The 71,656-nt window shown below is 42.7% G+C and overlaps 2 protein-coding genes and 1 long non-coding RNA gene across 3 annotated transcripts in view; 2 read left to right on the forward strand and 1 right to left on the reverse strand.

Moving 5' to 3' along the window:
• The first annotated feature begins 29,409 nt into the window (after positions 1–29,409).
• Positions 29,410–53,818, forward strand: LOC131185031 (ectonucleotide pyrophosphatase/phosphodiesterase family member 7-like). Its single transcript, XM_058157089.1, has 4 exons — positions 29,410–30,166; positions 36,010–36,155; positions 46,396–47,022; positions 53,473–53,818. Exons 1-4 carry the CDS (start codon positions 29,911–29,913, stop codon positions 53,710–53,712), a joined length of 1,269 nt encoding a protein of 422 aa, XP_058013072.1. The 5' UTR covers positions 29,410–29,910; the 3' UTR covers positions 53,713–53,818.
• Positions 29,964–58,561, reverse strand: LOC131185033 (uncharacterized). The gene is made up of 3 exons (XR_009152080.1): positions 58,535–58,561; positions 31,176–31,363; positions 29,964–30,085 (listed from the first exon to the last, which is right to left on the reverse strand). It is a non-coding gene; the product is annotated as an uncharacterized LOC131185033 (long non-coding RNA).
• A 7,887-nt stretch (positions 58,562–66,448) lies between these two features.
• EEF2KMT (eukaryotic elongation factor 2 lysine methyltransferase) overlaps positions 66,449–71,656 on the forward strand; it is a 19,416-nt gene continuing 14,208 nt past the window's right edge. The window contains exons 1-3 of the mRNA XM_058157750.1: positions 66,449–66,457; positions 68,217–68,465; positions 70,107–70,169. Coding sequence (XP_058013733.1) covers positions 66,449–66,457; positions 68,217–68,465; positions 70,107–70,169 — 321 coding nt within the window. The remainder of the gene's footprint in view (positions 66,458–68,216; positions 68,466–70,106; positions 70,170–71,656) is intronic.

Here is a 71,656-nt window from a genome sequence, read left to right on the forward strand (position 1 = left end):
TGGATTCAGCAACCTGCGGCTCTGGAGCCGCATGTGGCTCTTTCATCCCTCGGCTGCCGCTCCCTGTTGTTGGTCAGCTCCACAATTGATAGGGCTTTTGGTTAGGACAGGTAGAGAAAAAAGTATGCCATGCTAGGAGGAAACTCTTTTTCTGTCCCCCCCACCTCAGTCCGGGAGACACGTGAACTGACTCAATTAGCCAGCAATTTAGTCCACGGCAGCTATCAGCTCTGGCAGCAGACCAGCGAACATCTGACAAGGTTTTCTTTATCTTCCCTAATGCCGGTGTCACAGAAGCTCATTACTGGAGCAACCAGTAAGTCAGAAACAAACAGCAATCCAGGCCAAATGCTCAGTCAAATAGTTCAGCTCAAGTTTTCTCCAGTCAGTTTGTTTTGTCCATCACAAAGTAGTAGAGCAGCCCCTCCTGCTTTTATACCCTGTGGGGTGTGGCTCCATAACTCAGCACTCTCTAGGCCTGCCCCATCCCTTCTTCTGTTGTTCTCACCTCTCTTGTCTACGAAACCTGGGATCTAACCAGGACTGATTGTCCACAGCTGGGTCTGGAAGCGTTGCCTGGGCGGGGGGAGATACAGGAGACAGAGGCCTCGTCACCTCCTCCATCTGGCCTGCCTCTGGCTCCTGGAGCTGAGCCAGAGAGGCCGGCCCTGCAGAGGGGAGCCCCGACGGCCCTTCCCCCTCACTCTCTGAGTCACTTTCTGGCAGGGGGCCAGGCCTGTGGTGGGGGGGACTGGGGTCACAACAACTCTATAGTGGGGGAACAGACTTCCAGTCAGCAGAGGAAAAAGAACAGTGCTAGGAAGAGATTATGATGGGGGAACCAGATTTCCGGTCGGCTCCAGAATTGAACAGGGGCTTCCAGTTAGGACTTTTGTGGCTCTTTGAGTGTTTAAGGTTGCCGACCCCTGGTCTATACAAAACAGGCCAAAATATTTATTTTTATAAAAGAAAAAGTCTAGCAAAATGAGATAACATTGGGACATAGCTCAAGCAGACACCCACCCTTCCCTAATTCACTGGAGTATAAGAAGTGGGGGAGGTACAGCACAATTAAATTTGCATCAGTGGTGGGTTTCAATTTTTTTTACTACCGGTTCTGTGGCCGTGGCTTGGTGGGTGTGGCTTGTTAGGCGTGGCAGGGGAAGGATACTGTAAAATCCCCATTTCCTCCCAATCAGCTGGAACTCGGGAGGCAGAGAATAGATGGGGGCGGGGCCAGTCAGAATCTTTACTACCGGTTCTCCGAACTACTCAAAATTTCCGCTACCAGTTCTCCAGAATTAGTCAGAACCTGCTGAAACCCACCTCCGATTTGCATGGTTCTGTTCTTATAAGCCAGTCTCAATAAAAGTAGTTTCAACCTTCCTGTGGAGTTGATTTCCTGGTCTACCTAGTGAGGGTGGCAGCTAGTTTGCATGTAACAAATGATCCCACTGATTTCTGTATTGCTTCTCATGGGTTATGGAAGTCTATCTACAATCTGATGAGAAAAAAAACACTATTATTAATATTAACTGGGCAGCAGTAACCTCAAAGAATGGAAAGTGATGGCACTTCAAAGTTGCTTTATTATTATTATTATTATTATTATTATTATTATTATTATTATTATTATTATTATTATTATTATTATTATTATTATTAGCATTTATATCCCACCCTTCTCCGAAGACTCAGGGTGGCTTACACTATGTCAAGCAATAGTCTTCATACATTTGTATATTATATACAAAGTCAACTTATTGCCCCCAACAATCTGGGTCCTCATTTTACCTACCTTATAAAGGATGGAAGGCTGAATCAACCTTGGGCCTGGTGGGACTTGAACCTGCAGTAATTGCAAGCAGCTGCTGTTAATAACAGACTGTCTTACCAGTCTGAGCCACCAGAGGCTCAGTTTCACGTTTATTGCATCTGAATCCAAAATAAAAGAATTGTTCCTCGATGCACCGAGAACTTTAACATCTCTTCTGAAGATTCTTCGGGAAGAATCAAATAGGTGTTTTCCAAAGGGCATAACAGAAACAATTCCTAGAACCGGAATGGTCTTATATTGCTATGGACAGTCACGAACATTTCAACCTACCTGCTTTTCTTAAACATTGAGTCCTTGGTGCTCTCGGAGCTTGGTTGGGTTTTGGGGTTGTTGTTTTTTGCAGACATTTCATTACCAAACTTGCTAACATCATCAGTGCTAGGAGTGGAGTTTGCTCTTTTTATATACAGTAGTGGCCAAAATTGTGGAAACCTTTTGGGAAAAGCATATTTTTGAGGTTTGATGACCCCACTTTTTTAGGGGAGAATTTCAAGATAATCATCTTGAATGGCCTGAGAATAGCCCAGACCTTAACCCAATTGAAAACCTATGGAGCCGACTAAAGAAACTTGTTAGTCAGAAGCGACCCAGCAATAAAACCCAGTTCATAGAAGCCATCCTTCAATCTTGGTTTCACGTGATAACAGCTGCAGAACTAAAAGACTTGGTTTACTCCATGCGAAGACGTTGTGAGGCCGTAATTCATTCTAAAGGTTACCCAACTAAGGATTAACTGACCTGGTGATAATTTTTGCATATCTCATTTTTTTCTATCATTTTTGTATATCTCGTTTTTTCTAGGAGTTTCATTTTTCTTCTTTCTACTGCAACTGCTATTCTAATAGCAAATCCTTCCTAAAAATTATTGCACTACATCCTTGATTAAATTATCTTTCTATTGATACATAATTTTATGGTACTACTCCCCTGAAAAAGTGGTGTTATTAGCATAGTTTTAGAAAATACACTTTTCCCAAAAGGTTTCCACAATTTTGGCCACTACTGTATATACTAGCGGTTTGTCCCATCAGTGCTGGTGAGTGTATTCTTAGTGGTTCCTTGATTAGACTGTTGTCTACTGTTTGATTATTTCCCTGAACTGGTAGTTCCTTGATTGGGACCTGAAAGCAATACGGTGACTCTGTAAACTGCTTAGAGACGGCTATAAACAGAGGCGGGTTTCAGCAGGTTCTGACCAGTTGTGGAGAACTGGTAGTGGAAATTTTGAGGAGTTTGAAGAACCGGTAGTAAAATTCTGACTGGCCCCGTCCCATCTATTTTCTGCCTCCTGACTCCCAGCTGATAGGGAGGAAATGGGAGATTTTAAAGTATCCTTCCCTTGCCACGCCCACCGTGCCACACCCACAGAACCGGTAGTAAAAATTTTTGAAACCCACCACTGGCTGTAAAGTACTATATCATTAAGATAACTATAAAGTTATAATTAAGTGTTGTAAGTGTTGTACCTTGACGAAGATATCTTTTCTTTTATGTACACTGAGAGCATATGCACCAAGACAAATTCCTTGTGTGTCCAATCACACTTGGCCAATAATAAATTCTATTTTATTCTATTCTATTCTATTCTGTTCTGTTCTGTTCTATTCTGTTCTATTCTATTCTATATAACTCTAACTGCTACTGCTACTGTTTACTTCTAGTCTAGTCTAGTGTTAATCGTGATGTTATCTCTGCTCATATGTGTATTGATTGCTAGCAAAGAGGTGTTTTGATTTTTTTGTTGTTGCCTTTTGGGCTTTTTGATTGTCTCTTTTGAGTGGTGTATATATGTTGTTCATCTCTATGTGCTTGTCGATGGCCAATTTGTTGGAGTGCCAGGCAGTTCTCTTCAAAAGCCCTGCCTAGTTGTCCAATTTGATCCTCATTGGCTGCCCCCGGGGCCCAAACCCAGGATATTTCCTCTTCTCAGCTCAGACTTGCAAAGAAATATAATCTGGGGAGATAAGTCTTCCAGATGTTTTCTGCCATTTGTTTTTATTTCCAACACACAGGGAGCCATTAAAGTGGCTATAAATAAAAGTTACCGGCCGATTGCGAAGGAAATGGAGAGAGGTTTATCAAATTCATTAGCGCCGTTAATGATTCCCCTCCAACGCTTACTTTCCAGAATTTTTAAAGTTTGGATGATCCAGTTTCTGTAATTTCTGATTATACATACACCATTTAACGGTAAATGGCCGTGGTTCATAAAAACCTGTTTCAGACCAGAAAGTCTGTGACTCATGACACAAAATCTTTTAGTTTGTTTCACTGTTATTTACAGTTAGATGTTGTATATAACCAACACATTCGGTCATAAACCATGTTTTATAAATAACAGTGATTAGTGACATGAATTCATAATCTGCTGACTCATGATTTACAGATGGCCTTACCCAGAGGTGAAATCTGCTTAGCTTCCTTACTGCTTCACTCATGCGCACGTGCATGTCACATGCGCGTGCTCACTTTGCTCATGTGTGCGTGCAACCATACTATTGTTGTCTGACAGGTATACTGCCTCTGATTATGGGGGTTCTATCAAGCAATCGTCGCAGCTCATGATTTTTGCTCTGCTCTCTGAGGTAGAGAGTGAAGACCAATGGTGGAATTCAATTTTTTTTACTACCAGTTCTGTGGGTGTGGCTTAGTGGGAATGGCAGGGGAAGGATACTGCAAAATCCCCATTCCCTCCCCACTCCAGGGGAAAGTTACTGCAAAATTCCCATTTCCTCCTGATCAACTGGGACTTGGGAGGCAGAAAATAAATGGGGGCGGGGCCAATCAGAGGTGGTATTTGCCGGTTCTCCAAACTACTCAAACTTTCCGCTACCAGTTCTCCAGAACCTGTCAGAACCTGCTGAATTTCACCCCTGGTGAAGACCAATATGGGGGAAAACATTTCTTTATAGAATGCGCAAGATATGGGACTTATTTTATCAATGGTTAGAAGGAAGGATATGTTAGAAAAGATCTGAGAAAGGCTATTACTAAGTGAAATATTAAATTGAATTGATTTAGAACGATGGAATGAATGATGTTATCAGATAAAATATTAATTTGTGGACATTTATATGAAATGAGAGGATGAAAGGTTATAGCCATTGGTTAACTAAAGGATGAGATATTAGATGGAGGTAATGTAATACTAGATGAATCAAGGATATTTTTATGTTGAAAGTGCACAAGAGATATGTAATCACCCCACCGACACACTGTAATTGGATTGAAGATACTTTTATGTTTGTTTGTTTTGTTTTAAAAAATAAAAAAAAACTTTTGCAAAAAAAAAGAATACACAAGCATTCGAGCTCAGATATTCAAACTCTGAAACAAAGCATTCTTTTTAAAGTGCGATAACATGAAAGCACAAGTACTTTTAGCTCAAAACGATGCCATTCCAAGCTCAAAACTCTTCTGGGAAGATTAGAATAACCTGTTCCGACCATCGCTTTAAACAATGCCTTTTGTCCTCAATATATTTAGAATTCAAAAGGGGTTTTTTTTAACACACCCCAATTTCTCCCTGTAAGAACCATGGCAATTTTGCTGTCAGCTGATACAATGCCAGCCTTCTGTTTAGCTGGCCTTAAAAGGAGACGGGGCAAATTCAGGGAGAATTAACCTATCGACAACAACATGCCCTACATTTTAGTAAAAGGAAGGAGGAACAATCGGGGAGGTTACAGAACACGGTGACCAAGGAAGAACATTTGCAATTGAATTGTATTTGAAAGACATAAGAGAAGAGGATGGGATGTTTTTTTCCCCCCTATTCAGGGGCTCAGCCAATCAAATCCAGTTGAAAAAAAAGAGGGGGGAATAGGACAATCCTTTCTGATAACTCAGCCTTTTTAATATCTAGAGAAGTCCAAAATCTAACTCCAGACCTTTAGGACCAGGGGTGGGATTCAACCGGTTTGGACTGGTTCGGGCGAACCGGATGCTAATTTCACATCAGGTTCACCGAACCTGTAGTTGCAAGACTGGCTGGCCCCGCCCACTCACCCCACCTCTCCCCTCCCAGGAGTTTCCACATGGCTCTTTTTGGATGGCAGGTAAATCCAGGGCCCATGCGGAGGCTCTGGGAAGGCCTCCCAGAAGTTCTGGAATTTCCCCCAAAATAAGACCTAACTGAAAAATAACCCCTAATGCATTTCTGGAGCAAAAATTAATATAAGACCCCGTCTTATTTTTGGGGAGACACGGTATATGGCAAGAGTAGAGAGCTAAAAAAACTCTCACATGCCCCAGTGTTGTTTTTCTTCCACAGAGACCAGTCAGATAGGCTAGTACAATTCTGGTCTTCAGCAGGCTGGGAGCGTTTCTCGGTGGCACAGCCTGTTCTCTTCTCCTCTGATTTATTATTACACCTGGGGGGCTACAGTTATATAATTCCAAATCATGCTGTTGGGAATTAGAGGGAATTATAAGTCCTCATAATCCCCATCAGCATCTCTGAAACATTGCTCCTTCACATTGATTTAGCTATAAATTTGAGGAGGATGGGGGGAGGGAAGGGGAGGAAGGAGGGCTCGATTCTTCCGCTCCACCTGCTCTCTTCTCGCCGTCCTGAGTTGACATCGTTTCAAAATGGGACAAGGTTAACTCCGGGGGCAAAGGATGATACAGCTGTTGGGCTAGCGGGATGGAGAGGTGTGTAAAACACCACCGTCGATCTCTCTGTAGCAAAAGGCATGAAAAGAGATGCTGGGCAGAAGAAAGGAAGGAGAGAAGGCCGTCTCCAGGGTGGTACAACTGAGATGATATAGAAGGGAGGGAGGGAGGGAGGAGGGAGGAAGGACGGAAAGAAGGAAGGAAGGAAGGAAGGAAACTGAGATGATGTAGAAGGGAGGGAGGGAAGAAGGAAGGAAGGAAGGAAAGATGATATAGGAGAGAGGAAAGAAATGGGAGGGATGAAAGGGAGGGAGAGAGGGAGGGACGGAAGGAAGGAAGGAAGGAAGGAAGGAAGGAAGGAAGGAAGGAAGGAAGGAAGGAAACTGAGATGATGTAGGAGGGAGGGAGAGAAGAAGGAAGGAAGGAAAGATGATATAGGAGGGAGGAAAGAAAGGGGAGGGATGAAAGGGAGGGAGGGAAGGAAGGAAAGAAGGAAGGAAATAGTTGATATAAGAGGGAGGGAGGAAAGAAGGGGAGGAGGAAGGAAGGAATAAAACTGAGATGATATAGAAGGGAGGGAGGAGGAACAGATGATATAGAAGGAAGAAACATGATATAGGAGGAGGGAGGAAAGAAGGGTGATGGATGGAAGAGAGGGAGGAGAGAAGAAGGAAGGAAGGAAAGATGATATAGGAGGAGGAAAGAAAGGGGAGGGATGAAAGGGAGGGAGGGAAGGAAGGAAAGAAGGAAGGAAATAGTTGATATAAGAGGGAGGGAGGAAAGAAGGGGGAGGGAGGGAAGGAAGGAATAAAACTGAGATGATATAGAAGGGTGGGAGGGAGGGAGGGAACAGATGATATAGAAGGGAAGAAACATGATATAGGAGGGAGGGAGGAAAGAAGGGTGATGGATGGAAGAGAGGGAGGGAGAGAGGGAGGGAGGGAGGGAGGGAGGAAGGGAGGGAGGAAGGAAGGAAGGAAGGAAGGAAGGAAAGAAGGAAAGAAGGAAAGGAGGAGGAGACCAACTGAGATGTTGTTTTGCTCAAAGGATCTCAGTACAAAACATGTGACGCTACAGAATTTAGAGAAAACCCACTGATTACTTTGTGTTGAAGTGGATGTCCTAAAGTCCTCTTTTCTTAGCAGAATGCTTTTACTGACGATGCAAAGAGATTAAATTATGCTGAAGGCTGCTTTGCTTCATTACGGTTTCACTCAGCTGGAAGTGGACGGTGTGTCCAATCAATGGTATATCATCGTGCCATTTCTAGCCATAATCTTGATGCAAAAAAGAAAAAAAAAAACAGACCGAGCAAACAATGAGGAGACAGGCAAAAAACATACGTTCGAAAACCATTTCTAGCAAATTCAATTTAAACAATATCATTAAAGTGAGAGCATTGAATAAAACATTGTGTTATAATGATATCCATGTATATCAATTCCATGGAGGAGATAGTAACCGCTGGGAGGGAAGAGAGATGTGGCATCTTCCTGCCAACAAATTTCCCTTTTCTAAGACTAATTAGGAATGATCTAGTAGTAGAACACTAGAACAGTAGTAGTAGTTCTAGCAGGCACTTTGATTTTTAGTTAAGGACCTTCCGTGTATAGGAAAGGTACAATCTAGTGGCTTTATTTCTTTGTCGGTAAATATAAATTCAACATAAAAAAACAGCTTGTCGCGAAAGCGACAACCTGCAAAGCAGGGGTGAAATCCAGCAGGTTCTGACAGGTTCTGGAGAACCGGTAGCGAAATTTTGAGTAGTTCGGAGAACCAGCAAATACCATCTCTGGCTGGTTCCAGAATGGGGTGGGAATGGGGATTTTGCAGTATCCTTCCCCTGGAGTGGGGAGGGAATGGGGATTTTGCAGTACCCTTTCCCTGGAGTGGGGTGGAAATGGGGGTTTTGCAGTATCCTTCCCCTGCCACACCCACCAAGCCACGCCTACCAAGCCACACCAAGCCCACCAAGTCATGCCCACAGAACCGGTAGTAAAAAAATTTGAATTTCACCACTGCTGCGAAGGCTCCTGAATTGGAGCCGAAAGGCAAAAATGGAACCAGTATGCGCCATCCAATATTTGGATAGACCAGGTTGCCCTGAGAAAAAACAATCTTTCCCCTGGTATAGCTGACAAAGTGAAGAGAGCCAGTGGCTTAGAGGTTAATACATCTACCTAATATGTAAGGGATGCGGTGACTCAGTGGCTAAGATGCTGAGCTTTTTTTTTTTATTTGCATTTATATCCCGTCCTTCTCCGAAGACTCAGGGCGGCTTACACTATGTCAAGCAATAGTCTTCATCCATTTATATATTATATACAAAGTCAACTTATTGCTCCCAACAATCTGGGTCCTCATTTTACCTACCTTATAAAGGATGGAAGGCTGAGTCAACCTTGGGCCTGGTGGGGCTTGAACCTGCAGTAATTGCAAGCAGCTGCTGTTAATAAGACTGTCTTAGCAGTCTGAGCCACTCAAGGAGCTTGTTGATCGAAAGGTCGGCAGTTCAGCGGTTCGAATGCCTAGTGCCACTGCTTCAGTGACTCCATCCAGCCACCTCGTACTCTGCCGTCCCCTTCTTCTTTTGCCCTCCATCGTTCCCAGCATTAGGCTCTTCTCCAGTGAGTCGGTCCTTCTCATTAGGTGGCCAAAATATTTCAGTTTCATCTTCAGGATCTGGCCTTCTAAAGAGCAGTCGGGGTTGATCTCCTCTAGGACTGACTGGTTGGATGGCCTTGCAGTCCAAGGGAGTCGCAGGAAGTCTTCTCCAGCACCAGAGTTCAAAGGCCTCAATTCTTTGGCACTCAGCCTTCCTTATGGTCCAACTTTCACAGCCATCCATTGCAACTGGGAAAACCATCACCTTGACTATACGCACTTTTGTTGGCAGGGTGATGCCTCTGCTTTTTAGTATGCTGGTTTAGTATGCCATGTTGTTATCGCATCCCAAATTCTTTTTATAATTTGCACTGCCTTCGGAAGTCTTATGGATCATTTCAGAGGATTTTCCACCTGTAACCTTGTAGACTGCGGGTCTCTTCCGAGGTGGCTAAAATGAAGACTGAGGTTGTTGGAGGAGTGGGGCAAGGTGCTGACTTTGTAAAACTACTTAAAGAGGGTTGTAAAGCACTATGAAGCGGTATATAAGTCTAAGTGCTATTGCTATCGGACCATTGTCCTGGGCCCCTAACCTTGGGGGGGAAAATGAAAAAGAACTCCCATTTCCCAGCCTCACATAAATGTTAATTTAAACCCAATATTTACTTCCAACTTCACCTAAAATCTCGAAAGCCATGATTTATTGAACATTAGTGCACAGTCGGATTCAATAAATTTTCACTTTTTACTTCATTAGCATTAAAGAAAAGAGACCCTTTGTTCTAACCAGCCAAAAATAATCTTCACCGGAGAGACAATTTAAGAGCCCAAAAACCACCGAAAGAGACCTCAGAATCACATGGCCCGCCTCTTAATTGTTCGACATTTCGTTCCAGCCATAAATGCGTTTTCAGGAACAAAGGGAAATAGACGTGTCCCAGGATGAAGTTGCAGGATCCAATCTGGGTTGGTCACCAGGACCAGGAGTTTTGTCTTCTGGCCTCGTGCTGGACCCCATCTTCAGGGAACGTCTCTCGAGCAGAGTGTGCGCTTGTTCTCTGTGTGGTGTCTACAGTGCCTGTTGGATGTGGCTTTTTTAGATGTTGATTGGGGTGCGTTGGTGGCTGGCTTTGAAGTCATTGTCCGTCATTTGCTTCTGCTGCGCAAGAGATTGGATAACCGTTTGTCTGAGATGGTATGGGGTTTCCTGTCTAAGCAGGGGGTTGGACTAGATGACCTCCAAGGTCCCTTCCAACTCTTCTATTCTATTCTATTCTATTCTATTCTATTCTATTCTTCTATTCTACTCTATTCTACTCTACTCTATTCTATTCTATTCTACTCTACTCTATTCTATTCTACTCTACTCTACTCTATTCTATTCTACTCTATTCTATTCTATTCTACTCTATTCTATTCTACTCTATTCTACTCTACTCTATTCTATTCTGTTCTGCTCTCTATTCTATTCTGTTCTGCTCTACTCTGTTCTGCTCTGCTCTACTCTATTCTATTCTATTCTACTCTATTCTCTTCTATTCTCTTCTATTCTACTCTATTCTACTCTATTCTATTCTACTCTACTCTACTCTATTCTATTCTACTCTACTCTACCTACTCTACTCTATTCCTTATTCTATTCTATTCTATTCTACTCTATTCTATTCTACTCTACTCTACCTACTCTACTCTATTCCTTATTCTATTCTTTTCTATCTCTGTTCTGTTCTGTTCTGCTCTGCTCTGTTCTGCTCTGCTCTGTTCTGTTCTGCTCTGCTCTGCTCTCTGTTCTGTTTTGCTCTGTTCTGTTCTGTTCTATTCTACTCTACTCTATTCTATTCTACTCTATTCTATTCTATTCTACTCTATTCTATTCTACTCTATTCTACTCTACTCTATTCTATTCTACTCTATTCTATTCTATTCTATTCTACTCTATTCTATTATACTCTACTCTACTCTATTCTACTCTACTCTACCTACTCTACTCTATTCCTTATTCTATTCTATTCTATTCTATTCTACTCTATTCTATTCTATTCTACTCTACTCTACCTACTCTACTCTATTCCTTATTCTATTCTATTCTATTCTATTCTACTCTATTCTATTCTACTCTACCTACTCTATCTATTCCTTATTCTATTCTATTCTATTCTATTCTACTCTACTCTACTCTACTCTATTCTATTCTACTCTACTCTGCTCTACTCTATTCTATTCTACTGTACTCTATTCTATTCTACTCTACTCTACTCTACTCTACTCTACTCTATTCTATTCTACTCTATTCTATTCTATTCTATTCTATTCTACTCTATTCTATTCTACTCTATTCTACTCTACTCTATTCTATTCTACTCTACTCTGCTCTACTCTATTCTATTTTACTCTATTCTATTCTATTCTACTCTATTCTATTCTACTCTACTCTACCTACTCTACTCTATTCCTTATTCTATTCTATTCTATTCTATTCTATTCTATTCTATTCTATTCTATTCTATTCTACTCTACTCTACTCTATTTTATTCCTTATTCTATTCTATTCTATTCTATTCTATTCTATTCTATTCTACTCTACTCTACTCTACTCTATTCATTCTACTCTACTCTACTCTACTCTACTCTATTCTTTATTCTATTATATTCTACTCTACTCTACTCTATTCTATGGGGAACTCCAGGAAACCTGGTTTTTACTTTTCATACAAACAACGAAACAAAAGCAATGATAGCATTTGATCAAGCAATGATCCATTGTGGATTAACTCTGGAAATGTATCCCGATCAACTAGCCTTCTCCAAGGCTGCTGATTGAACTCCTTGGAATTGTCCCTCCAAGGACAAATTCAATAAGAGTGGCAGGAACCTCATATAAAAACACAAGGAATGTTGTTACAGCTCTCTAGATGAACTCTGGAACTGAAATCTGACCGCTGCAATATAAATTATCTCATCTTATTCTACCACACTCAACAAATCAGTATCAGTTTCTTGCCCGGTCTTCTTTCTAAAACACCTTTCTTTCTCTCACTGGCGATAAATGCAATTTGAACGATACTTATTTTCTAACTGGATCTGAAACTTAAGCAGATATCTCTTATCTCGGCAATACTGAGAAGATCAAAGTCTGATTCTTTATCAAGCCAATGGTTAGCGATCAACTGCCTGATCTCAATTTGCCCCCATAATGCTGAGTCAGCCTCACATCTCCACACAAATCAGAAAGGAAGGGACTTGAAATGGTTCTCTTCACCAGAAAATGAAGGTAAAAATAACAGAGTTGGAAGGGATCTTGGAGGTCATCTAGTCCAACCCTCTGCTCTCGCAGGAGACCTAATGCTATTTTGGATAAATGACTGTCCAGTCTCTTCTTAAAAGCCTCCAGTAATGGGGCACCCACAACTTCCGAAGTCAATTTGTTCCACCAATTAATTGTTCTCACAGTTAAGAAGTTTTTCTTTAATTCCAGGTTGCTTCTCTCCTTGATTAGTTTCCATCCATTGTTTCTCATCTTGCCTTCTGGTGCTTTGGAGAATAGCTTGACTCCCTCTTCTCTGTGGCAGCCTCTCAAATACTGGAATACTGCTATCATGTTGCACCTAGTCCTTCTTTTCACTAGAGTAGACATACCCAGTTCCTGCAACCATTCTTCATCTTTTAGCCACCTTCCTTCCTTCTCTCTTTCCTTTCCTCTCTCTTCTTAGCTCACTCTCTCTCAATCAGAATAGAGCTGGAAGGGACCTTGGAGGTCTTCTAGTCTGACTCCCTGCTCAAGCAGGAGACCCTGTATCATTTCAGACACGTGGCTGTCCAGTCTCTTCTTAAAAACCTCCAGTGATGGAACACCTACAACTTCTGAAGGCCAGCCATTCTACTGGTTAGCTGTCCTCACTGTTAGGAAGTTTCTCCTTAATTCCAAATTGCTTCTCTCCTTGTTTAGTTTCCATCCATTGTTTCTTGTCCTGCCTACAGGTGCTTTGGCAGAGATTCAGGCAGACAGATAGACAGACAGACAGACACAGTGGTAGGATTCAGCCAGTTCGCAACACTTCGGGAAAACCGGTTGTTGTTAACTTTCTGAGCAGTTTGGCAAACTGGTTGTTGGAAGAAATCATTAGGGCAGAGAACCGGTTGTTAAATTACTTGAATCCCAACACTGGACAGACAGACAATAATCTGTGTAGGAATTTAGAGCTGATATTTGGACTGGGGGAGAAATAAGTGGGCCCTTAAGAGGAAAGTTGCAGTTTACACAGACAGTAATTGACCTATGACCATAATTGAGCCCCAAATATCTGTTGCTAAGCGAAACATTTGTTAAGCAAATTTTGCCCTGTTTCGTGAACTTTCTTGCCTCGGTTGTTAAGCGAATGACTGCAATTGTTAAGTTAGTGACACGGTTGTTTAGCGAATCTGGCTACCCCGTTGCCTTTGCCTGTCAGAAAGTCACAGAAGCTGGTTCAAAAGAACGCGGAAGCAGTAGAGACTGAAGAAATACTTAGATCAGACACGAACGAGATAAGAAGACACAAGATCCCATGGGAGGAGGATGGGAGATGGGCCAAGAAGTCAACAAGAGTTGACCTACTAAAACGGGCACAAGACGAGGGATAAATGCAGAATATTGTTTTAACATAGGAGCTATACCATTAAGAATTAGTATAAAGATAGAAATTAGAATTCGGGAAGATTACTTTTTCAACCTGGGAAGTATTCTATTAATGGGTAGGAAATAGTAGCAGAAGTTAGGAACTGGATAGGTAAACAAAGATGAAGTAAGGGCCTCTCTGGCTCAGACTGCTAATGCAGCCTGTTATTAACAGCAGCTGCCTGCAATTACTGCAGGTTCTATTCCCACCAGGCCCAAGGTTGACTCAGCCTTCCATCCTTTATAAGGTAGGTAAAATGAGGACCCAGATTGTTGGGGGCAATAAGTTGACTTTGTATATAAATATACAAATAGGATGAAGACTATTGCTAACATAGTGTAAGCCGCCCTGAGTCTTCAGAGAAGGGCGGGATATAAATGCAAATTTAAAAAAAAAGTAATTTGTGTAACTGAATAACTCCAGACTCCAAATTTTGGGCTTAGACAACTTAGAACTTTGCTGCCTTCGGTCCGACCTAAGAGTGGCACATAAAATCATCTGCTACAACCTGTCAATGACTACTTCAGCTTCAACCACAACAATACACGAGCAAATAATAGATACAAACTCAAGGTAAACCGCTCCAAACTAGATTGCCGAAAATATGACTTCAGTAACAGAGTGATCAATGCCTGGAATGCACTACCTGACTCTGTAGTTTCTTCCCCAAACCCCCAAAACTTTAACCTTAAACTGTCTACTGTTGACTAGAAAAATCCTACAGTGCCCAGAAATGCACAAGATGACACTGGAAATTAAGGAAAGGGAAGAGTCGGAATACTATAAAGTGTGGAACAAATTATATGATTGGTTAGAAAAAAGAAATCAAAATAATAAATCGGAATGTTAATCTAATTAACTTAAAACTAGGAAGTGTAAGTTACTGAATAGTGTTAACCGGATAATGACGGTTCGGTAAATAGATACCAATGTAAATATAAGCACATAGAGGAACGATTGAATAAGAACAGAGAATATCTATCTATGTCGATACAGCAAGCTGTAAAATAATATATGATGTAATGTTACGTCTGTTACGTGTTTTTAATGTGTTTTTGGTTTTTGGTTGTATTTTTCTTTATTTTGTTTTTAAAAGTTAAAAGTTTAATAAGTTGCAGAAGCTGATCCCAGGACCTCCCCACTCTACCAAGGCTGTTGTGTCTTGCCCGCTCTCACAGCAGCCGGGGCCTTCTTATCTGCTCCCGAACACGGAGGAATGTATGCCTCCCGGCCCCAGTCCTGGCTCCATGCCCAAGCAGGCTGCAGAGGAGGGAGCACCCCCCCGGCCCCAGTCCTGGCTCCATGCCCAGACAAACTGCAGAAGGAGCACCTCTCAGCCCCAGCCCTGGCTCCATGCCCAGGCAAACGGAGCAGCTAGACCCCTCCCCCTCCTCCACAGCATGTGAGCCTGAGGAAAGTTTATTTCCAACAGCTGCTGATTGGAGTGACCCTCACATCAGAAGACTGGATAGGCGGAGGCAACAGAAGGAAGGGAGGGGCAGGCCTTAATGAGTGCTGAGTCATGGAGCCACACCCCATGGCCTATATAAAGGATCTGCTTTCTGGCAGTCTCTGAGTCAGGCAAAGTCGAACTTATCTTGCTGAAGTCACTTTCTGGTCTCCTGCCTGCTCTGAGGACTTTGCTAGGACTTTGGGCAGAGCTGCAGAGGCAAGCCTGATTCGGATTTCCCTGACCCGGCCGTCAGCGGAGGAGTGGGACATGACAAAGGCACTGCAACCATCATAAATACAAACCAGATACAAGCCAGCATCTGAATTTTGATCACTTGACCATGGCCATGATCCAAGGGTCGTATGAAAAACGTCACCTTTTTTTCAGTGCCGTCGTAACTTTGAACGGTCACTAAATGAACAGGGGCTGCAGGTCAAGGACTACCTGTACTGACCTGAGTAAGAGTAAGACCCAAGAATGAAAGACGCTCAAAATAAATCCGTGTCGACGCAGAGAAACATCTGGATAGTTATTTGAGATGCTGTCCTGACTCCTCCCCCCCAAAAAAGCATGACTCACTTAACACCTGGAGTGATTCACTTAACAACCGTGTTACTCACTTAACATCTGGAGTGATTCACTTAACAACCGTGTTACTCACTTAACATCTGGAGTGATTCACTTAACAACCATGTTATTAACTTAACAACTGCAGTTATTCATTTAACAACTGTGTTACTCACTTAACACCTGGAGTGATTCACTTAAGAACCGTGTTACTCACGTAACATCTGGAGTGATTCACTTAACACCTGGAATGATTCACTTAACAACCATGTTATTAACTTAACAACTGCAGTTATTCATTTAACAACCGTGTTACTCTCTTAACATCTGGAGTGATTCACTTAACAACCGTGTTACTCACTTAACATCTGGAGTGATTCACTTAACTGTGTTACTCACTTAACAACTGAAATGATTCACTTAACAACCATGTTATTAACTTAACAACTGCAGTTACTCATTTAACAACTGTGTTACTCACTTAACTGCAGTTATTCACTTAACAACCGTGTTACTCACTTAACATCTGGAGTGATTCTCTTAACAACCGTGTTACTCACTTAACAACTGGAGTGATTCACTTAACAACCATGTTACTCACTTAACAACTGGAGTGATTCACTTAACAACTGTGTTATTCACATAACAACTGGAGTGATTCACTTAACAACCATGTTACTCACTTAACAACTGGAGTGATTCACTTAACAACTGTGTTATTCACATAACAACTGGAGTGATTCACTTAACAACCATGTTACTCACTTAACACCTGGAGTGATTCACTTGACAACTGTGGCATGAAAGGTCATAAAATGGAGCAAAACTCACTTAGCAGCTGTCTTGTTTAGCAACAGAAATTTTGGGCTCCCATTTTGGGCTCCTAGACCAAGAACTACCTGTCGCTATTCTTTAAGCTCAGCCAAGAACTCCTCTGTCAAGCTTGTCCTTTTTATTGTTTTATCCAGCTGTTGTTGTTTTTTTCAGCCTAAACGTTTCTAGTTTACTGTTTATCAGGATTGTTGGTTTATTGTCGATGCTTTCATTCAAACCAGCTTTTCTCCTCTTGTGGCAGGAAGCTTCCTTGGGGAGGAGCAACAATGGAGAAAGAAAATAACCAACCAAAAAAATCAACAACCCCATAAAGGAACCCATTATGTTTGCAAAATCTTAGAAGAAAATAAAAGAAAAGCTCTCCTAGGCTTTTTTATTTATTTATTTACTATTTTAAAAAAAGCAGAAGCAATCCCTTGTAGGTGCTCACCTAACGAAAAGTAGACGTAAGAAGCAAGTGAGACTGATTATACATTTCCTCTATTTTTATTTTTAAAAAAAGGTGGGGAGGGTGTTGTTGTATGTCTGCAAGAGTTGTTTGTTCCCAACTGGTGCTACAGGAAGCGATAGAAAAAGAGCGCATGAATAATGCATGGAAGGAACTCTAGAACCATCAAAGGACATCGCTTGGCACATATCGCACGGATGAAGTCCTTGGATAATGGATTAGCCTCAAAGACATTAAAGGGGGAAAGAGTTTTGAAGAAGCAGCAGAAGGAGAAGGAGCTTCAGAATAGGCGTGCACATATGTGTTTTAATAGATCTCTCTCTCTCTCTCTCTCTCTCTGCCCCCTCCGTTCCATCTCAGGGACTGAATGCATTCTGTCGTTCTCATTCTTCCTAAAAACGAACGGAAGCAGCAACTTTCCTTCTTCTTCCTCCTCTCCTCCTCCTCCTCCTCCTCCTCCTCCTCCTCCTCCTCCTCCTCCTCCTCCTCCTCTTCTTCTTCTTCTTCTTCTTCTTCTTCTTCTTCTTCTCCTCCTCCTCCTCCTCCTCCTTTTCTTCTTCTTCTTCTTCTGAAAATAAAATGAAAATATTTGCAGATCCCTCGCATCCTGGACATAAACTGTTTCAACTCCTACCCTCAAAACGACGTTATAGAGCACTGCACACCAGAACAACTAGACACAAGAACAGTTTTTTCCCGAAGGCCATCACTCTGCTAAACAAATAATTCCCTCAACACTGTCAGACTATTTACTGAATCTGCACTACTATTAATCGTTTCATAGTTCCCATCACCAATCTCTTTCCACTTATGACTGTATGACTATAACTTGTTGCTGGCAATCCTTATGATTCATATTGATATATTGATCATCAATTGTGTTGTAAATGTTGTACCTTGATGAACGTATCTTTTCTTTTATGTACACTGAGAGCATATGCACCAAGACAAATTCCTTGTGTGTCCAATCACACTTGGCCAATAAAATTCTATTCTATTCTATTCTATTCTATTCTATTCTTGTCTTCAAAAGCCACGATCCCTTCTTGAAAACAAAGCACAAGAGGGAGAAAACCAAGGATGGGGGTATTCCTTAAAACCCAGGTCCCCTTCCAGGAAGGTGCCGTAAAGGTAAAAGGTAAAGTTTCCCCTCATGCATATGGGCTAGTTGTTCCTGACTCTAGGGGGCAGTGTTCATCTCAGTTTCAAAGCCGAAGAGGCAGCGCTGTCCGAAGACGTCTCCGTGGTCATGTGGCCGGCATGACTCAACGCCAAAGGCGCACGGAACGCTGTTCCCTTCCCACCAAAGGCGGTCCCTATTTTTTCTACTTGCATTTTTTTACCTGCTTTCGAACTGCTAGGTTGGCAGAAGCTGGGACAAGTCACGGGAGCCTCACCCCGTGACACGGCGGCACTAGGGATTTGAACCGCCGAGCTGCCGACTTTTCGATCGACAAGCTCAGTATCTTAGCCACCGAGCCACCGTAACTGGTTGGAAAACATCTGACAAGCAGGAAAGTTGCAAGCCTTTCAATAGAAGTTACAGGGAGGGAGGGGAAGAGAAGGAGTTTATGGCAACCACAGCAAGAAACTTGGATCTGGTCAGGGTTCAGGCTCAGCAGAAATGTTATCTTGGCCCTTCTTCCATCAATCTTCTAGGAACAGTGATAACTATTTTTTGGACTTCAGACCAACCTGGATTTCCTTTGCTTATTTGCTTATTCTCCAAAGCACCTGAAGGCAGGACAAGAAGCAATGGGTGGAAACTAATCAAGGGGAGAAGCAACCTGGAACTAAGGAGAAACTGCCTAACAGTGAGGACAATTAACCAATGGAACACTTTTTTTAAAAAAAAATTTGAATTTATATCCCGCCCTTCTCCGAAGACTCAGGGCGGCTTACACTATGTCAAGCAATAGTCTTCATCCATTTGTATATTATATTCAAAGTCAACTTTTATTGCCCCCAACAACAATCTGGGTCCTCATTTTACCTACCTTATAAAGGATGGAAGGCTGAGTCAACCTTGGGCCTGGTGGGATTAGAACCTGCAGTAATTGCAGGCAGCTGCTGTTAATAACAGACTGCTTAGTCTGTTGAGCCACCAGAGGCCCACTTGCCTTCAGCGGTTGTGGGTGCTCCATCACTGGAGGCTTTCAAGAAGAGATTGGATCCGCCATTTGTCTGGAATGTTATAGACTCTCTTGCTTGAGCAGCAGGTTGGACTTGAAGAGGAATGGGACAACTCACCATAGCCAACTAACCATGGGACGACTCACTGCAGGACAATTTAACAATTCTATTTAATTATTTAAAATAAATAAAAAAATATTTTAATTTTTGCCATTCACATTTCGCTGTCCCTCCTTTTGCATCCTTTCTTAAATGATCCCATTCTACCATTTCTTTGATATTAGTGTAACTTCTGTCCCGCAATGCTTTTTTGTTGTTGTTTACATTTATATCCCGCCCTTCTCCGAAGACTCAGGGCGGCTTACAGTGCATTGTCCTCATTCTCTCTCTCATTGTCTCATTCTCTCTTTCTCTCTCTCTCTCTCCTCTCTCTCATTCTCTCTCCCCTCTCATTCTTTTTCTCTCTGTCTCTCTGTCTCTTCTCTCCTCTCATTCTCCCTTTCTCTCTCTCCTCCTCTCATTCTCTCTCTGTCTCTCTCTTCTCTCCTCTCATTCTCTCTCTCATTCTTCCTCTCTCCCTCCTCTCTCATTCTCTCTCTTGTCACTGATTCTCTCTCTCGTTCTCTCTCTCTCTCTCTTCTCCTCTTATTCTCTCATTCTCTCTCTCTCCTCCTCCTCCTCTCCTCTCATTCTCTCCTTCTCCCTTTCTCTCTCTCTCTCCTCTCTCATTCTCTCTCTCACCACTGATTCTCTCGTTCTCTCTCTCTCTCGTCTCATTCTCTCTTTCTCTCTCTCTCTCTCACAGATGAGGATAAGAGAGGGCAAAATGGAAAATGAGTAACAGGCCTGTGCAACATTTCAATTCCCGGACCCCATCTGAAAGCAATTCAATCCAATCTCGGAATCAAATCATTTTCTCTGTACTGAACCTACAATTTGGATCAAATTATTAAACCAAATTGACTGCCTTTAAAACCAGTTGCTGAATCAACGGAGGGAAAGCAGCTGAGTCAACTGGATCAAATCAAACGCTGCGATTTTTCCAACTTGGACTGATCGTTTGAAACTGGATGATTAAATGGAGCTATCAAGTCCCTCCTTCAAGATAAGATTGCAGCTGCTTCTCACATCCCTAAGAGACAAATCCTATATTTTGCAGCAATGAAGGAAATTTCCCATCAGTCACCGCATGATTTGATGTGAAAGGGACATGAAAACATGTTGTGATTTATATCATATTAAGCTAATTAAATAATTCCTCTTCGGCAATCAATTTCCTGTCCAACGTACCATGGGTGAAGTCTAGTTCACACCAATTGCCACTCTTAGCAATGGTACCCAGGGAAAGGGATGGGACTTAAAGGAAGACAAGACGGCAGTTGTGTACTCCAATGGCAGTTGTGTAGTCCAAGCTCCATCCCACTTATGCACAGTGCGATGCTGATGCACATACAAAAGGGGACAATACTTCACTTACATGGTCTTAACCAAGGATCCCCAACCAGAAGTGGTCTTCAGCAGCTTCTGACCAGTTCTGGAGAACCGGTAGCGGAAATTTTGAGTAGTTCGGAGAACCGGTAAATACCATCTCTGACGGGCCCCACCCCCATCTATTCTCTGCCTCCCAAGTCCCAAATGATCGAGAGGAAATGGGGATTTTGCAGTAACCTTCCCCTGGAGTGTGGAGGGAATGGATATTTTACAGTATCCTTCCCCAGGAGTGGGGTGGGGATGGAGATTTTACAGCATCCTTCCCCTGCCACGCCCACCAAGCCATATCACGCCCACCAAGCCACACCCACAGAACTGATTGTAAAAAAAATCTGAATCCCACCACTGTCCCCAATCCCCAGACCACAGCTGCATTTCCACAAATGGTGCACGTGCAAAACCATCCCCTCCATCCACCCCAACTGCCAGCGCTAGTCCACATAGCTGGAAAAGTTGGGGACCATGGTCTTAACTATCACGTTGCCTTTTTTGATCCAACCAAGCACCAATGAACGATTGTCAAGTCAAGGTATCCTCTGTGTCGTGAGTTTCCATGGTGATCTGTTCAACTTTGCTACCAGGGTTCAACTAGTGGATCTCAAGGTGACCTTTCTTGTTATATGTGTGTACATTTTAGAGCTTCTGCACTGAGACAAATTCCTTGTGTGCTCAATCATATGTGGCCAATAAAAAAATCTATTCTGTTCTGTTCTCTTCTCTTCTCTTCTACCCTACTTATTCTGTTCTTGTTCTGTTCTTGTTCTGCTCTCATTCTGTTCTTACTCTACTCTACTCTACTCTACTCTGCTCTACTCTACTCTCTATTCCTGGTCTAGTCTAGACTAACAGCTAAACAATTCTTACAGGCCTGATGTCTACCTTTGACTGAGGTAGTCTTGAAAGGACTTTAAAGAAAAGAATACGCAGAAGGAGTAGTATTTAATAGGAGTGGGAAGACATGAATCTAAGTCAGCAAATGAAAATCAGTGGGTAATCTTGGTCCAGTCATTCTTTCTCAGCCCAGCTTATCTCACAGGGTGCTTTTGAGGGAGCTTTTCACAAAAACATGAGGAGAATCTACCCTGTTTGCCATGTTGAGCTCTTGAATGAAAAGTAGAACATCAAGGATTTATTTTATTTTATTTTTAGTATGTAAGCTGCTGAGAATCCTTTCGATTGCAGCGACATACAGTGTGCATGTTTAATAAATAAATATGAAACTAAAAAATAACACCAGTGCTAAGGGAAGAATGCTGGGGACAGGAGAAGACCTTGGTCTCTTGGTCATGAGCATCCAAACCCATCTGGGTCTTGGACAGAAATGCTAGATTAAATTGGCTCTTGATGAGATTCACAAAGCTTATTTTCATATTTCTATGCTGGTCTACGACCATAATAAAGATTTAATTGATTCATGTTCTCTGTTAGCTTGATTCTGTAAGAAACAAGAACAAAAGGTTCTTTTGATTGCTACTTTGATGAGGGAAAACAGCTGCATCTGTTCTATCGCCAACATATTCCCTTTAGTTCCCAAACTGTGACTTTCTCATTTTTAATGAGTTGGAATGAATGTTTTACTCTCCTCTTTGCAGCACACTGAAAAGAAAAGGCAAGATCGCTGTCATTGAGGAAGGTTTTAGCCAATCACTTCATACTGCAGTCTTAACGCACTTTCCAAAACCTAAGGGGGGTGCCACAGAGGAAGGGGATCAACCAATTCTCTGAAACACCAGAAAGCAGGACAAGAAGCAACGGATGGAAACTAGTCAAGGAGAGAAGCAACCTAGAATTAAGGAGAAATTTCCTGACAGCGAGAACAATCAATCAGCGGAACAACTTGCCTCCAGAAGTAGTGGGTGCTCCATCACTGGAGGCTTTCAAGAAGAGATTGGAGAACCATTTGTCCTGAATGGTATAGGGCTGTGATGGTGAACCTATGGCACGGGTGCCACAATGGCATGCGTAGCCATATCAGTGGGCACACGAGCTCAGCTCTGGTGGGACTGGAAGTTGGCAAATGGGACATTCTCGGCCTCCAGAAGGTCTCCGAGGGGTGGGGAAGTCCGTTTTCACCCTCCCCAGACTCCAAGAAAGGCTCTGGAGGCTGTGAACAGCAAAAAATGGCCATTCTGGGCCCACCAGAAGTTGGGAAATGGGCCATTTCTGGCCGCCGGAGGGCCTCCAGGGGGTGTGGGAAAGGCTGTTTTCGCCCTCCCCAGACTCCTAGAAAGGACCTGGAGCCTGGTGAGAGAGAAAAACGGGCCTACCGGGCTATCGTATGCTAGGAGTGGGGGGAGTGGGGGGGGGTTGCGCATGCATGCACAGGGGCGGGGCACATAGAATTATGGGTGTAGGCATGCGTGCGCGCACAACTCCCCCCTCCTGGAACGCGATGGCAAAAAGGTTAGCCATCACTGGTATAGGGTCTCCTGCTTGAGCTGGGGGTTGGACTAGAAGATCTCCAAAGTCCCTTCCAACTCTGTTATTCTGTTTGGATACAATTTGTTTATAGGTTTCTCTCTCTTCTTTTTTTTTTTTTTCCCGAGATGCCTTCTTTGAGCCCCATGCTCCATCGGCTCCCATCTCAAACCTTCGCCCTTGGAAATAACTCTGTAAAATGAATCTGAAGTTTGGCCCTGATCCAATTGGAAAGTTCTCACACCGTCTACTTCAGGTCTGGGCTGCTGGAGGGTTCTCAGGGGTTCGGGAGAACCTTTAGTTAAGATTCTGTGCAGTTCGGAGAACCCCCAAATCCCACTCCTGGCTGGCCTAGCCCATCCCACCCCGCCCGTCCCAGGAGTCCCCATGCAGCCCAGTAAGTGCAGGGCATGTGCGGAGGCCCAGGGAGGGCAAAAAATGGGTCTACCAGAAGATCGGGAAGAGGGCCTCCAGAGCCTGGGGAGGCCATTTTTACCCTCCCAGAGGTTCAAGAAAAGCCTCTGGAGCCCGGGGAGGGAAAAACCCCCACCATGGTGCAGGAGGGCGACTAGGCCACGCCCACCATGGCCACGCCCACCCAACAACTGGGCAAAAAACCCCTTGCAAAAAAATGTAAAGCCCACCCCTGTCGAGATGCATTCTTTGAGCCCGATGCTCCATCAGCTCCCGTCTCACACCTTCATCCTTGGAAATAAATCTGTAAAATGAACCTGACGTTTGGCTCTGATCCAACTAGAAAGTTCTCCCATCACAAACACCGGGCTTAAGGCACAAACAATTCTCTTCCACCCAGGGACAGGGGAAGTGATATAAAAACAGAATGATCGACGCCGAAAAGAATCGGGATGACCAGCCGGCATCTCCCGTTATAGGAAACCACGGTGGTACAAGAGCTAACTCAGCCTACAACAGACGCCTGAAGGGACGTATGTGTGACCCCTCTGATCAATGATTAACCAGGGGAAAAGCTATTTTGAGAACGATCAATAATCCCTTGAAAAGTGATACTTCTTTTCTCTCCGGAAAACTTAAGCAAACATCCGACTTAAAATGAAGTTTGCATTCCCTCACCCACCCACCCGCCCACCTTCGCTAAGCAAATCGAGATAAACCCTGCGAGAGATAGGAAACAATTTTAATTTCAATTTAAGGTCAGCCCTGGCTGATATGATGTCAGATTACACCATGCGATTGTTGAAGGCAAGGAGCTGGTTTCATCTTTGCCTCTCTCTCTCTCTCTCTCTCTCTCTCTCTTTTAGAATCCGCTTTCTAAAAATATAAATATTCAATTCTTGAATACAGCTCGCCTGTCTGGAACCCATACCTCATTTCGGACATTAATACAATTGAGCGTGTCCAGAAATATTTTACAAGAAGAGTTCTCCACTCCTCTGATTACAACAAAATACCTTATGCCACCAGACTTGAAATCCTGGGTTTAGAAAATTTAGAACTCCGCTGCCTTCGACATGACCTGAGTTTAACTCATAGAATCATCTGTTACAACGTCCTTCCTGTTGAAGACTATTTCAGCTTCAATCGCAACAATACACGAGCACACAATAGATTTAAGCTTAATGTGAACCGCTCCAATCTTGATTGCAGAAAATATGACTTCAGTAACAGAGTTGTTAATGCCTGGAATGCACTACCTGACTCTGTGGTCTCTTCCCAAAATCCCCAAAGCTTTAACCAAAGACTATCTACTATTGACCTCACCCCATTCCTAAGAGGTCTGTAAGGGGCGTGCATAAGAGCACCAGCGTGCCTACCGTTCCTGTCCTAATGTTCCCTTTGATTGTATCCAATTCGTATAGTTATTACATACTTATGCTTATATATATGCTTATATATCGTATAGTTATTTCATGCTTATGCTTATATATACTGTTGTGACAAATAAATAAAATAAAATAAATAAAATAAATAAAAATAAAATATTCCTGTAGCAAAATACAGTGATCTGGGGGTGGGGGCAGGGGTGGGCTTCAAAAATTTTAGGAAAGGGGTAAAAACACGGGGATCAGACTTGATTTAATATTGATTTCAGGATAGGGGGATGGAACAGATTTTATGATAGATATGTGCAAAGAATAAACGTTTTAAGAGAGAGAAGGAAATATATTGGACATAATATCATGGGGGGTGAAATATGAATTAAAATAATAATAATAACAACAGAGTTGGAAGGGACCTTGGAGGCCTTCTAGTCCAACCCCCTGCCCAGGCAGGAAAACCCTACACCAACTCAGACAGATGGTTATCCAACATCTTCTTTAAAATTTATGTTATAATTATAAACAATTTTTTATAATTTATGTTATATTTATTATAGTTTATGTTTTATTTTGTTTATTTATATATTTATATAAATATATTTATATTATATTATTTATATATATATATATAAAATATATATAAATTTATGTTATAATTATAAAATTTATAATTAAAATTATGTTTAACTATGCACCTGACCGATATCCTGTTCAAAAATGATTTGTATGTGATTTACAAGCTGGACTAGCCTAAAAATAAAATATTTTAGTTAAATTTTAATGGGTTTTTAATCGGTTTTTACCATTTTATAGTGATTTGGTTATTCTAATATTTAGTTTTAATTGGGTTTTAAATTGGTTATTTATTATATTGTTGTATTTTAATATACCTGTGAACCGCCCTGAGTCCTACGGGAGATGGTGCGGTATAAAAGTATGATTAATAAATAAATAAATAAATTTATTGTTAAAAAATAAAATAAAAAAAATCCCCAAAAAAATTTTAGGAAGGGGTTCTCTGCCCAGTTGCTGAGTGGGCGTGGCCATGATAGGCGTGGCCTAGTCGGCTTCCTGCACCACGGCGGTGTGTGTGTGTCGTTTTTGCCCTCTCCGGGCTCCAGGGCCTTTCCTTGAGCCTCCGGGAGGGCGAAAACAGCCTCCCCAGGCTCCAGAGGCTATTTCCGGCCTTTCCAAACTTCCAGTAGGCCCTTTTTTCACCCTCCCCAAGCCTCCGTACATGCCCTGCACTTACCTGCATCCAAAACGGGCTGCGTGGGGACTCCTGGGAGAGGCGGAGTGGGGTTGGCGGGGCCAACCAGGAGTGTCTCAGAAGCATTTCCAGTCTTGAATGCAATTCCTTCCTTTTCTACATTAGCTTAGAAATGCACAGAACCAAAGAAGTTTCTTGGATGGGAAGAAAAAGTTTTCAAAGAAGAAGAAAAAACAAACAAACAAGAACATCCAATCGTCTTTTGGGGAAGAAAAAAAAATGCACCTTTGGGACAAACCATAACCTGGATGGTTGAGAAGCTCCCTAGGCCAGGTAGTCCTTGACTTATGACCGCCTGAGGGATTCTGGGAGTTGAAGTCCACCCTCCTTAAAGTTGCTAAGATTGAAAACAAAATGGACCTAGACCAGGCGTGTCAAACTCAAGGCCCACAGGGTGCTTAGATCTGGCCTACAAGGCAGCGCTAAAACCAGCAAAGAACCGGCCTTTGGTGACTCGAAAACAGAGCCCAGGGGGGCATGCGCAGCCCTTCCAAGCTCCATTTTTGCTGGCAGAAGGCAGCAGGAGGCTGTCACAGCCGAACACGGGGCCCGGGGGTGGGCCATGAGCGGTCCACCGTGCTCCGTTTTCGCTGGCGGAGGGCTATCCAAACAAACTAAAAGCAAAACAAAACAAAAGGAGAAATGTTTCCCCTTTTGCATTTGAGCATCCAAGGAGGGACAGGAAAGGAGAAAGGCAAAGAGGAAAGACAAAGGGGGGAAAAAAAGAAAAGATGGGAAGAGAGCCAGGAAGGGGGGGAGAGGAAAGAGGGGAAGGGAAAAAAAAGCAGAATGAAGAGGGAGGGAAAAAGAAGAAAAGGGAGGGAGGGAAGGAGGGAGGGAGGGAGGGAAGGAAGGAAGGAAGGAAGGAAGGAAGGAAGGAAGGAAGGAAGGAAGGAAGGAAGGAAGGAAGGAAGGAAGGAAGGAAGGAAGGAAGGAAGGAGGAAGGAGGAGGAGGAAGGAGGGAGGAGGAGGAAGGAAGGAAGGAAGGAGGGAGGAGGGAGGAGGAAGGAAGGAAGGAGGGAGGAAGGAAGGAGGAAGGAGGAGGAAGGAGGGAGGAGGAAGGAAGGAAGGAAGGAAGGAAGGAGGGAGGAGGAGGGAGGAAGGAAGGAAGGAAGGAAGGAGGGAGGAGGAGGGAGGAAGGAAGGCAGGCAGGAAGGAAGGAAGGAAGGAGGGAGGGAGGGAGGAGGAAGGAAGGAAGGAAGGAAGGAAGAAGGGAGGGAGAGAAGGAGGGAGGGAGGGAGGAGGAGGAGGGAGGAGGAGGGAGGAAGGAAGGAAGGAAGGAAGGAGGGAGGAGGAAGGAAGGAAGGAAGGAAGGAAGGAGGGAGGAAGGAAAAAGAAAGCAGAATGAAGAGGAGGAAGGAGGGAGGAAGGAGGAAGGAAGGAAGGAAGGAAGGAAGGAAGGAAGACTAACAAACACAACACTAGATTTGAAAAGTGAACCGGGGAGATATATATATTTATATATATATAAATTTTCCCATAACACCTTCTGAAATACATATGCATCACCTACTACTGGAAGTTGCCCCAATCAATTACTTAACTAAATGTGACCATTTCTTGATTAACCTGCAGGTGAAATCTTAAGAGTCCCGAGAAAATGTAAATCTGTTTTCCATCTCCAGAAATGAAGTCCTCTCAATCCCCTTGGGCAGGGAAAGAGAAATCTCTCCCAGGTTTGCATTCTCTCACTTTTCATCAACTCTCTCTCTTTATCTCTCTCTCTCTCTGCTTGTTAAAACTTTTAAGTTTCCAGAGGAAATCAGGAAGCCTTATGCATCTGTCAGCATCGTTAATTCCATCAAAGATTTCTCATTATTCATTGTTGGCAGTTTAATTTTCTTCTCTCGCCTTCTCTAGAACAAGCCCCAGTTTTAATTACTGAGCTTCCCATCTTCCAAATGTAGTGGATTCCTTTATAAAAAAAAAAAAAAACCAAAAAAGGGGTCACCTGGCATCCATCTAGGTTAGCCAGTCATCGGCAAACCAGGTTGGCTAATTATAAAGCCGTAGAAATTAAAGCTGGAAGCTCAGTTGTCAAAGTTACAACATTATTTTTTTTTTGCACTGCGAAAGTAGTGGGTTTTCTTAAATCCTCCAGACATTTTCACCTTTGAATGTAATTTTTTTTTATTTCTACTTTAGTGTAGAAATGCACAATGGTTCCCCATAAAAACAGTACATTTTTTGAGGTTCGGGGGGAGGTGGTTTTCCCCCTCCAAATAAAGACACACTTTTCAAGAACCTCGTCTCTACATTTGGAGAAGCGTAAATACCAAAGGATATTAGAATTTCATTGGGTCCCTTGACTCAGGTGTTTGCCTGAAATGTAAGACACAAATATTTATTTCCTCTCCATATAGGTGATTGGAAATAACAATAACAATAGATAGCAGGCCAGGTACAATAGTGTCATAATAGCACTAGCAGTAGTGCTTAGACTTATATATCGCTTCATGGTATTTTTACAGCCCTAAGCAGTTTACAGAGTCAGCCTCTTGCCCCCTCATTTTATCCACCTCGGAAGGAAGGAAGGCTGAGTCAACCTTGAGCTGGTCAGGATCGAACTTCTGGCAGTGGGCAGAGTCAGCCTTCTATACTGCATTCTAACCACTGGGAAGGAAGGAAGGAAGGAAGGAAGGAAGGAAGGAAGGAAGGAAGGAAGGAAGGAAGGAAGGAAGGTAGGACCATAGCAATAGCACTTAGACTTATATACCACTTCACAGTGCTTTACAGCCCTCTCTAAGTGGTTTACAGAGTCAGCCTCTTGCCCCCAACTATCTGGGTCCTCATTTTACCCACCTCAGAAGGATGGAAGGCTGAGTCAACCTTGAGCCAGTGTGACTTGAATTGCAGAATTTGCCTGCATTCTCACCACTGTGCCACCAGGGCTCTAGTAGTGCCATAAATAAAGGTGTTAGATTTTAAGGTGCTGCGGGTAACTTAAATCATTTTTGTCTAAGATGGTCTACAAAAACTGCAATTTGGCTATGAACTATGAGGGAGCTGGATGGCCTCTAAATACAAAACATAAACTAGTAAGGTATAAACTGACCAGAGTTATTACTATTGCTATCAGTAGCTGAAATTTAAATTTATTATAGCCATCCATTCCTATAGTTGAATATTTTTATAAAAAGAATGTCCCTTTTTAAAATATTTTTTTAAAGAGACATTCAAAAACAGGGAAGGGAAGGGAAGGGAAGGGAAGGAAGGAAAGGAAAGGAGAGGAGAGGAGAGGAGAGGAGAGGAGAGGAGAGGAGAGGAGAGGAGGGAGGGGAAGGGAAGGGAAGGGAAGGAAAGGAAAGGAAAGGAAAGGTAATCGTATGTATAATTGCCTTATTGGCGATTATACATTGAATTCTAATCAAATCACTCTTTCCAATTTCTTTTTATTATGATTATGATTACAAAGTGTACCATCCAATGAATCAGAGCTACTTTTTGGCTTAACTGCATCACCATCACCTCAAATAATTAATCACCGAATGGTTGCATCCCAAATGTTCAGCATCAACAAATAATATCATTTTCCTTCCACCTTTTATTCCCCATTGCGCCAATCTGTAAAATCTTAAAAAGACAGGCATATTTAATTAACACTTGGCTCCCTCTTCCTCCTCCTGCCGTATCAGCAAGATGGTTGACACAGCAATGGCTAATCTTATCTAGGCTGAGCTTTGCTCTGATAAAAAAATTCAGCTTTTACAACCCTCCAAGAGTAGAAAAAGCAGGAGGACGACTGAAGAAAGACCTTCTTGCAACTGCAAGCCAGAGCAACACAATGAAGACACAAAACATTCTGGCTCTCAATTTGATCCTTCTAGCTGGTGTGGTCTGCTATCCAGCTGTCCAGAAGGAGAAGACAGCAGGCGTCCACAAGCTCCTCCTGATTTCCTTTGATGGCTTCCGATGGAATTACGATCAGGATGTCGATACTCCACACATGGATTACTTGGCTAAAGAAGGAGTGAAAGCAAAATACGTCACACCTCCCTTTGTGACCATGACTTCGCCTTCGCATTTCACCATTATCACCGGTAAGGGCATCCTGTATTTTTTTTTTCCAGTCCTACCTCTTTTCTTTAATGTTTATTTTATTTTTCTTTAAAAGGGACACGGTGGCTCGGGGGCTAAGACGCTGAGCTTGTCTATCGAAAAGGTGGACAGTTCAGCGGTTCAAATCCTGAGTGCCGCGTCACGGGGTGAGTTCCCGTGACTTGTCCCAGCTCCTGCCAACCTAGCAGTTTGAAAGCACCTAAAAAAATGCAAGTAGAAAAATAGGGACCACCTTTGGTGGGAAGGGAACAGCGTTCCGTGCGCCTTTGGCATTGAGTCATGCCAACCACATGACCACGGAGACGTCTTTGGACAGCGCTGGCTCTTTGGCCTTGAAACAGAGATGAGCACCGCACCCTAGAGTCAGGAACTACTAGCACATATGTGCGAGGGGAACCTTTACCTTTTGTTTTAAGAGAGTTGCTGATGGAGAATAAGATGCATCTATCCTTTCAAAGAGGGACGCGGTGGCTCAGAGGCTATGACGTTGAACTTGTCGATCAAAAGGTCGGCAGCTCGGAGGTTCGAATTCCTAGTGCTGCCCTGTAACAGGGTGAGCTCCTGTTACTTGTCCCAGCTTCTGCCAACCTAGCAGTTTCAAAAGTACGTAAAAATGCAAGTAGAAAAAATAGGGACCACTTTTGGTGGGAAGGTAACAGTGTTCCGTGCGCCTTTGGCGTTGAGTCATGCCGGCCACATGACCACAGAGATGTCTTCAGACAGCGCTGGCTCTTCGGCTTTGAAATGGAGATGAGCACCGCCCCCTAGAGTCAGGAACGACTAGCACGTATGTGCGAGGGGAACCTTTACCTTTACCTATTTTCTGGAGAACGTTCCCTAGAACAGGGGTCTCCAACCTTGGCAACTTTAAGACTTGTGGATTTCAATTTCAATTTCCATTGCTAGCCTGTTGTAAGAGTGAGGAAAATGACATGGATGGAGATATGTGAGTTCTATTTGCAAAGCAATGAGGGGTGAAACGTATCTTACCTCCACGACCAACGGATACTATTTGGAAGATGCTTAGACACCTATTTTCCAGGGAACATTCCTTAGAACACTATGACAATGATTTTGTACCCCACTTTACATCCCGGAGATCAACATGACAGATGAGCGAATTCTAGGAAGGATATTCAGCATGGAGAGTGTGGCTTATTCAAGTCTCCTGAGGATCTCTGTAATGAGAATAGAAGTTGGGTCCCTCTGGTCCAAGACCCTCAACACTCCCTCTAATTCACAGAATTATAAGCAGCGGGGGGGGGAGAGACAACATAATCACACTTGCAAAATTCTTCTTCAGGTTCTGAAATCTGAAGGGATGTTTATAAAAACCATCACATTTGGTCAGGATCAAGGACTTAACTAAGGAGGTATGGCACAATCGGGCTTGCAAAATTCTGCTGCTGTAGCTGATATCAATAAAAGCAGTTTTAGCCATCCTGTACAGTTGATTTTCAGGTCTGGTCTACCTAGTGGGGCTGATAGCAATAGCACTTATATACTGCTTTACAGTGCTTTACAGACCTCTCTGAGTAATTTACAGAGTCAGCCTATTGCCCCAAACAATCTGGGTCCTCATTTTACCCACCTCGGAAGGATGCAAGGCTGAATCAACCTTGAGCCTGGTGAGATTTGAACTGCCAAACTGCAGTCAGTCAGCAGAAGTAGCCTGCAGTACTGCACTCTAACCACTGCACCACCACAGCTCCTTCCTTCCTTCCTTCCTTCCTTCCTTCCTTCCTTCCTTCCTTCCTTCCTTCCTTTCCTTCCTTCCTTTCCTTCCTTCCTTCCCAATAGCACTTAGACTTATCTACTCTTCACAGTTCTTTCCAGCTCTCTCTAAGCAGTTTACAGAGTCAGCCTCTTGCCCCAAACAATCTGGGTCCTCGTTTCACCCACCTCGGAAGGGTGGAAGGCTGAGTCAACCTTGAGCCTGGTGAGATTCGATCTGTTAAATTGCAGGCAGCCGGCAGGCAGCAGAATTAACTGCAGTACTGCATTCTAACCACTGTGCCACCACAGCTCTTCAATCAATCCAGAAGGAAGGAAGGATCATCATTTAATCAATCTGCAGATTAAGTTCTTTAAAAAAAACACAACTCCAGCTTTTTACCAGCCCATGTAGAGAGTAAGAAAGATGGCCTTGATGAGAAATGTGTAAAAACTGCTTCCTATGTAAAAAAAAGAAAGTAGTGGTTTGTTTTTTTTAATTCTAGAAAAATGAGATAACATTTGGAAGCGGCTCAAGTAGACATCTAATTAATTGCATTATATAAAGAAGGAAGAAGTGCATCACAATCAGATTTGCAACATTCTGTTCTTCTATTAATTTCAAATCTTTATTGTCAGTGCACAACATAGGTACAATGAGATTGGTGGAGCTCCCTCAGTGCACACACCCCCAAAACAATACAACTCACAGTGAAGACAGAAAATCCCTAACCCAATAAATCATATTAACAAAACATCCAGTCCTATTGCACCAGGGTGAACATGTTACACGTTGTGCCGGCCCTGCAAGTCCATCATACTACGTAGTTATGATGTTATTTTGCATTCAGGAGACTGACAGCCCGTGGATAAAAACTGTTCTTCAGCCTGTTTGTGTGGCTGGGTATGCTTCTGTATCTCCTTCCTGATGGTAGGAGGGTAAAGAAGTGGTGACCAGGGGGAGAGTTGTCCCTGAGGATCTTCCTCACCCTTCTAAGGCAACCAGCCCTAGTGATCTCACCTAATGGTATCAGGGGACAGCCCACGATGTTTTGTGCTGTCCTCACCACCCTCTGTAATGTTTTTCTATCCGCGGCTGTCAGACCGGCATGCCATACTGTGATGCAATAAGTGAGGACCCTTTCTATTGTGGACCGATAAAAGGAGGTAAAAGGATATTAATCCCAATTAAAGTATTCCTATGGAGTTAATTCCTTCTTTGGGTCCACCTTTTAGGGCTGATATAATACGCTAAGCCAAAACCATGAAAGTGCATCCTACACATTAATATAATATGTGAAACCAGCTTAATTATTATAGCCAACAAAAAGTAGAACATTTGTTCTTTCTATAAAAGTTTATAGTAAAAACAAATCATTTTTCATATTTTCCTTAGAGACAAGTTGCGAAAAATTTAGATTTTTTTTTTCCTTTAAGGCCGACTAAGTTCAAGACAGCTCTAAAAAAAAATCCGTAATGGAATTACATGTTTATATGTGCTCATTATTTACTGGAAATTAATTAAAGCAGACAGACGATATGCTTATATGCTTATAAGTCATTCAACGGGTTTTAATTAATATTCCTCATTAGAAAGAATTTCCCATAAAGTAAATGCATTACTAAGATAATGATTTAATTAGTATTTGAATGTGATTGGTTAGAAAGGGCAACGTTTGCACCTAATTAATTCTAGGGTATAATTTAGTGAGGTTAAAATAAAGTTGAGGTTAGCAAGCATTTTTCTTTCTTGGCGAGGGTGGGGAGGGAAGGCCCTGTGGAATTTCAGACGTTCACATGTTTGCCCAACCCAAAAATCACTTTATATCTTAGTAACAAAACAGAATAATCTAAATCACTCTAAACATTGAGCAATAATGGAATGAATGAACGAATGAACGAACGAATGAATAAATGAACAAATGAACAAACAAATGAACGAATGAATGAATGAACGAACAAATGAATGAACAAATGAACAAGTAAACGAACAAACAAATGAATGAATGAATGAACGAACGAATGAACAAATGAACGAATGAATGAACAAACAAATGAATGAAGAAACAAACAAACAAATGACCAAAAGAAGAAAAGAACGAAAGAACGAATGAACGAATGAATGAATGCTGTGATTTACTGTACTCATTGTTAATTAGTTCCAGGAGAACTAAAAGAACCAAAAATGATGTGAACTAAACAATTTTTTCCCATAAGGAATAATATAATGAGTAACAGGGCAGCCGATACCAACCTGTTCTAGCTTGTATGTTGAGTACTGAACAAACAATGAATACCGAGATAAAATTTTCACATCAAAATGTGTTGACTACCAAATTCAGTGAGTTTCAAAGCTATTGAGTACCAAGGTACCCCTGTAGACAAACTGCTGTTGAGTAGACTGGTTATGACCACAATAAAGATTTGATTGGTCTGTTCAGCGCCCAGATTTTTGATTTGTTGTTTAAATGCACAGAGTGCATACTCATAAGTTACCCATCGTTAGGAATGCCTCCCTGGAAAAAACCAAGAGGTTGACTTTTTTTGTTCTGTGTTCCTCTGTTCTTTAGAAGATAGATGATGAGATGTGGTGGCCAGTGGTGAGTTGCCCCAGTTCAGAACGGTTCTTGTGAACCGGTAGTAAAACCGGGGGTAGGATCTGCCAACTGACCCTGCGCAGAAGCAAGCATGCGTGTGATCCCGCTGCGAACCAGTAGTAAACGTAAATAGAACCCACCCCTGGCAGTGGCGCAGTGGTTACAATGCAGTACTGCAGGTGACTTCTGCCGGCTGGCTGCAATTTGGCAGTTTGAATCTCACCAGGCTCAAGGTTGACTCAACCTACCATCCTTCCGAGGTGGGTGAAATGAGGACTCAGATTGTTGGGGGCGATAAGCTGACTCTGTAAACCGCTTAGAGAGGGCTGGAAAGCACTGTGAAGCGGTATAGAAGTCTAAGTGCTATTGCTATTTGTGAGATTGTCCTAAGCCATATTCATGAGTAGACAGGAGGCATCAGGTACCTAGCTGGGCACCAAAAAAAAAATTAGTTGTGTGCAAGCCTTAGCTGAATATAGCTTCAGTGTTGCTGAGCTGTGCTGTGTTCCTCTGTTTTTAGAAGATAGTTGACTTACACAAACATACACACAGTAGGTCGGCTTGCAAGCCATTTGGAAGATACTTCTAAACTGCTTTAAGTAGGCCCCCAAGAAGGCTTAATGCAGAAGACATTGATGTCGGGTTGTCCCTCTGTTACTTGTCTTGGCTCCCTTCCCTCATAATCAACACAAGCAACAGATGCTGGAAAATAGTCTCTGGAGAAGAAATTCTCCTTTTGTTCCCAATTGCTTAGAGGAGATGAGTGCTTTTCCCATTCATTGATGAGTAAACATCTGCTCACCAGGCAGCAGTATCTGTTCAGGCTTTCTTGTCTTCTCCCCCACCCCACCTCCCCCTGATGACAAAGACAGTTGAGTTCTAATGGCAGCTGCTTCCAAGTTTCAGCTGAAGAAAGAATTTCTGGAGCCCAAGGATGAAGAGCAAGCTGGAAATTCTGAAGGACAAGGTAGAAGTCCATAGGATTCCTCAGTTCTGAAGATGCCCCTGGACCAGGGGTTAGCAGCCCGTGGCTCTGGAGCCATATGTGGCTCTTTTATCCCTCTGCTACAGCTTCCTGTCGCCAGTTGGCTCCACAATTGATAGGGCTTTCAATTAGGATAGGTAGAGGAAAAAGGACGCCGTGCTAGGAGGAGACTCTATGGTGGGGGAACCTGACTTGTGGTCAGCTCCAGAACTGAACAAGGGGCTTCTGGTTAGGCCCTTTGTGGCTCTTTTGAGTGTTTAAGGTTGCCTACTCCTGACCTGAACTATGGAGGTTTTCTCTCTCTTTCTAAAGGGCAAACTTTCTGTTCCCTGTCCCATTTCTCTAGGCTCAAACAAACCTGGACAGCTTCCTTTTCCTCTGCCTTCAACTTAAAGCCTCGCTTCTTCAGCCACGCTTTTAAGAAGATGCACAATGTCTTTGCATAGCTATAGAGTGGACGACGGCTGCAGGACTCCTAGAAAACCTGCCCTTGGCCACTTTTCATTTCCCCCTCATCTTATCTTTCCAGGTCGCTGGATTGAAGATCATGGAGTCATCCATAATATGATGTTCAACCCGGAAACTCTACGGAAGTACGGCTTTAAAGAAACCCAGAACAAGACCGAATGGTGGGACAACGGAGTTCTTCCCCTCTGGATCACAGCTCAAAATCAGGTAATGGATCCAATGGTTATCATGGCTTGATTTCTATCATGGCTGGGGAATTCTGGGAGTTGAAGTCTATCTACCTTAAATATACCAAGGTTGGGAATCACAATCTTAAGCTATGGCGTGTGCTCAGCACAGCTCCATGCTTCATCCAACCAACTGAAGCATCAACCACATTCCACAAACCACTATGGCTTGAAACAAAACAAAATTAAGCTACACATTTTAATGCAATGCGTCCAGTCTTAGGGTTTATGTGGGGCTACACAGTACTTCGTAGTTGCCCCCCCCCCCATTTCTTTGAGGTCATTTCTTGCATCTGCTTGGTTCATTAAAAATGATTAGGGGACGGGAGGCCCCAGTGAGCCACAGTGGTTAGAGTGCAGTACTGCAGGCGACTTCTGCTGACTGCCAGCTGACTGCAAATTAGGGCCTCTGGTGGCTCAACAGGCTAATGCAGTCTGTTATTAACATCAGCTGCTTGCAATTACTGCAGGTTCAAGTCCCACCAGGCCCAAGGTTGACTCAGCCTTCCATCCTTTATAAGGTAGGTAAAATGAGGACCCAGATTGTTGGGGGCAATAAGTTGACTTTGTATAATATACAAATGGATGAAGACTATTGCTTGACATAGTGTAAGCCGCCCTGAGTCTTCGGAGAAGGGCGGGATATAAATGCAAATTTTTTAAAAAAATTGGCAGTTCAAATCTCACCAGGCTCAAGGTTGACTCAGACTTCCATCCTTCTGAGGTGGGTAAAATGAGGACCCAGATTGTTGGGGGCAAATAGGCTGACTCTGTAAACCGCTTAGAGAGGGCTGGAAAGCACTGTGAAGCGGTATAGAAGTCTAAGTGCTATTGCTATTTGTGAGATTGTCCTAAACCATATTCATGAGTAGACAGGAAGTATCAGGTAACTAGCTAGGCACCAAAAAAAAAAAAATTAGTTGTGTGCAAGCCTTAGCTGAATATAGCTTCAGTATTGCTAGGATGTGCTGTGTTCCTCTGTTTTTTAGAAGATAGTTGATTTACACAAACATACACACAGTAGGTCAGCTTGCAAGCCATTTGGAAGATACTTCTAAACTGCTTTAAATAGGCTCCCAAGATTGTGCAGACTCTGTAAACCACTTAGAAAGGGCTGTAAAGCACTGTAAAGCAGTATATAAGTCTAAATGCTCTTACTATTGCTAAAACATATAAAGAACAGTTGCTGGAATTGGGTATGTCTAGTTTAATGAAAAGAAGAAATGGGGGTGACAGGATAGCAGTGCTCCAATATCTAAGGGGCTGCCACAAAGAAGAGGGGATCAACCTATTCTCCAAAGTACCTTGAAGAAGGACAAAAAGCAATGGATGGAAACTAATCAAGGAGAGAAGGAGCCTAGAACTAAGATGAAATTTCCTGACACTGAGAGTAGTCAACCAGTGGAAGAGCTTGCCTTCAGAAGTTATGGGTGGTCCATCACTGGAGGCTTTCAAAAACAGACTGGATAACCATTGGTCTGAAATGGCATAGGGTCTCCTGCTTGAGCAGGGGGTTGGATTAGAAAACCTCCGGGTCTGGATGGGGAGAAACAGACTCAGATTCAATCCATCCAAGACGGAGTGGCTGTGGATGCCGGCACCCCGGTACAGTCAGCTGCAACCGCAGCTGACTATTGGGGGCGAGTCACTGGCCCCATCAGAAAGGGTGCGCAACTTGGGTGTTCTCCTGGATGGACGGCTGTCGTTTGAAGATCATTTGGCGTCCGTCTCCAGGAGAGCCTTTTACCAGGTTCGCCTGGTTCGCCAGTTGCGCCCCTTTCTGGACCGGGATGCCTTATGCACGGTCACTCATGCTCTCGTCACTTCTCGTCTGGATTATTGCAATGCTCTCTACATGGGGCTACCCCTGAAGTGCACTCGGAGACTCCAGTTAGTCCAGAATGCAGTTGCGCGGGTGATTGAGGGAGTTCCACGTTGCTCCCGGGTAACACCACTGGCTGGCTACCTGTGGTCTTTCGGGTGCGCTTCAAGGTTCTGGTTACCACCTTTAAAGCGCTCCATGGCTTAGGGCCCGGGTACTTACGGGACCGCCTGCTGTTACCTTATGCCTCCCACCGACCCGTACGCTCTCACAGAGAAGGTCTTCTCAGGGTGCTGTCCACCAAGCAATGCCGGCTGGCAGCCCCCAGGGGAAGGGCCTTCTCTGTTGGAGCACCTACCCTCTGGAACGAACTTCCGAATTGGTTTGCGCCAATTATCTGACCTTCGGACCTTTCGCCGGGAATTAAAAACCTATTTATTTATCCAAGCGGGACTGGCTTGATTTTTAAATTTTCAAATTTTAAATTTTTTGTAATTTTATATGGGGTATTTTAGGTTGACGGTTTTAATTTGGCCATTATTGAATATGTATTTTAAATTGATATTTTAATTTTGTATATTTAAATTGTTTTAACTGTGGCTGTACACCGCCCTGAGTCCTTCGGGAGAAGGGCGGTATAAAAATTTAAATAAATAAAATAAATAAACCTCCAAGGTCCCTTCCAACTTTGTTATTCTATATTCTGTGCGTTATGGCCCAAGTCAAACACTCAGTGTAAGCAGAGGTTGTAAGGAATCCAATTTTTGCCATTGCTATTGCTAACCTGTTATAGACAGGTGAGGGAAATGAGATTTCGTTTTTAAGTTTTTAACAAGAGATAGGACAACTGCTTGTCTGAAATGGTATGGGGGGGCTTCCTGCCTGAGCAAGGGGTTGGACTAGAAGACCTCCAAGCTCCCTTCCAACTCTGTCATTCTTTTATTCTGTGAATTGCATTTATTTGTTATCTGAACTCTGAGAAATCACCTAAAGTCTCCTCCCTTAGCTTGGCTGTTTTCATATTTAACTCTGCCAGACTGTGTTCAATTTAGAGTTGAACAGCGGAGTCGGATGTCACCCAATGTTACTTTGAACAATTAAATGGAATAAATATGGTTTTATTTCATTTGATTTTCCAGTAATGCATTCTCTATCATTTTTCGGAGCAGACAATATTCCTCAGAAAGCATATTAACGCAGTCTTTAGCACTAAGCTAAGTGGGCCATCAGATATAGTGGCAGCCTTGAAAAACTCCAGCAAAACAATATGGTTTATTATTTCTCCTTCTTCTCCTCCTCCTCCTCCTCCTCCTCCTCTTCCTCGTAAAAAAGTGGACAGGATCTTCTTCTTCCTCTTCCTCTTCTTCCTCTTCCTCTTCCTCTTCCTCTTCCTCTTCCTCTTCCTCTTCCTCTTCCTCTTCCTCTTCCTCTTCCTCTTCCTCTTCCTCTTCCTCTTCCTCTTCCTCTTCTTCTTCTTCTTCTTCTTCTTCTTCCTCCTCCTCCTCCTCCTCCTCCTCCTCCTCCTCCTCCTCCTCCTCCTCCTCCTGCTCCGCCTCATAAAAAAGTGGACAGGATCATCATCTTCTCCTTCTCCTCCTTCTCCTCTTCCTTGTAAAACAGTGGAGAGGATCATCTTCTTTTTCTTCTTCTCCTCCTCCTCCTCCTCGTATAAAAGTGGATAGGATCATCATCTCCTTCTTCTTCTCCTCCTCCTCTTCTTTGTAAAACAGTGGACAGGATCATCTTCTTTTTCTTCTTCTTCTTCTCCTTCTCCTCCTCCTCCTCCTCGTATAAAAGTGGATAGGATCATCCTCTCCTTCTTCTCCTCCTCCTCCTCTTCCCTGTAAAAAAATGGACAGGATCATCTCCTCCTCCTCCTCCTCCTCATATAAAAGTGGACAGGATCATCATCTTCTCCTCCTCCTCTTCCTTGTAAAACAGTGGAGAGGATCATCTTCTTTTTCTTCTTCTTCTTCTCCTCCTCCTCCTCCTCGTATAAAAGTGGACAGGATCATCATCATCATCTTCTCCTCCTCCTTCTTTTCCTTGTAAAAAAGTGGACAGGATCATCTCCTCCTCCTCCTCCTTGTAAAAAAGTGGACAGGATCATCATCTTCTCCTCCTCCTCCTCCTCTTCCTTGTAAAACAGTGGAGAGGATCATCTTCTTTTTCTTCTTCTCCTTCTCCTTCTCCTCCTCCTCCTTCTCATATAAAAGTGGACAGGATCATCTCCATCTCCTCCTCCTCCTCCTTCTTCTCCTCCTCCCCTTCCTTGTAAAAAAGTGGACAGGATCATCATCTTCTCCTCCTCCTCCTCCTCTTCCTTGTAAAACAGTGGAGAGGATCGTCTTCTTCTTCTCCTTCTCCTTCTCCTCCTCCTCCTCCTCCTTCTCGTATAAAAGTGGACAGGATCATGTCCATCTCCTCCTCCTCCTCCTCCTTCTTCTCCTTCTCCTCCTCCTCCCCTTCCTTGTAAAAAAGTGGACAGGATCACCATCTTCTTCTTTTCAATTGCTTACAGTCTTTCGCTTAGCAACGGGGAATGTGGCAGTGATTTCTTTGCCCTCACACAGAGGAAAGGGTGATGTTAATCCAAACGACACATGGAACAAGAATTTTAAAAAGCTCACGCAGCTTAAATCTAGCTTATGTCAAATTGAAAACCATCTTCATCGCGAGTAGCCGAAAGCTGGGAGATGCAAAACACTTTAATTTGAATGAGCAAAGGATCCAGTGCAAAGAATGAGGATGGGAGGTAGAGAAAAGTGGCGGTGGGGGGGGAAGGGGAATCTACCCGCTGTCTCCCTGCAAAACTTTTCAGGAACAATAAGAATTTTTGTAATAAAAGGAAGGAAGCAAATAATGTTCCCAGTAAAACTGATCATATTGCAAGTGTATAGCTGCTAGTAAAGTTGATTATGTTTATAAAACAGGGAGGCAGGAACAGTAAATACTCTCTGGTTTCAACGTAATGAGGTTGTATGAGAGTTTTATTAAATTGTTCGGTTGGAATTACGAAAGGAAGGGAATCGCTCTGACTCGGATTTTGACTCAACAGAAATTCAACGGGTTGATCAATCTAAGGAGGAGAAAAAAGGGAACCCCAAAGACCCCAGACAAAGGATACAGAATAACAAGACCTGGAAGGGACCTTGGAGGTCTTCTAGTCCAATCCCCTGTTCAAGAAGGAGACCCTATACCAGTGAGGGCTACCCTTTTTTTCCTCAGGTGCCAAAAGTGCATGTGCATGTGTGATAGCATACGTATGTGTGCCCACACCTATAAGGCAATGACCCCCCCCATGTGCCCCACCCTGGCACATGTATGCCTGACCACCCTGAACCACCCCCCGTGCATGAGCATGCGACTCCCCCTGCACCCCGTTTGGGCCTAACAGGCCTCCCTGAAGCCTCCGGAGGCCGGAAATAAAAGGTAAAGGTTCCCCTCGTTGCCGACTCTAGGGGGCGGTGCTCATCTCTGTTTCAAAGCCGAAGAGCCAGCGCTGTCCAAAGACGTCTCCGTGGTCATGTGGCCGGCATGACTCAATGCCAAAGGTGCACGGAATGCTGTTCCTTTCCCACCAAAGTTGGTCCCTATTTTTCGACTTGCATTTTTTTAACGTGCTTTCGAACTGCTAGGTTGGCAGAAGCTGGGACAGGTCACGGGAGCTCACCCCGTTACGCACTTGGGATTCGAACCGCTGAACTGCTGACCTTTCGATCGACAAACTTAGCCACTGAGCCACCGTGTCCCCCCCAAAAAAGGAACAGACTACCCTTAAAAAAAAAAAGAATTAAATTTAAAAAAGAATAATTGAGCCGACAAGGATCTATTCCACCCTGCAAAAGTCTATAAGGCGCCAGAGATATTAATGGCCCTCTACAACGATATCAGTATCCCTGCCAACTGGTGACATTTTAGTGCTGAGAAAGTCAATGTTTTAAGAAGCAGTTGGCTGACCACTCTTGTCCTATAACATCTCTTCAACCTCATAAAAATACTGCCGGGGGACAAAGCTCTGTTGTTGCTGTCTTCTGCTCATTTCTGTTGGGAATCTCATCCTATAATTACTCAAGCTTATATCTCCCTCCTCCTCCTCCTCCTCCGAGCTCATAATTGTGTACACCATGGAAATGATTGACCTATTTTATCCTACCAATAAACCTGGAAAGTAACTGACTAGCAGAGCTGATCACAGATTTCAGTAGGGTCCTTCTGGATCCTGCTTCAATTATACTATTCATATGTTAGTTTTCCCCACGCTGGCGCTATCCAGCTATCTACCTAGTGTTGTGGTCTGCCAGCAGCCTGTGGAGCTGACAATGGACTCAGACAGTGATGAGGCTGAGGAAGAGCATGGGCCAGTCCTGGAGGCTGGGGAAGGCCCGGATGAGGGCTCTGCGTCGGAGGCAGAGGTGGGGCCAGGGACATCGGGGAGTGATGTGCGGACTCCAGAGCCACCAGAGGCTGACAGTAGTGAGGCAGAGGAACAGGAGGAGCCTGTTCCTAATGCATGCATGAGAAGAGCTGCCAGAAGACAAGAGCAGCTCAAGCAAAGAGGACGACTCAGGAGTAGGGCCAAGAGATGATTGGCACCTCCCATAAGGCTTAAAAGACCAGCAATGGCATTTGGACTCTTTGCTGGAAAACAATGTTGATAGCTGTCAGGCCTGGAAACCATACTAGACTTTAGGGTTCCAGACGCTGCCACATTTTTCCCCTGAGGGGAAGAAGGGGGGTTGAGGGGTATGGTAACATTCTTCAAGCGGTCAAGGTCGGATGGTGTTCACATCTGCAGGAGGAGTGGCGAGAAGATATTCGAATGAACTGGGAGAACGTGGGACCATGTGACCAACAAAGGGGTTAGCTGGGAAAAGAATCCGGAAGTTCAGTTTTGGAATTTCACTCATCGTGTGCCAGTTTCCTCATGCTAGTAAAGAACTCTGAAAGACAATGGCTTCTGAGGTTTTTTTATGCAGAAGAGGTTTTTCTGGAACCTTGACAATAGCTTTGTCTTGTTGCCTTTGTTTCGTATCAGCATCTTCCAAATTTTTGCCAAGAAAGGCCTTTGGCAGTTTGCCTAATTGGATCAAGGTTTGTGATAGGACTCAGGTATTGTGTTGGGAGGAATTTGCTTTAATTTAGTTCGACTACGCTAAGAATGAAGTAATTCTCAGCTGTTTTAATAGTTTGTTTTTACACTGACTGAATTTCCTACTACCTACTTGGGCCTGGGTCACAACACCTAGATCTCTGCTCAACTGTTGTTGTTGTTAGTTGCGAACTCGTGTCTGACCCATCGCACCCACATGGACAACATTCCTCCAGGCCTTCGTGTCCTCTACCATCTTCTGGAGTCCATTTAAGCTCATGCTTACTGCTTCAGTGACTCCATCCAGCCACCTCATTCTCTGCCATCCCCTTCTTCTTCTTTTGCCCTCCATCGTTCCCCGCATTAGGTTCTTCTCCAGGGAGTCCTTCCTTCTTATTAGGTGGCCAAAGTATTTGAGTTTCCTCTTCAGGATCTGGCCTTCTAAAGAGCAGTCAGGGTTGATCTCCTCTAGGACTGAATTGTTTGTTCGCCTTGCAGTCCAAGGGACTCGCAGGAGTCTTCTCCAGCACCAGAGTTCAAAGGCCTCCATTCTTTGGTGCTCATCCTTTCTTATGGTCCAACTTTCACAGCCATAACATTGCAACTAGGAAAACCAGTTGGGAATACTCTGCTCATACTGGCCAAAAATGATGGGTCTTCTTTAACAACCACGTTTGGAAAACACGAGTTGGAGAAGCCTGGTTTATCTCTACCATGGTTGTAAATAGAGGACAGTCTACCCTTTGGTTCACGTAATGTCCGGCACAAGGAACCAGAACGACACCGTGAGCTGATCACAGTAGCTTCTTTAGTGTTGCTCGCCTATTTACAAGAATCTCACTAGACTAACTGCACTCTCTTGGGATCAGGCAGATCAAGAGGATCTGACATCCACTGCTTCGTCTCCCAGAGGAATTCCAACCTCCCCAGTCTCTTTACTTGCACTCTCTTTTCTAGCAGAATAACAGAATAACAGAGTTGGAAGGGACCTTGGAGGTCTTCTAGCCCAACCCTATACCAGGGTTTAGCTGGAGGTTCCGCCACAAATAACATGCTAAACACAGTGGTGGGTTTCAAAAAAATTTATAACCACTTCTGTGGGTTTGGCTTGGTGGGCGTGGCATGGCTTGGTGGGCGTGGCATGGGGGTGTGACAGGGGAAGGATACTGTAAAATCCCCATTTCCTCCCGATCAGCTGGGTCTTGGGAAGCAGAGAATAGGTGGGGCCAGGACCAGTCAGAATTTTTACTACAGGTTCTCCGAACTACTCAAAATTTCCACTACCGGTTCTCCAGAACCTGCTGAAACCCACCTCTGATGCTAAACCAGACTAGGTTGATACATACACTAAGCTGCAAAGTGGGTTTGTTCAAGTTTAGCAACCCATAGTTGCTAAATTGTTAAATATATAATATATTATATTGCACATAATATAAGCATAAATATACGTAGCTTGTAAAAGACAACTATGGTTTATGGCCCAGCTTGATAACTCAACCAATTCTTTCTTCAACAATAAAGTAAATTAATATGTACAGGTAGTCCTTGACTTACAATGGTTCATTTAGTGATGGTTCGAAGTCACAACAGCACTGAAAAAAAGGAATTTATGGCCATTTCTCACACTTAATGACCATTGTGGCATCCCCATGATCAAAATTCAGATGCTTGGCATCTGACTCATATTTATGACCGTTGCAATGTCCCAGGATCATGTGATCCTCTTTTGTGACCAAATGTATAGCAACCAATGCACTCAATTTAAATTTCCAGTACAAATTCCTTGTGTGTCCAATCACACTTGGCCAATAAAGAATTCTATTCTATTCCATTCTTTCCTAATTTCATTTCATTTATTCTATTCTATTCTATTCTATTCTATTCTATTCTATTCTATTCTATTCTATTCTATTCTGAGTCACAAATAGCAAGGGCTTTATGAATGTTCATCTGGATTTGGAGCCACTGAATATAGTGGCTTTTATTTCTAAGGGAAAATGTAGGCTTGTCCTCTGCAAAAAGCAATATTTTGAAATATGTGGGACATCACTCTTGCTCTGACATTAAGAACTTAAATTCCTCTTTTATTCCTTTGCAAGATTTGTCTGCTTTTGTCAACTTAGATTTTATACTGAATCTGACCTTTTCCCAGTATATTAAATGTCAGTAAGAATATTATTACTTTACAGCCCCAGCTTAGCACTTTAGAAATTAAATTCAGCAGAATAACAAGATGAGTGGTAAGAAGAAGAAGACCTGACTACGGCTATTTTGAAATTCATATTATTCGTACTATTTTTAAAAACTCTATAATTTGGGGGAGACAGAAATTATTTCTGCTTAGAGTTTCATGTGTCTGCAGGTTAGACTCGTGTATTCCGAAGAAAACAATATTCTCTTATTCTAATGGCACTTGTTCTCAGATAATCATGAAGTAATTTGCGGCCATGAGCGTAAATTTAATTGTAAGATGTTTTTGAGTGTTTTGCTTATTTGTTCTGGATGCCTTCAGTCTTATAGTGAAGATTTGCAATGGAAAGAAAGTAGTTTTCCCAAAGTACAAAAATGACAGAAAAATAAGCCATCAATATTTGTAGTATCAAGTTGGCCACAGTGTCTGTTTATGAGATTTACAATGGGCTTTATGATTCCAATGTTACATTTTCAAATTTGCCATTAATTTTCTTTTCTTTTTCTTTCTTTTTCTTTCTCTTCTTTCCCTTCCTTCCTCCATTTCTTTTTATTTCCCTTCCTTCCTGTCATTCCTTCTTCTTCTTTTTCTTTCTTTCTTTCCCTTCCCTTCCTTCCTTTTTTCTTTCCCTTCCTTCCTTTTTTCCTTCCTTCCTTCCTTGTTTTTCTTCCTTCCTTCCTTTCTCTTCTTTCCTCCCTCCCTCCCTTCCTTTTCTTTCCTTTCTTTCTTCCTACCTTACTTCTTCCTTTTTTCTCTTCTGCCTTCCTTCCTTCCTTCCCTTTTTCTCTTTCCTTCCTTCCTTCATTTTTCCCTTCCTTCCTTCCTTCCTATCTTCCTTTTCTTGTCTTCCTTCCTTCCTTCCTTTTGCCTTCCTTTCTTCCTACCTTACTTTTCTTCCTTCTCTTCTGCCTTCCTTCCTTTCCTTCCTTCCTTTTTCTCTTTCCTTCCTTCCTTCATTTTTCCTTCTTTTCTTCCTACCTTCTGTCTTCCTTCTTTTCCTTCCTTCCTTCTTTCCTTCTTCCTTTCTCTCTTCTTTCCTTCCTTCCTTCTGCCTTCCTTCTCTTCTGCCTTCCTTCCTTCCTCCCTTCCCTTCTTCCCTTCCCTTTCTGGGTTAGGGGAGAAAAACTGCCTCTTTTCACTATCCAGGGGGCAACGCCAACTACAGTGGTCAGTCGGTCACGAGATCTTTGGCAGAATCCTCCAATCACCCCGACAAAAATGAGACCGAGTGGAGAGAGAACATCGACATAGTCATGAACTGGTTTGCTAAAGAAGACTTTGATTTTGTCACCCTTTATTACGGGGAACCTGACAATACTGGACATTATGTTGGCCCCGAGACCGAGGCTAGGAAAAAAATAATCCAACAAATTGACCGAACTCTCGGCTACCTCCTCACTTCCATAGAAAAACACGGGTTGAAAGATACCCTCAATGTCATCATTACATCCGACCATGGCATGACCACCGTCAAAAAGGAACCAGAGATCAAAGAGATCTTGTTGAAAGATTCCATTAAATTCAAAGATCTTGTGAAGTTTGACATCGTTGATTACGGAGGATTTGGGATGATTTTACCCAAAAAAGGGAAAGAAGAAGAAATTTATCAGAAATTAAAAAAAGCTCACCCACATCTGCGTGTCTACAAAAAGGAAGAGTTTCCTGAACATTTCCATTATGCCAAGCACGAACGAGTGTTGCCCATCCTGCTTTATGGGGATCCTGGTTACGTGATCAACGGGGTAAGTTTGGTGTGAAATCAGAGGTGGAGGATGCGTAATTGTCGGTAAGAACTTGCTTATTTTTTTAAAAAAAAAAAAGCAGAGAGGAATCGTGCAAAACTATCGGATGTGAATTACAAGTAATTCTGGACTTACATCAGTTCATTTAGTGACGGTTCGAAATTACTGTTTCCGTTTCTTTCTTCCAATTATATCAACAGTCCTTTTCAATTTAGCCGCTATTTCAGGGTTTTAAAAAGCTTATTGCAAAAATCAATTAAAATGGCTCTCCGTGAGTTGATGTTCACTCACCTGGCTTCAATATCTTGTCCAGTTTCACCGCTTCAACCTCCTGCATGCTCTTATGTGGCTGTCCCAACTTTGGCAGCTTGTGATGGCTGCGGTCCTCATCGCTGGGTCGAAGGACAAAGGCCGGTGATGCAGGGAATTTGCAACTTCCTTGTTCACTCTGGCGGCTCCTTCTTTCTTCGCTGTCCCTGCAGGACAGCTATGGTCCGTTATGGACCCCCTTAACGATAGGATTTTCGTCGCTCCCCCCACCCCGGGAGCTCCCGAGGTTCGCATCCGTCTTGCTGTGACGCCGGCCACACCTCTCTCGGTTTAAAGTTACAAGGTCACTGAAAAAAGTGACTTATCATCATTTTTCTTTTCTTTTCTTTTTTTATAAAAAGTTTGTATTGGTTTTATTATGACACAACACAACACAAACATGCGTAACGTATAGTCTGTGTTTCCTTTTTACATTTCTTTTTTCAACTTTCCGCTTTATACATTCTCTTTTCCCCTTCTTTTTTACTATCTTTGACTTTATCATCCCTTTGCATCTAGTTTCATTTATTTACAATATTTCACACATTTGTTATCTTCTCTTCTCCATCCTTTTTTTTCTATTCATTTTCCTATTCTCCAACCACTCGTAACATTTGGTCCATGTTTGATAACATTCTTGTCAGTTTCGGGTTAATGTCAGAGTTCCAAGGAACACCCCCAACAAAATAAAGCTCTGAGGCTTGAGGTTCCTCAAAGTTCCAATTTATTAGAGATGTCATGTTGGCACAGCTGGGAAAACCCAAATCTGAAAGCTTCCAGGTTTTCCACACCCAGTTGACAGTTCACAGCCCTGCCCCACACCCACAAGTTCATCACATTGTCCAATCAACTCTTCACACTCAATTGGATACAGTCTTCAGGAAGTTTACATCAGATGCAGGCAAAAGTCCTTGAATACGGAATGTTGTTATGACTAACTTTCTACTGCTCCAACAACAACCCCCTCCCAACTTCCCCAGCTAAAATATTTGGCAGTTAAGAAGCAAAAAGAAAATTGCCTTCCAAAACTTGATAATTCTATCTCTTCCTTTTCCTTTATTTCTTTCGTTAATTTATCCATCTCCGCACAGTCCAGAATTTTCTTGATTGTTTCTTCTTCTGTTGATATCTTTTCATTTTTCCAGAGCTGTGCACAGGCAATCCTTGCCGCCGTAATTATGTGTAATATCAAATGCTGAATATCTTTACTATAAGTTCTGGTTAGTATCCCAAGTAAAAACGTCTTATGATCGTTTTTCACACTTATAACCCCCAGGGTCACGTGATTTACATTCAGACGCTTGACCACTGGTTCAGATTTATGACGGTCGCAGTGTTTCTCGGGATCACGTGATCCCCTTTTGTGACCTTCTGACGAGCAAAGTCAAGGGGGAAGCCAGATTCACTTAACGACTGTGTTACTCACTTAACTTCTGCAGTGACCGTTGTAGCATCCCCATGGACACATGCTTTACATGCGGATGTTCGACAAACTGACTCATATTTATGACCATTGCAGTGTCCTGGAGTCATGTGATCCCCTTTCGCGACCTTCTGACAGGGACATCAGATTCACTTAACAACCGTATTACTGATTTAACAAGTGCAGGGATTCCCTTAACAAACTGCGGCGAGGAAAGTCGTAAAACAGGACGAAACTCACTTACCGTATTTTTCAGAGTATAAGATGCAACTTTTTCCCCAAAAAAGAGGGTGAAAATCTGGGTGCGTCTTATACTATGAATGTAGCCCTGCCCAGCTTCTCAAACGGAGGTTTCAGCTTCAGAAAAAAAAAGCTGCAAACAGAGCTTCAGAAAAAAAGCCTCCAAACAGAGCTTCAAAAAAGAAGCCTCCAAACAGAGCTTCAGAAAAAAGCCTCCAAACAGAGCTTCAGAAAAAAGCCTCCAAACAGAGCTTCAGAAAAAAAGCCTCCAAACAGAGTTTCAGGAAAAAAGCCTCCAAACAGAACTTCAGAAAAGAAGCCCCCAAATAGAACTGCAGAAAAGAAGCCCCCAAACAGAGCTTCAGAGGCTTTTTTTCTGAAGCTGTTTTGGAGGCTTTCAGATGCAGAAAAAAGTTTTTTCTGAAACAGAGTTTCAGAAGTTTCAGAGGCTGAAAAAAAAGCAAAAAAAAGGCAAGGCACAGAGCTCACAACCAAGGAACCTGTTGCTAAAATTCACCTCTGGGAACAGCTGATTGGGGGTATTCCGGGAGGCCGATCCACCTGCCAATCAGCTTTTTTCTTATTTTCCTCCCCAAAAACTAAGGGGCGTCTTATACTCCAAAAAATGTGGTAACCCATTTCTCACTCAGCAACATAAATTCGGGGCTGAATTGTGGTCTTAAGTCAAGAATTACCTGTAACTGATTTCTTCCCCTCCCCCAGCGTTGCATAAAATTAGAGCTGCTGTAGTCATTGCTAAAACCAGATGATGGGCAATTCAGATTCAGGAAAGGCAAATGCATCTTCAGAGACCAATGGCTAAATGGTCAAACTTACTGATGACAAGATCTTAAGAGATGATGGTGGTGGCATCAGAGCTCCTGAATGAGAAACCTCATTGAAGGTGTCATTAAGAGACCTGAATCAGAGAGTGCAACTCTTGGCATGTTCTGCTTGCTGTCATCTTCTTGACTTTGGCTTGGCCACCTGGGAAAGAAAATATTGGAGGAGATGGGATCTGTGAGTTGGCTAGGGAGCTGTGTTCTTCTGTGAAGAATTAAGTATCCATAAGCTTTCCAACTCTCAAACTTTGCAGACAGAATCAGAAAGTGATATGGTGGGTCACATAGCTGTGTCTTGTTGGAGGTAGAAAATTCAGAATTAAGTAATTCCCAACTGATGGTTAATAACTGTATCAGGTCTGAGATACAATCAAATAATCTCCTCATTGACCTCTGTCATCTGTTGCCTTTGACGATCTTCTTCTTCTTCTTCTTCTTCTTCTTCTTCTTCTTCTTCTTCTTCTTCTTCTTCTTCTTCTTCTTCTTCTTCTTCTTCTTCTCCTCCTCCTCCTTCTCCTCCTCCTCCTCTTCCTCCTCTCCTCCTCCTCCTCCTCCAATCCTCCACATTTCTCTTCTCCTTCTTCTCCTTCCTTTTCTCCTCCTTCTCTTCCAGTTCGTTTCTCTCCTCCTCCTCCTCCTCAGCTCCTCCAGTCCATCTGTCTCTTCTCCTTCTTCCTCCTGCTTCCTCTCCTTCTCCACATTTCTCTTCTTCTCCTTTCTTTCTTTCCTTCTCCTTCTTTTCCAGTTCTTGTTTCTCTCCTCCTTCTCTTCTCCTCCTCCTCCTCCAGTCCTTCTCTCTTCTCCTTCTTTCTCCTGCTTCCTCTCCTTTTCCTCCAATCCTCCACATTTATCTTCTCATCCTTCTCCTTTCTCTCCCCCTCCTTCTTTTCCAATCCTTGTTTCTCTTCTCCTCCTCCTCCTCCAGTCCTTCTGTCTCTTCTCCTTCTTTCTCCTGCTTCCTCTCCTTCTCCAACCCCCTACATTTCTCTTCTCCTCCTTCTCCTTTCTCTCCCCCTCCTTCTCTTCCAGTCCTTGTTTCTCTTCTCCATCTCCTTCCTCTCCTCCTCCTCCTCTTCCCAATGTAAAGCGAAACAGTTTCCAGCCTGCGGCATTGTCATTATTTTGAAGAATGTAAGCCTGTCTCCTCTTAAGATCCCACCATCTCCAGAGGCCATTCTTAGAAGAGAAATACAGTGGGTTGCAAAAGCAAGCCCTGTGCTTGGAAGCAAGGCTACTAACCAGGAAAGGGGGGAAAAAATCAGTTTAGCTGGTATAGAAGAACATCCTTGGAGACTTGAGGTCACGGCAAGCAGCAACCCCATCTATTTTTTTTTTCTTATTTATTGTTGGGTGAATTGGTGTTTGGGCACTGATGCTTAACAGATTAACAGAGTTGGAAGGGACCTTGTAGGTCATCTAGTCCAACCTCCTGCCCAAGCAGGAGACCCTAGCCCATTTCTGACAGATGGAAGTCCAGTCTCTTCTTGAAAGCCTCCAGGGATGAAGCTCCCACAACTTCTGAAGGCAATTTCTGTTCCATTGGTTGATTGCTCTCACTGTTGGAGGATTTCTCCTTATTTCCAGGTTGAATCTCTCTTTGTTCAGTTTCCATCCATTATTTCTTGTCTGGTCTTCAGGTGCTTTGGAGAATAGCTTGACTCCCTCTTCATTGTGTCATCCCTTCAAATATTGGAAGACTGCTTATCATGCCTCCCCTGGTCCTTCTCTTCACTAGACTAGCCATGCCCACTTCCTACAACTGGTCTTCATATGTTTTAGTCTCCAGTCCCCTAATCATCTTGGTTGCTCTTCTCTGCACTTTTCCTAGAGTCTCAAAAAAATTTTTTACAGCATGGTGACCAAAACTGGATGCAGTATTCTAGGTGTGGTCTTACTAAGATTTTAATATAGAGTGGTATTAGTACCTTCCTTGATCAGTTTCCATCCATTATTCCTTGTCTGGTCTTTGGGTGCTTTGGAAAACAGCTTGACCCCCCTCCTCTCCATGGCAGCCCCTCAAATATTAGAAGACTGCTATCATTTCTCCCCTGGTCCTTCTCTTCACTAGACTAGCCAGGCCCAGCTCCTGCAACTGTTCTTCGTATGTTTTAGTTTCCAGTCCTCTCATCATCCTGGTTGCTCTTCTCTGCACTTTTTTCTAGAGTCTCACTTCTGATCTCAGTTCTGAGATTCCAAAAGTTCACCCCGGTCTTTTGAAAAAAAAAAGTCACATATTCCTGGTCTTAATATTGAAGTCATGTTAATACATTAACTCTCGTTGCAAGAGAAATCAATGCAAGCCCTTTTCGTTTGAAAGCATTCTTTCCTTAGCCTATTAACCGCTATTAGCATTTCACATTCCTCCCTCCCCTCCCCGAAGGCACTGACATCCTCAGCCGATCAATAAACAATAAAATGCAATTTCCCACAGAAAGGTGGCCGTTGCATAATGGGCTTTTTAATTCCTCACTTTCAGACAGTGACCTTTCCTTCTAAACGCGCTCCCCTGTCCTTATCATCCATAACCATGCCAGCTCTTGCAGATGTAAACAAACAAACAAAAAATAAAGTTAAAAAAAAAACCAACCAGAAATCTGCAAACTGCAGTGGATCACAGCGCTTGCCGGTGGCATCTTAGACTAGAATAAAAACAAATGAGCTGGAAGGGACCTCGGAGGTCTTCTAGTCCAGCCCCCTGCTCAAAGCTGGAGAAACCTATAATGTTTCAGATAAGTGGGCGAGTATATAGATTAACCCTCCATGTAAAATCTCTTCCCCACTTCTGAATTGCGAGCATGGCAAGGAGAAGATCTGAGCATGACACGGGAGAGCAGAGGCGTGAGTTTCTGCTTGAGGATTCTGAAATGAAAAAGGTCTCCAGATGCCATCGGCTTGTCAAGCCCACTTTGCCAACTGCCCATCGCATGGCTCAGAAAGCCCCTCTTCGCATTTCCAGGGCTACACCTAAGATGGCTTTTAAGCAGGAGGCTCTTTGCTCTTCACCTTGGCCGTTTCTCAGTAGAGCAACAGTGACATGCAGTGGCCGCTGCGCTAGCGAGTCCAGAGGGTTGCTGAATTTGGTCAGTGGGACTGTGTAGAGTTAGATCTTGCAGATTATCTTCTGCTAACCATTGGTTTGCCCTTGTGAAAAGCAGGAGGGAGGGAGGGAGGGAGGGAGGAGGAGGAGGGAGGAGGAAGGAAGGAAGGAAGGAAGGAAGGGAGGAGGAGGAGGAGGAAGGAAAGGAGGAGGAAGGAGGAGGAGGAGGTGGAGGAGGGAAGGGTGGAGGAGGGAAGTGAGGGAGGAAGAAGGAGTGAGGAAGGAAGGAAGGAGAGGAAGGAAGAAAGAGTGGAAGAAAGGGAGGGATGAAGGAAGGAGAGGGAGGAGGGAGGAGGTGGATGGAGGAAGGGAGGGAGGGAAGAAGGAGGGAAGGGAGAGAGGGAAGGAAGAAAGGAAGGGAGAGAGGAAGGGAGGGAGGGAAGAAGGAGGGAAGGAAGTGAGGAAGAGAGGGAAAAGGATAGGATGGTATTTTTAATGTTTTTCTCAGATTTTAAAATAGTTCTGTGGCACTTAGTAATCTTTTACTTTTAAAATAGCTGTGTTATTGAGATGGCTTCTTTCAATCGTTTCCTTCTCAGAGATTTATTCTCTACATCAACAAAGGGGACCACGGTTTCGACAACGAAGCCATGGACATGAAGACCATCTTTAGAGCTTTCGGTCCAGATTTCAAGAAGGGGTATTTAGCGGAACCTTTCGACAGCATCCATATTTATCCTTTGATGTGCAAGCTCCTAGGAGTCCAGCCAGAACTGAACAATGGCTCCTTGGCGTTGACTGAAGACATGCTGAGCTCGTCAAACCTTTATCAGGGCTAATCGGGCCAAAGCCTTGTTCCTCTCCTCAGTTTGGGGACCCTCAGTCTCCTCTTCCTCCTAATGGCCATCTAGCTTTGACATGAGGTAAATAATCCACCATCAAAGATAATCCACGCTTTTTCCCTTTGCTTTATAAAGAAAGAAGTGGATGTGTTATGGAAGATCCTGGGCAAGAAACATATATTGATCTCATAAGTTTATATAACTCTCTCTATATATATATAACTCTATAGTCTCAACTCAAAATCCCCAAAGCTTTAACCAAAGACTATCTACTATTGACCTCACCCCATTCCTAAGAGGTCTGTAAGGAGCGTGCATAAGAGCACAAAAGTGCCTACCGTTCCTGTCCTATTGTTCCCTTTCGTTATATCAAATTAATATAGTTGATGCATACTTTTGCTCATATATATCTTCTTTTCTTTTATGATGTGTTTATTGTTTTATGTCGATGTTTACGTATACTGTTGGGACAAAAATAAATAAATAAATAAATAAAAAAGTTTTGGAAATCCTTGGAGAGCTAAAAAGCAGTAAGTGATGGGCCCCCTTATCAGACCAATGCATTACCAAGAGCAAATCCAAAATTTCTTGGTGAAAGGGTTTTCTTCAGGAAAATCAGAATTGCTCACGGAAAGGCAACAGATCCTGGGCGATGATAGACCAGAAATAGACCTTCAAAAAAGGATGGAAGGGATCAGGCAAGTATAATCTCATAACAAGAAAATGCAGACTGGAGATATCATCTCTTTTTTCTATTCCGTAAAAAGATACCGCACAGAAGAAAGTCTCAATCTGTTCTTCATTATCCTTGAGCCTCAGCTTAGCTCAGACAGTCATCTTGTCACCCTAGATGCCTGGTGGCTTGACTACCGCAACTTGTTATGTATGGGGCAGCCCTTGAACACTTCCCGAAAGTTTCACCTCTTCTAGAATGCACCAGATGGATGTATACGTCTTGGTATGCCCGTGTAAACACTTCGGCTTCATGAGCTGCACTGGTCACTCATGTGCTCAGTGCAATTCAGGAGTCTGGTGGCTACCAATAAAGCCTTACAAGGCCTAGGACCCACCGTATTTCCATAATATCTACCTAGCCACTTTGATCCAACAGCTCTCTTGAGCTACGGTGGTGCAGTGGTTAGAGTGCAGTACTGCAGGCTACTTCTGCTGCCTGCTGTTGTGACCCAGGCCCAGGTAGGTAGTAGTAAACTCAAGTCAGTTCAAAAACAAACAGACTTTATTAGAACAGCTGAGAATTAACTCATTCTCAGCGTCATCCAAATTAAATCAAAGCAAATTCTTCCTAACACAATTCTTCAGTCTTATCACCAGCCTTGGTCTAATTAGGCAAACTGCCAAAGGCTTTTCTTGACAAAAGTTGAAAAGCATAAGATGCCGATAAGAACTAAATGCAGCAAGACAAGGAGCAAGGCTATCAATGTTGTTTTCCGGCAAAGAGCCCAAATGCCGTTGCTGGTCTTTTAAGCCTTATGGGAGGGGCCATTAATCTCTTGGCCCTACTCCTGAGTCATCCTCTTTGCTTGAGCTGCTCTTGCCTTCTGGCAGCTCTTCTCATGCATGCATTAGGAACAAGCTCCTCCTGTTCCTCTGCCTCACTACTGTCAGCCTCTGGAGGCTCTGGAGTCCGCACATCACTCCCCAATGGCCCTGGCCCCACCTCTGCCTCCAAGGCAGAGCCTTCATCCAGGCCTTTCCCAGCCTCCAGGACTGGCCCATGTTCTTCCTCAGCCTCATCGCTGTCTGACTCTGTTGCCAGCTCCGCAGGCTGCTGATGGACCACAACACCTGCCGGCTGCCTGCAAATTTGGCAGTTCGAATCTCACCAGGTTCAAGGTTGACTCAGCCTTCCGTCCTTCCAAGGTCGGTAAAACAGGGACCCAGATTGTCGGAGGCAAGAGGCTGATTCTGTAAAACCGCTTAGAGAGGGCTGTAAAGCACCATGAAGCGATATATAAGTCTAAGTGCTAGTGCTCTTAGCTTCCTTTGATTAAACAATACTCTCTTTTGGGACCCCAGAAGCAGGCCATCTCTGTCACAGCACTTACCTTCTGGAATGAGTCCCACCCCCCGAGATCCAGCCCCCCCCCCCATTGTCTTGATGCTTTGGAGGGCCTTGAAGACTTGGCCCCCAGGCCTTGGCCTATGATGGAAATGTAGCCCCCTTCTGCTACATCCTTCTCGTTGCTACAATGCTTCTCGTTGCTACCTGCATTTTGCATCTTTTGTTTCTTCGTTGTGCTATTGTATCGTTTGATTGTTTTTCTGTGTCTTTATTTGTGAACCCCTGGAGTTGCCGAGAGTCAGACAATGTAAATATTCAATAAATATTTTTTTTTTAAAAAAAAGATTATTTCCCAGTCGGTTGTCTTTTACTCAGATCATCTGCGGGAATAAAAAAACCAGAGTTGGTACTTTCCAGCTCCATAAAACTATTCTTGTGGAAAATTTGTATCGGTCCATAACTTCAATCAACGTGCAGTTTTGGGAACTGTTCATTTCTGTTCTTATTTCTCTCCTTTTGGTGATCCAAAGCTTCGTTTCAGGTTTCTGTTCAGCTCTTTAAATTGGTCTAGTTGTGAAGGTGCTGAACGAGGAACTGGGAGATTGGGAGTTCCAGTCCTTACTTGGACACACACAGATATTCCTCAATTTACAACTACAGCTAGCACCAGAATTTTTATTGCTAACCAAGGTAGCTGTTAAGTGAGTGGCCTAGAGGTGGAGCTCTCGCCTCACAATCAGGAGGCTGTGAGTTCGATCCTAAGTAGAAGCGGATATTTCTGTCTCTGGGCACAATGAGAATATATCTGCTGAATATAGCTCCGTATTGGTGACAGGAAGGGCATCCGGCCAGTAAACACTCAACTCCATTCAGTTGCCTAGACTGCACCCTGCAAGGGATTATGGGGTCGTTAAAAGATGATGATGATGAAGGCAGCTGTTAAGTAAGTCACACTTGATTTTATGACCTCTTTTTGACCATGGTTGTTAAGCTTAGCAACCGTTCGAAATTACGACGGCGCTGAAAAAAAATGACTTATGACCGCTTTTCACACTTAATGAAGCTTGAGGCATCCCCATTGGACAGACGGTTTACATTCGGATGTCTGACAACTGACTCACATTTATGACGATCAGAGTGTCCTGGAGTCATGCAATCTCCTTTTATGACCTTGTGACAGGGGCACCAGATTTACTTAACCACCCAATTACTAATTTAACAAGTGCAGGGATTCCCTTAACAAACGTGGAAGGAAAAGTCGTAACATGGGACAAAGTTCACTTAACAAATTTCTCCCTTAACAACGTGAATTTTGAGCTCAATTGCAGCCGTAACTTGAGGATTACCACCTGTATGAGTGAGGGCCAGGTTGATAGGTTGCACTAGAGCAAAGATCTTCAAACTTGGCCATTTTTAAGACATTTTAAAAAGTGCACCTATAAACTGGGGGAAACCAGGCTTAATAGCAGTAACTATGAGAGGGATCTTGGAGTCTTAGGGGACAACCAATTAAATATGAGCCAACATAAAATGCATTAACAGTGGGATACAATCAAAATCAAGAGAGGTGCTAATACCACTCTGTAAAGCCTTAGTAAGACCACACCTAGAGTACTGCACCCAGTTTTGGTCACCACACTATAAAAAAGATGTTGAGACTCTAGAAAGAGTGCAGAGAAGGACAACCAGGAAGATTAGGGGACTGGAGGGGCTAAAACATATGATGAACGGTTGCAGGAACTCTGCCTGGCTAGTCTAGTGAAGAGAAGGACCATGGGAGACATGATAGCAGTCTTACAATATTTGAGGGGCTGCCACAGAGAGGAGGGGGGTCAGGCTATTCTCTAAAGCACCTGAAGGCCAGACAAGGAATAACAGATGGAAACTGAAAATTTTCTGACAGTGAGAACAATCAACCCATGGAACCAGGGGTGAAATGTTCCCAGATCGGACAGGCTCGCGTGATCCGGTAGCGATGGCGGCTGCTGGTTCGGAGGACCGGTAGCAAAAATCCCTGGCGCCGCCCCCCCTGCCTCTGCTGAGCCGCACCATCAGCAGAGGTTTTTTTTTTTTACTTAATAATAATAATAATAATATCAGAGTTGGAAGGGACCTTGGAGGTCTTCTAGTCCAACCCCCTGCCCAGGCAGGAAACCCTACACCATTTCAGACAAATGGCTATCCAACATTTCTTAAAAATTTCCAGTGTTGGAGCATTTACAACTTCTGCAGGCAAGTTGTTCCACTGATTAATTGTTCTAACTGTCAGGAAATTTCTCCTTAGTTCTAGGTTGCTTCTCTCCTTGATGAGTCTCCACCCATTGCTTCTTGTCCTACCCTCAGGTGCTTTTGAGAATAGTTTGACTCCCTCTTCTTTGTGGCAGCCCCTGAGATATTGGAACACAGCTATCATGCCTCCCCTAGCCCTTCTTTTCATTAAACTAGGCATACTGAGTTACTGCAACCGTTCTTCATATGTTTTAGCCTCCAGTCCCCTAATCATCTTCGTTGCTCTTCTCTGCATTCTTTCTAGAGTCTCAACATCCTTTTTACATCGTGGCGACCAAGACTGAATGCAATATTTTGCTTCAGCCGAAACCTGCCTTTAAAAGTAAAAAAAAGCCTGAGAATCTCGCCCCTCAGCTGAGATTGGCAGCCTTTAAACTTAAAAAATAAATAAATTAAAGGCTACTCTGGGGATCTCACCTGAGTTCCTCATCAGCAGAACCTTAAAAAACATGTTTTCTGTAGAAAACATGTAGAAAAACTCCTTTTAAAAGAGTCTAAGACACTTACCTGATTACTGATCGACCTCATGGCTTTTCTCACAGCCGGAAAGCCCCAGTTTCACTTTTAGCACCAGACTGAACTAATCTGAAATTAGCTAATCTATTTCACCACTGAGTGATTAATGCTGTCTGGCTGAGGAACTCTGGGAATTGAAGTCCACAATAAAATAAAATAAAGTAAAGTAAAATAATAAAATAAAATAAAATATTTGTGCAGGTTTCTGAGATTTGGTGTGTTTCTGTAGTGTTTCACTCTAACTACACAAGCACACAAAATCTCAGAAAGCTGTATGTGGTATTGTGTGTGTGTGTCAGTTGTATGTGTGTAAAGTGTGAAAGTTGGTTTTTGAGCTTTTTGTGGCTGTGTGAAGTGTGAAGTGCAGCTGCTTTTACATTGTGTGTGAGTCAGATGTGTTGTGTTGTGTTGTGTGTGTGTAAAGTGTGAAAGTTGGTTTTTGGTACCTTTTATTGTTTTTTTATACTTTGTTTATTATTTTTATTATTTATTGTTATTGGCCATGCCCCCCCAGTCATCTAACCACCAAGCCACGCCCACCAATTAAGCCACGCCCACAGAACTGATAGGGAAAAAATTTTAGATTTCACCCCTGCATGGAACAGAAGTTGCCTTCAGAAGTTGTGGGAGCTTCATCCCTGGAGGCTTTCAAGAAGAGACTGGACTGCCATCTGTCAGAAATGGTGTAGGGTCTCCTGCTTGGGCAGGGGGTTGGACTAGATGACCTACAAGGTCCCTTCCAACTCTGTTAATCTGTTAAGCGTCAGTGCCCAAATACCAATTCACCCAAACAATAAATAAGGAAAAAAATAGATGAGGTCGCTGCTTCCTGTGACCTCAAGTCTCCAAGGATGCCCTGTACCAACTAATTGAAACTCAGTTAATCTAATCTAACCTTTCTGACTTGTGAATCTCAACTCCCAGAATTTCCTAGCTATGCCATGCTGGCTGAGCAATTCTGGGAATTGACGTCCCCAAAGTCTCAAAAAGTTGTCAAGGCTGGAAGCCCCTGCACTAAACCATAATTTAGATTTATTGAACAGATCACCAATGCACACTTCACTCATTGAGCTAAAACCATATTGCAGTTTGCTTAACCTGGCTTACCATGCAAACCCAATCGCTTGTGATTTAGTGATACGGCCGTAAAATCACTTCTTGGTCCCGTCCTTCGCTTTGGAGAAACGTTTTCCATTCCTAAGAAACAACAAGACAGCAGATGCTTTATTTGGGATGCCATCTATCTCCAGGTAAAAAGCATTCAAAAGACTGTTTCAGCAATCTGTTCGAAAGCTAAGCTACGCACCGAACTAACCGAGGCAAAAAAAACGCACCCATAAAAAACTCATTTTCCAAAGTCGGCACACATATGCTGCGGGCTGGTTTTGTGGACTGTGAAATGGGAAGGCATTCTTCTTCCCCATAAACAGCTTTAACGGAGGGAATAATAGAATTGTTTAAAAAAAAAAAAAGCCAAATTGCGTCACTCGAGAATGACTTCCAAGACCAGAGGAAACGGTCTAAGAAATGGCTAAGAAAAACTTTTGCAAACAAAGGGGGTGGGGGGCGGTGTCACCTGGGCGCAGATTAGGAGAAAGATTATACCTGAAATTTGGAAGATTAACAGATTTAACAGATTAACAGAGTTGGAAGGGACCTTGTAGGTCATCTAGTCCAACCCCCCGCCCAAGCAGAAGGCCCTACACCATTTCTGACAGATGGCAGTCCAGTCTCTTACAGATTAAGAGTTGGAAGGGACCTTGTACGTCATTTATTTATTTATTTATTTATTTATTTTGTCGCAACGGTATATATAAGCATAAGCATAAAATAACTATACGACATATAAGCATATATATAAGTATAAGCATGAAATAATTATACAAGTTGGATACGATCAAGGGGAACATTAGGACAGGAACGGTAGGCACGTTGGTGCTCTTATGCACGCCCCTTACAGACCTTTTTTTTTTTTTTTACATTTATATCCCGCCCTTCTCCGAAGACTCAGGGCGGCTTACAGTGTATAAGGCAATAGTCTCATTCTATTTGTATATTTTTACAAAGTCAACTTATTGCCCCCCCAACAATCTGGGTCCTCATTTTACCTACCTTATAAAGGATGGAAGGCTGAGTCAACCTCAGGCCGGGCTTGAACCTGCAGTAATTGCAGGCTACTGTGTTCTAATAACAGGCTTTACCAGCCTGAGCTATTCCGGCCCTCTTAGGAATGGGGTGAGGTCAATAGTAGACAGTCTTTGGTTAAAGCTTTGGGGATTTGGGGAAGAGACCACAGAGTCAGGTAGTGCATTCCAGGCATTAACAACTCTGTTCCTGAAGTCATATTTTCTGCAATCAAGATTGGAGCGGTTCACATTTAAGTCCTGCCCAAGCAGGAGACCCTACACCATTTCTGACAGATGGCAGTCCAATCCCTTCTTGAAAGCTTCCAGTGATGAAGCTCTCACAACTTCCGAAGGCAGCTTCTGTTCCAATGGTTGATTGCTCTGTCAGGAAATTTCTCCTTATTTTTGATCAGTTTTCATCTATTATTCATTGTCTGACCTTTAGAAAATAGCTTGACCCCCTTCCTCCTCTCTGTGGCAGCCCCTCAAGTATTGGAAGATTGCTATCCTGTCTCCCCTGGTCCTTCTCTTCACTAGACTAGCCGTGCCCAGTTCCTGCAACCGTTCTTTGTATGTTTTAGCCCCTCCAGTCCCCTCATCATCTTGGTTGCTCTTCTCTGCATTTTTTCTAGAGTCTTAACATCTTTTTTTTATAGTGTGGTGACCAAAACCAGATGCAGTATTCTAGGTGTGGCCTTACTAAGGCTTTATAGAGTGGTATTAGTACCTCACGTGATCTTGTTTGTATCCCTCTTTTAAAGAAGATCAAGAAATCCTTCTTCAACTCCCATCCTTGATGAACCTTGATGAACGTATCTTTTCTTTTATGTACACTGAGAGCAGATGCACCAAGACAAATTCCTTGTGTGTCCAATCACACTTGGCCAATAAAAATTCTATTCTATTCTATTCTATTCTATTCTATTCTATCCTATTGATATCCAATTCAAATCTTTGACACTGAAGGCCATTCTGGAAGTTGCTTCAGGTGATTAAAAAAAAAATAGATTGCTCTCTTCTCAACTGGAAAGGAAAGAAAAAAAACATAATACAGGTAGTCCTCGACTTACAACAGTTCATTTAGTGACCATTCGAAGTTACAACGGCACTGAAAAAAGTGACCTATGACCGTTTTCCACATTTACGACCGTTGCAGCATCCCCATTGTTACCTGATCAAAATTCAGACAACGTGGCAACCTTGACTCATATTTATGACGGTTGCAGTGTCCCGGGGTCGCGTGATCACCTCTTTGTGACCTTCTGACAAACCAAGTCAATGGGGAAATCAGATTCACTTAACAACCGAGTTACTAACTGAACACCTGCACTGATTCACTTAACAACCCTGCCAAGAAAGGTTGCAATAATGAAGCAAGGCTCAGCTAATGAGAGTCTTGTTTAGCAATGGAAAAGCTGGGATCGATTGTGGCCCTAAGTCAAGGACTACCCATGGATTCACCCAGGGGTGGGGCTGCAGGGGGTCCGCAGGGGTTCGGGAGAACCTCTAGGTAAGATTCTGTGCAGTTCAGAGAACTCCCAAATCCCACCCCTGGCTGGCCCCGCCCACCCTGCCCCGCCCCTCCCAGGAGTTCCCACGCGGCCCGTTTTGCATGCAGGTAAATGCAAGTCGTGCACGGAGGCTCAGGGAGAGCAAAAAACGGGCCTACCGGAAGTTCGGGAAGGCCAGGAACGGGCCCGTTTCCAGCCTCCAGAGCCTGGGGGTGGGGGCATTTTTGCCCTCCTGGAGTCTTGAGGAAAGCCTCTGGAGCCTGGGGAGAGCAAAAACGCCCCCCCCCCCGTGTGCAGGAGGCCAACTAGGCCACGCCCACCATGGCCACGCCCACACAGAACCCCATGCTAATTTTTTTTTTTATTTTGAAAAATTTTATTTATTTTTAACACCATCAAATCAATCAAAACAATTTACAACGTGCTGCATGGGTGTTAACATGTCTTCTCGTGCATTCACAAAATAAACATTTCTTTCAAAGATATATCTTATGTTATCTTTTTTTTAACATATCTTTCCATCTAACCAGTGATAAAATAAATCCCATATTTTATAATATTGCTTATCTTCTGGCTCTCTAATTTGAAATGTTAATGTACTCATCTCTGCACATTCCATCATTTTTCTAATTATTTCATCTTGCAATGGTAACTTTTCATTTTTCCAATTTTTAGCAAACACAATCCTAGCTGCTGTAATAATATTCACAGGGGCCTCTGTGCTGCCTCTGTGCAGCAGCTGCTTGCAATTACTGCAGGTTCTAGTCCCACCAGGCCCAAGGGTGACTCAGCCTTCCAACCTTTATAAGGTAGGTAAAATGAGGACCCAGATTGTTGGGGGCAATAAGTTGACTTTGTATATAAATATACAAATAGGATGAAGACTATTGCTAACATAGCGTAAGCCGCCCTGAGTCTTCGGAAAAGGGCGGGATATAAATGCAAATTTTAAAAAAATCAAATATTTTACATCTCTAGTGTACATCTCAGGTATAATTCCCAACAGAAAGACTTCTGGCTTAAAGTCAACCCGTGCTAAAATTTTTGAAGCCCACCCCTGGATTCACCACTGTGTAACCCAAGGCTGCCAATACCCCCAATTGGCTCACTTCCCAAACATCCTGAATTCCAATTCCCACACCTCATTGACCATGCTGGTTGAGGATTATGGTTGCAAAACTCTCCCTGCTAACTCAAAGTCTGCGGTTTTCATAGGACGCTATTTAAACCCTGGACTTTTCTCAACAACGCAGCAGCCTTGTTGAAGTGGGTTTTGGTGTCAAACTCAGTAAGGTCTAAAGCAGGGATGAAATGCTCCCGGTTCAGACCGGATCAGCCAATCTGGTAACGATGGTGGCAGGTGGTTTGGAGAGCCAGTAGCAAAACTCCCTGCCCCCCCCCCCCCGCCGCCCATGCCCACCCAAGCGCCAGGTCGCCCACTTCCCACTTATTTAAAAAAATGCTTTTAAAAGGTAAAAAAAGGAGCTGTGAGGATCACAGCTGAGCTGCGCAATCGCCAGAGCCTTTTTTTTTACTTTTAAAAGCATTTTTTACAACCTATTTGGCCATATAGGTTGTAAAAATTTCTTTTAAAAGTAAAAAAAAAAAAAAGGCTCTGACGATCCCAGCTGAGCTGCCTGATCGTCCGAGCCTTTTTTTAACTTTTAAAAGCATTTTTTACAACTTATTCGGCCGAATAGATTGTAAGAAGAATGCTTTTAAAAGTAAAAAAAAAAATGCACGCCACAGCTGATCACACGCTATTCTACTTACCCCATGCCTCCTTTTGCCGTGCAATGCGCACGCACCTTGCATTTGAGGTGTGGTCCACACTACCAGCGAACCAGTAGTAAACCGGTTTAGATTTCACCACTGGTCTAAAGATATTGACAATTGAAAGCAATTTAGCAACCGCGCTGGAGGAAAACAGCAGACCATGTAATCCATGGGGCCTTCCTGCTCACGGTTTGCATACAAATCCAGAAGAGAAAAAAAGAAAGAAACCGATATCCTGTTCAGACTTAAGGGACTAAAAACCCGCTGGAAGCAATTAACAGCATTTGGACAAAGCGTTTTTCAATAAAAAGAATAACAGAGTTGCAAGAGCCCTTAGAGGTCTTCTAGTCCTAACCCCTTGCTCATTATTTTATTTAAATAAAATAAACAACAGTGAGGACAATTCACCAGTGGAACGGCTTGCCTCCAGACGTTGTGGGTACTCCATCACTGCAGGCTTTTAAGAAGAGACTGGACAGCCGCTTGTCTGGAATAGTAGCAGGGGGTTGAAATAGATGACCTCAGAGGTCCCTTCCAACTCTTTGTTATTCTTATTTTTGTTTTATTTATTTATTTATTTGTCAATCATATATAAAATAACAGGTGAAAGTATAAACGTAAGTTGGATACATGAAAAGAGTAAGTAAAATGGAATATTAGGACAGGGACGGTAGGCACACAGGTGCTCTTATGCACGCCCCTTACAGACCTCTTAGGAATGGGGTAAGGTCAACAGTAGACAGTTTAAGCTTAAAGTTTTGGGGGTTTGAGGATGAAACCACAGAGCCAGGTAGTGCATTCCAGGCATTGACCACTCTGTTGCTGAAGTCGTATTTTCTGCAATCGAGTTTGGAGCAGTTTACCTTGAGTTTGCATCTATTATTTGCTCGTGTATTGCTGCGGTTGAAGCTAAAGTAGTCATTGACTACTTTATTATTATTTATTTATTTATTTATTTATTTATTTATTTATTTATTTATTTATTTATTACTATTTATTAATAGTTATTCTGTATTTATTTATTACTATTTATTAATAGTTATTATGTATTTATTGCTTTTTATTAATAGTTATTCTTCCTAGGGGAGAATGAGAGTTTATGGATAGTTAGCATAAGTTTAGCTTATGATTGTTAGATGTTTGTTCTACCCTGTATTTTGCTCTGGGAAGTCTGGGGGTGGGGTTGGGAAAAGGGGGGGAAGGGGAGAGTTTGGGGGAGGGGGGAGGGAGAAGGAGGGGAGATATTTGTTAAAATTTTGTAAAACTTTTTTAATAAAAAAAAAGTTATTCTCTATTTATTTATTGCTATTTATTAATAGTTATTCTGTATTTATTGCTATCTATTAATAGTTATTCTGTATTTATTTATTACTATTTATTAATAGTTATTCTGTATTTATTGCTATTTATTAATAGTTATTCTGTATTTATTTATTATTATTTATTAGTAGTTGTTCTGTATTTATTATTTATTTATTACATCTTAAAACACATCTATTTATCTGGGACTGGATTAGATTTTAAAATTTAAATGGTTTTAAATGGTTTTATTATGTATATTGTGATTTTAATAATTGCCATTTCTAATAAGTTTTTAACTGATGTTTTATTTATTTGTCAATCATATATAAAATACCAGGTGAAAGTATAAACGTAAGTTGGATACATGAAAAGAGTAAGTAAAATGGAATATTAGGACAGGGACGGTAGGCACACAGGTGCTCTTATGCACACCCCTTACAGACCTCTTAGGAATGGGATGAAGTCAACAATAGACAGTTTAAGGTTAAAGGTTTGGGGGTTTGAGGATGAAACCACAGAGTCAGGTAGTGCATTCCAGGCATTGACCACTCTGTTGCTGAAGTCATATATTCTGCAATCGAGTTTGGAGCAGTTTACCTTGAGTTTGCATCTATTATTTGCTTGTGTATTGCTGGTTGAGGATTATTGTTGCAAAACTCTCCCTGCTAACTCAAAGTCTGCGGTTTTCATAGGACGCTATTCAAACCCTGGGCTTTTCTCAACAACGCAGCAGCCTTGTTGAAGTGGGTTTTGGTGTCAAACTCAGTAAGGTCTAAAGCAGGGATGAAATGCTCCCGGTTCAGACCGGATCAGCCGATCCGGTAATGATGGCGGCAGGTGGTTTGGAGAGCCAGTAGCAAAACTCCCTGCCCCCCCACCCCCGCCGCCCATGCCCACCCAAGCGCCAGGTCACCCACTTCCCACTTATTTAAAAAAATGCTTTTAAAAGGTAAAAAAAGGAGCTGTGAGGATCACAGCTGAGCTGCCTGATTGTCCGAGTTTTTAACTTTAAAAGCATTTTTACAACTTATTCGGCCGAATAGATTGTAAGAAGAATGCTTTTAAAGGTAAAAAGGAGCTGTGAGGATCACAGCTGAGCTGCCTGATTGTCCGAGTTTTTAACTGATGTTTTATTTATTTGTCAATCATATATAAAATAACAGGTGAAAGTATAAACGTAAGTTGGATACATGAAAAGAGTAAGTAAAATGGAATATTAGGACAGGGACGGTAGGCACACAGGTGCTCTTATGCACACCCCTTACAGACCTCTTAGGAATGGGATGAAGTCAACAATAGACAGTTTAAGGTTAAAGGTTTGGGGGTTTGAGGATGAAACCACAGAGTCAGGTAGTGCATTCCAGGCATTGACCACTCTGTTGCTGAAGTCATATATTCTGCAATCGAGTTTGGAGCAGTTTACCTTGAGTTTGCATCTATTATTTGCTTGTGTATTGTTGCGGTTGAAGCTGAAGTAGTCATTGATTACTTTATTATTATTTATTTATTTATTTATTACTATTTATTAATAGTTATTCTGTATTTATTGCTTTTATTAATAGTTATTCTGTATTTATTACTATCTATTAATAGTTATTACTATTTATTAATAGTTATTCTGTATTTATTACTATTTATTAATAGTTATTATGTATTTATTGCTATTTATTAATAGTTATTCTTCCTAGGGGAGGATGAGAGTTTATGGATAGTTAGCATAAGTTTAGCTTATGATTGTTAGATGTTTGTTCTACCCTGTATTTTGCTCTGGGAAGTCTGGGGGTGGGGTTGGGAAAAGGGGGGGAAGGGGAGAGTTTGGGGAGGGGAGGAGAAGGAGGAGATATTTGTTAAGATTTTGTAAAACTTTTTTAATAAAAAAAAAGTTATTCTGTATTTATTTATTACTATTTATTAATAGTTATTCTGTATTTATTGCTATTTATTAATAGTTATTCTGTATTTATTTATTACTATTTATTAATAGTTATTCTGTATTTATTGCTATTTATTAATAGTTATTCTGTATTTATTTATTGCTATTTATTAATAGTTATTCTGTATTTATTGCTATTTATTACACATCTTAAAACACATCTATTTATCTGCGCAGGACTGGATTAGATTTTAAAATTTAAATGGTTTTAAATGGGTTTTATTATGTATATTGTGATTTTAATAATTCGGCCATTTCTAATAAGTTTTTTAACTGATGTTTTATTTTGTATTTAAATGTATGTTTTTATTCCCTGGCAGATATTGCAATCCTTGAACATCTGGATTACAGTGCAGGGGCTTGTCTACACTGCTTTGGGCTTGTCTACAAGGCTGCTGCGAGAAATCCTACAAACAATAGATTTAAACTTAATGTTAACCGCTCCAAATTTGATTGCAGAAAATATGACTTCAGTAACAGAGTTGTTAATGCTTGGAATACACTAACTATTACCTGACTCTGTGGTCTCTTCTCAAAGTCCCCAAAGCTTTAACCAAAAACTATCTACTATTGACCTCATCCCATTCCTAAGAGGTCTGTAAGGGGTGTGCATAAGAGCACAAAAGTGCCTACCGTTCCTGTCCTACTGTTTCCTTCATTATATACAATTTATATAGTTATTACATGCTTATACTCATATATATATATATATATATATATATATATATATATATACTTATATGTTGTATAGATACTTCATGCTTATGCTTATGTATACTATTATGAAAAATAAATAAAAATAAATAAATAAATTACTAGTTATTCTGTATTTATTTACTATTTATTAATAGTTATTCTGTATTTATTGCTATTTATTAATAGTTATTCTGTATTTATTTATTAATAGTTATTAATAGTTATTCTGTATTTATTGCTATTTATTAATAGTTATTCTGTTAGCTACCCCCAAAAGATCTCCAGCTGAGTGTTGCACTTGGGACAAAGGAGCCGTGTAAACGCGGCAGCTCGCATCCTCTCAAACCCGCGCACACGCGCTCCCAAACTCACACGGGAGGACACGCACACACACACGCCCACTCGCGGGCGGGCACACACGGAACCTGCCCCTACCACACCTCCGGAAGACCGAACGCACGGAGGAGGAGGAGGAGCCGATGGAGGAAGGCGGAGGGCAGGCCCTGGAAGAGAAGGCAGCGCTGGGCTTCCAGAGGGGCTTCCTAGCCGGGAAGCGCCTGGCCGAGCTCCCCTGGGAGGTGAGCGCAAAGCAGCGCCCGCGGGCGCACGGTTGCACCAGCAGCGGGGCCCCTGTAGCACTGATTGAGAGGCGCGCGTGGGGAGGGGGGGGAAGAGTTCCTTGGAGGCGGAGCCCGCGAGCGGGAAGGGGGAGGGTCTTCCAATTTTGCCAGATTTTGGAGAGGGGAGGGGAGGTAGAAATTGCAAGATAGGAAGGTGAGGAGGGGCTGGAATCCCCCCCACTCCCTTTGCTGGATGCCCTCTCCTCTCTTTTATTCCCTGGCAGATATTGCAGTCCTTGAACATCTGGATTACAGTGCAGGGGCTTGTCTACACTGCTTTGGGCTTGTCTACAAGGCTGCTGCGAGAAATCCTACAAACAATAGATTTAAACTTAATGTTAACCGCTCCAAATTTGATTGCAGAAAATATGACTTCAGTAACAGAGTTGTTAATGCTTGGAATACACTAACTATTACCTGACTCTGTGGTCTCTTCTCAAAGTCCCCAAAGCTTTAACCAAAAACTATCTACTATTCCTCACCCCATTCCTAAGAGGTCTGTAAGGGGCGTGCATAAGAGCACAAAAGTGCCTACCGTTCCTGTCCTACTGTTTCCTTCATTATATACAATTTATATAGTTATTACATGCTTATACTCATATATATATATATACTTATATGTTGTATAGATACTTCATGCTTATGCTTATGTATACTATTATGACAAATAAATAAATAAATAAAAATAAATAGAGCAGGGGTCTTCAACCTTGGTCCCTTTAAGACTTGTGGACTTCAACTCCCAGAGTTCCTCAGCCAGCTTTGCTCCAATCTTGATTGCAGAAAATATGACTTCAGTAACAGAGTTGTTAATTCCAGGAATGCACTACCTGATTCTGTGGTCTCTTCCCCAAATCCCCAAAGCTTTAACCAAAGACTGTCTACTATTGACCTCACCCCATTCCTAAGAGGTCTGTAAGGGGTGTGCATAAGAGCACCAGCGTGCCTGCCGTTCCTGTCCTAATGTTCCCTTTGATTGCATCCAATCTGTATGGTTATTTCATGCTTATACTTATATATACTGTTGTGTTTGACAAATAAATAAAATAAAAATAAATAAATAAAATAGAGCATTTAGTGACCAAAGATGCAACCGCACTGGAAAAAAGTGGCTTAGGATAGCTTTTTCACACTTAATTACGCTTTTGAAGCATCCCCACGGCCCCACGGTCAAAATTCAGATGCTTGGCAACTAGTTCCAATTTATGACGGTCACTGTGTCCCGGGGTCACGTGATCCCCTTTTGTGACCTTCGGACAAGCAAAAGTCAGCGGGGGAGCCAGATTTGCTGAACAAAGGTGGCAAGAAAAGTTGTAAAACAGGACAAATTCACTGAACATATTTTTCACTTAACAACGTAAAACTTTGGGCTCAGTTGTGGTTGTAAGTTGAGAACTATCTGTATTTTCATTTTTCTGAGATACACAGAATAAATGTGAGGTTTTGTTTTTTTTTAAGTGAAAAATCAGATATAAAACATCTTAGAAGAACACAGAAATTGCTGGTTGCTCCTCAGCAAAATAAAACAATGCTTTCATGAGCTGTAATTCATTTAACTGCCTTTCCTCCATCAAATCCTACATGTGTTTTGTAATCTAGAGTCTTGAAGAGGTCCTGAAATATTCCGAGGATTCCTCTCCATTTTTGGCTATCCTGCAGAAGGTAAATATTTCTTTGGAAGTGGATCTTATTTTCTTCTTGATCATTATCATCTTCTTTTAATGACCCTATAATCCCTTGCGGGGTGGAGTCTCTGCAGCTAAATGGAGCTTGCAGAGTGTTTTAATGGCCGGATGCCCTTCCTGTCGCCAATGCGGAGTTTTGTTCAGCTGATAAACCCTCAGTGTACCCAGAGAGAGAAATATCAGCCTCTACCTAGGATTGAACTCACAGCCTCCTGATTGTGAGGCGAGAACTCCACCTCTAGGCCACCGCATCGCTTGTTATTTCCTTCTCAATCTTTCTATGCAAATTATTATTATTATTATTATTATATTTATATTTGTATACCGCCCATCTCCCGAAGGACTCAGGGCGGTTCACAGCCAATAAAACAACAGAAAATATATAATACATATAAAACAGCAAAAAGAATAGAAAATTAATTCAATTGATGGCCTAAAACTTTTAAATACAAATTTAAAACCCCGTTTAAAACCCCTGATTTAAAACCCCAATTTAAAACTACGTTCATGAAGCAGGGGGGTGTTTAAGGAGTAACCCCTAGTAAGGAAGGAGTGCAAGACATTCTTCCATCTTTCTTTCTGTTTTGCATCAATTATGCAAAACCAGTATCCCGGCTGAGGTTGTGCATCTCTCAAAGCTAAGATCTGAAATGTTTTGTTTGTTTTTTAGTTTTAGTTTTGGGTGTTTTGTGGACATAGCCCTTGTGGTTTTGCAAACCATGAGTTATACCATAGCACTTAGAATTATATACCATCCCATAGTGCTTTAAAGTACTTTCTGAGCTGTTTATTATGTCCGCAACAATCTGGATCCTCACTTTACTGACTTCGGAAGGATGGAAGGCTGAGTCAACCTTGAGCCGCTTCAAATCGAACTGCTGGCAATGGGTAGAGTCAGCAGGCAATACTGTGTTCTAACCACTATCCACCAAAGCTAATCAGCAGTAGTACTTGTATACCACTTCATGGTGCTTTACAGCCCTGTTTACAGAGTGCTTTACAGTTTAGAGTCAGCCTATTTGCCCCCAACAATCCGGGTCCTCATTTTACCAACCTCGGAAGGATGGGAAGCTGAGTCAACCTTGAGCCTGGTGAGATTCGAACTGGCAAGTTGCTGGCAGCCAGCAGTCAGCAGAAGTAGCCTGTAGTACTGCACTCTTAACCACTGTGCCACTACAGCTTCTCCTTCCTTCCTTCCTTCCTTCCTTCCTTCCTTCCTTCCTTCCTTCCTTCCTTCCTTCCTTCCTTCCTTCCCAATAGCACTTAGACTAAATACCACTTCACAGTCCTTTTACAGCCCTCTCTAAGCGGTTTACAGAGTCAGCCTATGGCCCCCAACAATCTGGGTTCTCATTTTACCAACCTCGGACGGATGGAAGGCTTAGTCAACCTTGAGCTGGTCAGGATCGAACTCCATGCAGTGGGCTGCATTCTAACCATTGTGCCACCATGGCTTTATATTTT

This window comes from Ahaetulla prasina, chromosome 14, assembly GCF_028640845.1.
Source record: "Ahaetulla prasina isolate Xishuangbanna chromosome 14, ASM2864084v1, whole genome shotgun sequence".
NCBI classification, from domain to species: Eukaryota; Metazoa; Chordata; class Lepidosauria; order Squamata; family Colubridae; genus Ahaetulla; species Ahaetulla prasina.

Excerpts from the sequence above, each read along its gene's own strand:
- LOC131185031 (XM_058157089.1), top strand. The coding sequence starts at position 29,911 with ATGAAGACACAAAACATTCTGGCTCTCAATTTGATCCTTCTAGCTGGT. Across the intron at positions 36,156-46,395 it reads GGATCACAGCTCAAAATCAG|GGGAGAAAAACTGCCTCTTT; the intron begins GTAATGGATCCA and ends TTTCTGGGTTAG. Across the intron at positions 47,023-53,472 it reads CTGGTTACGTGATCAACGGG|AGATTTATTCTCTACATCAA; the intron begins GTAAGTTTGGTG and ends TTTCCTTCTCAG.